The sequence below is a fragment of the Amblyomma americanum genome, chromosome 4 (genome assembly GCF_052857255.1).
Source record: "Amblyomma americanum isolate KBUSLIRL-KWMA chromosome 4, ASM5285725v1, whole genome shotgun sequence".
Classification (NCBI taxonomy): Eukaryota; Metazoa; Arthropoda; class Arachnida; order Ixodida; family Ixodidae; genus Amblyomma; species Amblyomma americanum.
Window position 1 is genome coordinate 48951376 of NC_135500.1, and position 72089 is coordinate 49023464.

Consider the following 72089-nt stretch of genomic DNA (forward strand, 5'->3'; position numbering starts at 1 on the left):
TCGCTTCTAGTCCTAAGTTCGCCTGCTACCTCAAGGCCAACCACAGTGAGCCCAACTGTCCTTCCTGTCGCGAGGCACGCATGCAAGCCACACCAGAGCGTTGTCGCGCAAAACGCGCCACCCGAACCGCCTGTCACAGCTCCTTGCCCACCTGGCGCCTTCCCACGTGACTGTGCCTCTGCGACAGACGAGACGGCCACCGAAAGTGGTGGAATGCTTACGACGCATTACGGCGGGCTCCATCCACCACCTCCTATGGGCTCGGCACTACCGCATCCTTCCAATTCCGACAACTAGGCCCCGGGCTTGCGTCCTAGCTGTGCCCCAAACCACCTGTCCCAATGCCACAGTGAGTTCGTGTTTGCAGACAGCCGGTGCACCCCGTCGACCATTTCGACCACTTCCCTTCACGGCAGCCCAGGCCCCACGAAGCAGATCTCCAGCCCAGTGTCGTGCGCCGTCGTTTTACCGTCGCCAGCGTGCGAGACACCCCCTTCTCTTCTATGGCGGCGGTTTCCGCACGCCATACGTTCGTCTGCACTCACGGAGCGAGCGCACATCACATACCGCCCGTAAATCCCGACGCGGGTGCATCCTCGGCACTGGCATTTCCTGGCCAGCTTCAACTCCACTGCCGGCACCACAGTTCACCTTACGACTGCAGCACGCCCAGCTCGCAGCCAATTCGCGGATGACTATTCTCGCCAGTTCATTTTGTCATCATTGTCATCATTTGGCTCCCGTCGTCCTTTACGAAGCAGCCATGCTCGACTGCCTGAGTTTGCTTCACCCGCCCGGTGGCCTTCACGAACCTAGCTGTGTCCTGAACTTGACCGACCTGCAGAAACTTGAACATACCGTTTTTTTATCGCGCATCGCGCTAGAGGGGGAGCATCTGTAGTGGCGCTGATGGAGATGAAGCTGGGAACGCGACCTCCATGGCACGCGCAACACAGAACGCTTTCGGCAGCCGGTCTGGCCAGCAACTTCAACAGCCCGCTCCGCCGGCTCACCAGCCGCGGCTACCGGGACTCCAATAAATGTGGATCATCTTCCACAACTGCGAGCTATCTCACTGGTCCCAGCACTCATGAGATTCTTGGCAGGAATCTGGAGAGGTAGTTAATCATTCCGCAAAATTACTGCACGCCTTGCACATGAGTAGGTTGAGTAGTTTCTTGAACTGCCTTTGTCTTATCAGGATCCACTTTCAGTCCCTCTTTGGTCAGTACATGTCCCAGGAAAACGGTTGTGGTTGTGCGTAGTCGTGTATTCTCCCTGTTGAGACGTATTCCTGTCTGTCGGCATCGCTGAACAATGTTTTCGAGCGTTCGGTCGTGATTTTCACGCGCATCCTTTTCAATTTCACCTACTCCGTAAACAAGGATGTCGTCTGCTATGCATAGAATTCTATTGAGACCTTCAAGTGCCATTTGCAGTCTGGAGAATTTCGCTTCTTCCCGCTGGTCCAAACGGTAGACGGAACCATTTGTATCGACCATTGGCCGTTTAAAACGTGGTCTTGAGGCTGAATTCTTCTTCAAGGCAGCAATGCCAGTATCCCTCTCGAAGGTCTAATTTTGAAAAAATCTTTGCTTTTCAAGGCTCTGGTAGGACATCGTCGAGAGTGGGCAGCGTGTGGCGCTCTCGTTCCAGTGCTTCGTTTAGCGCTTGTGGGTCGATGCAGACTCTCATGTCGCCATTTTTCTCTTTTGCCACGACCATTCGGTTTACCCATTGCGTTGGCTCGGTGACGTTTTTTACGATACTTCTTTCCATCCTCGCCAGAGTTTTTTCAAATTGTGTTTCTATGCTGACAGGCACTCAGCAGCTTGTTATGGCTTTCGGCATTGCTTCTTGTTTAGTTACAAGGTGTACCTGTCCCGGTAACGTCCCTAATGCTTCTCTAAAGATGTCTGGGTATTTTTCCACTAAGCGCCTTCTGAGGCCTTCTGGGGCGTCAACTGTAGGTACTTTAAGTTGTAGTCAATTGTTATGAGACCCATTTTTTCTGCTGTCCTTCTGATTAGAGGTGCGAGCTCATCTCCAACAATTACGAATTCCAGGGCATGCTTCTTTCCATTTGCGGCTTTTACTTCAAGTGGGACATGGAATGGAAGAAACTTTGCTTGCATTCCATGACCGCAGTGTCGTTGAGCTCGCTCTCAGCTGCTGTGGACGGACGTGTTTGGCTGTTATCACATGAACTGCCGCTCCATTGTGCACTTGAAATTTCACTTCGTGTAGACTGAGCTGGGCTTTTCATTGTGGAGTGCCAATATGTCCTCTTCGTCACTATCAACCTCTAGACGAGCCACTACCCGGCTGCTTTGGCATACTGATGCGAAGTGGTCCTTTTTGCACTTCATGCACACTTGCTTCTAACCTGGGCAGTGTTACGTTTCGAAATATCCCGAGCCTCGGGACAGTGGGTTTCGGACGGACATCCGCTGGTCTGGCCAAACTGCTCCAAGCTGCTTCCTCGGGTTCCCGGCGCGCGTATGTTTTCGATTGTGTGCATCGGGAGAGCGGCGCCGAGAGGGTCGTGCGCTAAGTGGCAAAGCCCATTACAACCAGTTGCCGGAGGCGGCGAGAGTGTGTCTGGGTGTCCTGTTGGGTGGCCCGTGCCCGGCGGCGGACGCGGCTGCTGTTGTCTACAGCGAGCCCCACCACCTGTGTACCAGCCGTTCTGAAGACGCCTCCTCTTCCATAGTGCGGAACTCTGTTCGCAAGTGCTGCTTCGACTTGTGCCTTGTTTTCGCTCCTTCCACCTGGGTCGCCTTTCGTGTTTGTCATCGCTGCTGCAGGAACGGCCAGGCGCCGGAAGTGGCGAGGGTGTGTCGGGGACGTCTCGGTGGGTGGTTCCCGAGGAAAGTGCACGTGACCCAAAAGGGTAGTGATTGGACGCTTTTCATTAAACAAAGTTCCCCAACTAGGGGCCTGGGGACACGGGACCCCTTAAAACGAGCCGCAGTGCCCATTGTGGGACCGAAAATCGCTTCGATCACCATGTAAATAAATCTCTGTTAGTTTTCTCTATTGCTCGACTCGTCTCTGCATCGTCGTCAAACGCGATGCCCGAGTGCCTGCTGCCCGACTTCTGACGATCGGCTCTTCGCTACCCGTTGGGTCCGCTAACGGAGCAGACACAACGCAACAACTGGTTGGCAGCGTCGGGATCGACTCCGCTGGGATCATGGTTGCACAGTTCGGTGAGTGCTGGGATTTTCTTCACTGAGGTTTCACCAGGCTTTGTACTTAGTTAGCTTACAAAGGGTTTGTATATTGTGGCTATCTTTGACATGTTGTTTCAAAGTAAGTTGAAATATTTCCTGGTAAAGTGAAAATCTTGCAGCTCTAGAGGCAGCCATGGATCTGAAAGCATTAAAAAAGCCGCTTTTGCTGGAGTTGGCCAAAAATTTGGGTTTGGATGTCCTGGACCAAACAAGAAAGCCAGCCATCATCGCGGCTATCGAGGCACTTCAGGCAGACGACGATGAGCTCTCAGAATGTCTGGAGCTAATTGCGGAAAGAGAGAAATCAGAGCGGGAAGCAGAACAGAGAAATGATAAACGCTTAGAGAAAACGCTTGAGCTTAAGCGTCTTGAACTGGAGATGCTAAAGGCTCGAAACGAAAGCGGTGAGAGCATAGCACCTAGCGTAGGAGAGCCCAAGTCGGTCAGAATGAAAGACCTTATGCAACCTTATAGGAAAGGAGAGGACATAGGTCTGTTTTTTGTAAACTTCGAGCGCACGCGCGAGAAGGCAGGGTTTATCAGGGCAACGTGGCCACAGTGCTTGCTGACTCTATTGTCAGGTGAGGCTGCCAATGTGATTGCCCGCTTGTGTAAGGAAGATTCAGACAACTACGACAAAGTGAAGTCTAGTCTGCTGAAAAAGTACAGAATGTCAGCTGAGGCATTCCGTCAAAAATTTCGCAACGCCGAGAAGCAGAGGGATGAGTCATACCCAGACTTCGCGTACAAGCTGATGGCTAACCTGGGAGAATGGCTAAAAGAAGCTAAGGCGTATGACGGAAGCGAGAAAATGATGCAATGCTTCGGCCTCGAGCAGTTCTACCGTCGGTTGCCTGAAGACATAAGGCACTGGGTGCAAGACAGGCAAGACGTTACGACTGTCTCGAAGGCAGCTGACCTGGCAGAAGAGTTCGTCTCACGCCGTGCACTCGACAGAAAGGAAAGCCCCAAGAAAGAATACCAGAACAGGAAAGCATCTGGAGAGAGGGGGCAACTTTTCAAAGTGAAGGAGCAGGCACGGAGTGTAGAATCTTCAGAAAGGGGCGCGGGGATAAAAGAGAAAGCACCTGAAGCAGAAGAGCGCCAAAAGAAAGCATTTGAAAAGAGACGGGCGCCGGTGTGCTATAACTGCCAAAAGCCGGGACATATAGCGGCGGTGTGCAAAAACCCAAAAGTTGTTTGCTTGTCAGTGGACAGCAACGAGGAAAATTTGAAGCTTCTAGAGCCCTACATCCGAGATCTTGTAGTGAATGGAAAGCCGTGTCGCGTGCTGCGAGATTCGGCAGCTACAATGGACGTAGTCCACCCATCGTATGTAGAGCCAGGGCAATTCACCGGGGAGTGTGCCTGGATTAAACAGGCGGTGGAAGCCAATAGCGTGTGCCTTCCTATTGCTAACATAAGCATTGAAGGCCCCTTTGGAGTACTTCACACGGAGGCTGCCGTGTCAGCCAGCCTGCCGATGCAGTACCCCTATCTGTTTTCAAACAGATCAGATCAACTGCTGCGGCAGAAGGACCTCGTGTTCGGGGAGGGGACTGTCTACGCGCTAACTCGCTCGAAAGCACGAAAAATTGCCGCTAAGGCCATGCCGCTGGAAGCGTCAAGTAGCATTGGTACGGTGGAAATTGAGCCTCCTGACGCGTCAGGAGAGGTCCTCGCAACGGCGACTGAAGAAGTAAACATTCTGGGCAGGCCTGAAAGTAGCAAAAATTGTATGGAGCTTAAAGAGGCCTATGGTGAGCTTCTGATAACACCGGCATCTGATAGCCTGCAAAGATTGCTAGGGGTTGACCGATCGTCCTTGATAGCTGAACAAAGGGCAGACTCCACACTGCAGAATCTTAGGTGCCGGGAGGAAGAAGGTGTTGCAAAGAAAAATGTGCTATTTCAAGAAAGGTCCGGGGTACTCTATCGTAGGTATCATGATCGCAGAGGGGTACAGTTCGACCAGTTAGTCGTGCCTAAACGCTACCGTCGTGATCTTTTGCACTTGGTTCATGGTAGTTCGTGGTCGGGTCATTTAGGGCTCAGGAAAACGAAGGACCGCTTGCTGCAGGAGTTCTACTGGCCGGGATGCTTTCGGGAGGTAGAGAATTTTGTAAAGACCTGCGACACATGTCAACGGGTGGGCAAGCCAGGGGATAAGGTGAAAGCCCCAATGAAGCTCGTTCCGGTGATCACAGAGCCATTTCGACGGCTCGTGATTGACACGGTCGGCCCCCTTCCCAAACAGGGTCTGGTTACTGTCACATATTGACTGTAGTCTGTCCCGCTACTAAGTTTCCTGAGGCAGTGCCGCTGAAAGAATTAAGCTTAATAGAGATCGTAAACGCACTCCTGTCCATTTTCGCGCGGGTCGGGTTTCCCGCGGAAATACAGTCGGATCAGGGGACCGTTTTTACCAGCGCGCTAACTACAACCTTCCTGGAGAGATGCGGGATTAAACTAATAAATAGTTCAGTGTACCACCACCCGCAGTCCAATCCAGTGGAAAAGATGCATTCGGTTATGAAACGCGTGCTGAGGGCACTGTGCTTCGAACGCAAAGTCGACTGGGATGCCTGCTCACCGGCCACAATGTTTGCCCTCAGAACCGCTTCTCATGAGGCCACTGGATTTACACCAGCGGAACTGGTCTACGGCCGTTCCCTGCGATCTCCACTCCGCATCCTTCGGGAATCGTGGGAATGCCGAGGAGATGACCCCACGGTGGTTGAATATGTGCTCGCGCTGCTTGAAAGACTGCACAAAGCGCAGGAGCAGGTGGGACGCGAGATGAGTAAAGCGCAAGTAAAGGCGAAGCACTATTATGACCGGACGGCCAGATCACGCTGTTTTGAAGCCGGAGACGAGGTAATGCTACTGAGGCCTTCGAAGAAAAACAAACTAGAAGTTCAATGGGAAGGCCCAGCGAAAGTCATTCAGAGACTGTCGGACACGAACTATATAATAAACATGCCTGGAAAGCGAAAGGTACAGCAGATATACCACACCAACCTGCTCAAACCGTACCGAGAAAGAGAAAATATAGTAAACATGTCGCTGAATGTTCCTGAAGAAACGCCGTTAGATTTCCCGGAACTAGGCGCACCGAAAAACGAAGGCAGCACTGACCTAGCGATCAAGGCCATGGTAGAGGCTACTGAGCTCAGTGTTGATCAAAATAGAGATTTAACAGAACTCGTGCGCGAATTCAAAGACATGTTCTCGGACAAGCCAGGCAGAACTACGATGATAGTTCACGACATCGAGCTTACTTCCTCTCAGCCCGTACGTTCGAAAGCTTACCAGGTATCGCCGCGGCAAAGGGAGATTATGGAGGCTGAAATTAAAAGGATGCTTGACCTCGACATCATTGAGGCTTGCGAGAGTGACTACACCTCGCCGCTCATTTTGGTGGAAGTCCCTGGCAAGGAACCACGTCCTTGTATTGATTATAGGAGGCTAAACCTCATAACCAAGGATCAGACCTACCCCATACCCAATATCGAGGAGAGAATTGAGAAAGTTAGCAGCGCTCAGTATATCTCTACGTTCGATCTCGTTCGGGGCTATTGGCAGGTGCCACTTACCGAACAGGCGAGCAGATATGCGGCATTTATCTCGCCCGTAGGGACATTCCGTCCTAAAGTATTAAGCTTCGGCTTAAAGAACGCTCCCTACTGCTTCTCGTCCCTGATGGATAAGGTTTTGAGGGGATTGCACGATTTTGCCCTGCCCTATTTAGATGACGTGGCGGTGTTTTCGGGATCGTGGTCCGAGCATATCACGCACCTGCGAACGGTTCTTGAACGTTTTCGCGACGCGGGTCTGACAGTGAAAGCTCAGAAATGCCAGCTTGGACGTGCAGAGGTGACCTACTTGAGTCACATAGTGGGGCGAGGCCACTGCCGACCATCTGAGGTGAAGGTGACAGCTATCAGTAATTTCCCGCAGCCGCGTACTAAAACGGATGTGCGGTCATTTTTGGGAGTAGCCGGATACTACCAGCGCTATATCCCACGTTATTCAGAGCTTGCCAGTCCTTTCACTGATGCTCTCAGGAAAACCGAGCCGAAGATCCTCCGCTGGGACGAAAAAAAGGAAAAGGCTTTCTTAGCCTTGAAAAGGGCGCTAATGGGCCAACCTGTGCTGCAGGCACCCGACTATTCAAGGCCATTTGTGGTACAGTGCGATGCCAGTGACCGCGGCATGGGCGTGGTATTGTGCAAAAGAGCCGAGGAGGAGGAAGAGCATCCGGTGCTCTACGCTAGCCGTAAGCTTACGTTACGAGAAGAAGCGTATAGCGCCTCGGAGAAGGAATGCGCCTGTCTTGTGTGGGCTGTGCAGAAACTTGCATGCTACCTCGCCGGTTCCAGGTTCATCATTGAAACGGATCATTGTCCTCTCACGTGGTTGCAAAGTATGTCCCCTAAAAACGGCCGACTGCTCCGCTGGAGCCTCGCACTGCAGCAATACTCTTTTGACGTTCGGTACAAAAGAGGTAAATTGAACGGCAATGCCGATGGCTTAAGTCGCTGCTTTTAGTGTAACTGATAGCCTCGGAGATTCTGGCTTGTGTGCATTTTTTTTCCTGACTTATGCGTACTATCACTTTTTTATCGGCCATCTTGAACTCTTGTTTGTATGTTTGAAGAATGCTCGGGTTGCTTCAATTGCTGCCGTAATTGTGGAAGGATTAAAGCCGTTTTGGTTGAAAAGAAGCCTGGTAAATTTTAGGGAGAGAGTCATGGCACTTGCTTGCTTTGCAGTTGTGGTTTCTGTGTTGTTCAACTGATGCTGCCTTCCTAGGAAGTAAACTGGCCTGCAGAGAACAAGAAGCCGTCATTTTGAGAGAAAAAAAAGGGGGAGCTGCAGAGACTTCCTGAAGAAACAGAGTACCAGCATCAGTGAAGCACATGGTGAACACCATCCGCCCCAGTTATCCCTCTGAACAATGATTGTTGACCTTTGTCCATCGGGATCTCGGACGCCGCCGGAGAAGCTGTTGCGTTTCAAAATATCCCGAGCCTCGGGACAGTGGGTTTCGGACGGACATCCGCTGGTCTGGCCAAACTGCTCCAAGCTGCTTCCTCGGGTTCTCGGCGCGCGTATGTTTTCAATTGTGTGCATCAGGAGAGCGGCGCCGAGAGGGTCGTGCGCTAAGTGGCAAAGCCCATTACAACCAGTTGCCGGAGGCGGCGAGAGTGTGTCTGGGTGTTCTGTTGGGTGGCCCGTGCCCGGCGGCGGACGCGGCTGTTGTTTACAGCGAGCCCCACCACCTGTGCACCAGCCGTTCTGAAGACGCCTCCTCTTCCATTGTGCGGAACTCTGTTCGCAAGTGCTGCTTCGACTTGTGCCTTGTTTTCGCTCCTTCCGCCTGGTTCGCCTTTCGTGTTTGTCATCGCTGCTGCAGGAACGGCCAGGCGTCGGAAGTGGCGAGGGTGTGTCGGGGACGTCTCGGTGGGTGGTTCCCGAAGAAAGTGCACGTGACCCAAAAGGGTAGTGATTGGACGCTTTTCATTAAACCAAGTTCCCCAACTAGGTACCTGGGGACACGGGACCTTTTAAAACGAGCCGCAGTGCTCATTGTGGGACAGAAAATCGCTTCGATCACCATGTAAATAAATCTCTGTTAGTTTTCTCTATTGCTCGACTCGTCTCTGCATCGTCGTCAAACGCGATGCCCGAGTGCCTGCTGCCCGACTTCTGACGATCGGCTCTTCGCTACCCGTTGGGCCCAATAACGGAGCAGACGCAACGCAACAGCAGGCTGTCCTTTTGCGTTCGTGGGTTCCTCAGCAGTACTTGCATTTTTTCTGCAATTGCCATTGAAGGAAGTTTTCCCTTTTCTTTCGGGCTTTTATTGTTGAAGGTGCGACGATTATGCTTCCTTACAGCGTCGACTTCGCTTTCGCTTGCAGCTAATCACTCTTTAAACACTTTCATCTGACTTTTGCAGCCTTATGAGCAAGACACACTTTGACGGCTGTCTCTAGGGTTGGATCATCGAGCTTTAGGATGTCCGCTCGCGCTCTCTCGTCCTGAATTCCACAGACGTTCTCGTCGCGGACCACTTTATCTCGTTCGTTTCCGAACCCGCAGTCGCGCGCTTTCAATTTCAAGTCCGTGAGAAATTTATCGAACTGCTCTTCCAGATGGTGCATTCTCGATCAGAAGACATCGCGAGTACAGTTCGTTGTGCTTCGGTAGGAAGAGCGCGTCGAGAAGGCTGATTACATGAGTGTAGTACTCAAATTCTGGGTGTGGTCTTGCTTCGGTCGTCTCCCCGAAGCCCAAAGTGTTGTAAATGTCGAGAAGTGTGGAGCTTCCGACGGTCAAAAGAAGTTCTACTTGCCGATCGGGAGCTGCTCTCGTTGTGTTAGTTTCTTTGTGGTACAGCGTGAAGCTCTGCTTAAAGGCCAGTGGAGTCTAATTTCGCAGGCGGTGGCATGTTCTCCGTGGTTGATGCGCTGACGGTACTGTTACACTTCTGACACCATGTTTCATTCTGTTTACTGCAGGATGGCCTAATAAACTGATGACTTCTCTGTGCTGGGGGATGACAGATTTTATTTCTGCCTCTGCTACATAGGTGTGGTTACAATGAATACAGATATGGGTCTGCTGCGTAGCAGCACGAGAGGCGACGCTTGTAACGTGAGCCGTCCTCTGCTCGGTGTTTACATGAGGGTGAGGAGAAAGGCGACGGCCGAAGGCCCATGCGTCTGACATGCTTCTGGCGCATTGCTCGCGGCTCCTTTGATCGCCGAAGACCCGACTCGGCGCTGGCGTGGCTGGCGCCATCTATGGGAGCCTCTTGTTACAGCACCTGTTTCCACGCTGACCCGCAATGCGGTCCTTAAGGGTAACAGAGTGGATTTCAAGAGAAGGCAAGGGTAGCAGGGGGCGGCAGAAAGTTAGGTGGGCGGATGAGATTAAGAAGTTTGCGGGGACAGGGTGGCCGCAGCTGGCATAGGACAGGGTTAAGCCTTTGGCTTGCAGTGGGTGTAGTCAGGCTGATGATTACATTTGCATCCGTCTCCGGTACTACTGGCGCGGCATGCACAACTTCATCCTCAAGTATGTCCGCTCGATCCTGGCCTGCCAACGCCGTAAGCAGCATCCTCATCGCGCCGCTGACGAATTGCAGGCACTACCATATCTGCCTCGCCCCTTCGACCGCATTGGAATCGATTTCTACTGCCCTCTGCCGTACACCGCTTTGCTGGAAACCGCTGGGCCATTGTTGACATTGATCACTTTACCAGGTACGTTGAGACCGCGGCGCTCCTGGCTGCTAGCGCTCGTGATGTGGCATCGTTCATTCTGCAGCGTCCTCAGTGATAGAGGACGCGTCTTTTTGTCTGACGTCGCTGAAGCTTTGCTCGCCGCCATTCATCCACCATCCAGCCACAAGCAAATGGCCTAACCGTGATATAATGACCACATATATCGCTGTAATCCACAAGAACTGGGACCTCCTCCTTCCCTGTATAATGTGCGCCTACAACACTGCTACAGAATCCACCACAGGCTTCTCTCCACGCTCCCACCGAGGCAACGCAAAGACGTCCTGAGTATGACCTCAGGATGTCCGCATCGGGATATTCAGATGTCCTCATGTTATCTCTAACTAGTCTTCAAGCAGTCCAACGGGGATCCATTTGTCCATCCGTTGCGCGTTCTCTAGATGTCTTCTGGACCATATTTGGGGATATTTTCAATATTGCGTGAGGATTTGTTTCAAAAGCTTTTTCCATTTTTTTAAGCCAGTGCTGTATTCAAAGCTAATGTAAGCGAAGGTAACCAGAATAACTAAAAAGAGGCACAGCACGGGATTACCATAGACCGCAGAGAGCTCTGTGCGGCCCATGGTAAAACTCTGGCGTTGAATTGTGTTTACTGAACGGAAAAGATGAGTGGCCCAAAAATCTAAATAGACCAACCCCATAAGAAGGATGCGATACATAAGAGCAGGTGTAAAAGCAACGATATCTTAAGATATCCCCTCAGGGCATATAATTTTTGGAGTCACGAGGGTTTACTTTATTAGATCACTATTGAGAACACATATCGTTTAATAAACCTGCAGTTTTACTGAGAGCCGAGTGCGAGAGATAAACAGCTTTGATCTCAGTGTAATTCCAGGATATTACCCTACGATAGGACGATCGTAGGAGAATTGAGAAATTCTCATCCTCGAGCCGTCCAGCATAGTACAAGCTCGGGAAGTCCTCATAAGGACATTTAGCCATCGATGCACTGAAAAGGTACTCAGAATTTCTTGTTCGGGATAACGACGCTCTGATCACTTGAGGACGTCCACTCTACGTTTGGTGTTGCCTGGGCATTGACGCAGTTCTTCCCTACCGCCCTGCCGCGTCTGATTGTGCAACTGTCTCTGAAGCTGCCCAGCACGCCGAAGATTGCCGCAGATCGCAAGGTCACCCATGACAGACACTCAAGGGGCGCCACAAACACCACCATGACGAAGATCAGCTTGCACCGGCCTTCCCACCCGGCTCACTCGCGTGGCTGTGGGTACCCTCCAGTACTCCCGGCCTCTCTAATCAAGATGAACCGATACCAACATGCCCAACTTCTCGCTCTGCCTATCCAGGAAACTTATTCCGAAATATCATGGTCCCTGCGTGTCCTGGAGCGCACATCCCCACATCATTGAGCCACTCACGCCGTCTGCCGATCGCCGCCGCCGTGGCCGCGAGACTGTACATGTTCAACGCCTCAAGCCGTGCTGCGACCCGGTTGTATTGTAGGCACCATGAGTCGCCAGGATGGCTCCTTTTCTCCCCGGGGCCATTGTGAAGCCACAATGCGGTCGCTCCGAGCGAGACCGGGCTAAGCCTGACCGACGGCGGTCCACCACTGCTTCACCGCTGCTCCTGTCGTCCTCGGTGTCACAAATGGCGAATTCCACTGGTGGATCCGAAGCGAGCCGCTAGAACCGCAAAAGAGCGCCCCAAATCGCCTCGGAGCACAGCGACCGTTGTCGACCAGCGCAGCGGAAGTCATGGTTCCGGAAGTGAACGTCTGGCGATTCTGGCGCGAAAATACGCGTAAGCACACGACGAGATTTGGCGAGTATAGCGGTGAGCAGCCACTTCTTTCGCGGTGGAACCTACCAGTCGCTTTGTTCATGTTACGCCTGAGGTGCACCGCATTTTGGTGAACCTCGTAGGCACGAGGAGCACAGTTATGCTCTAGGGAAGTTCATAAAAGAATATATACCGCATGTCTGTAGAGTGCTTACGGTACGGTATTGTTTACGGTGCGACGGTTTAGCAACTCGCCCAGCTAGATTTTTTACTCAGTCATATGTTGTCAGCCGTCATGAAGTGTGCACCGACTGCTATCCTCGCGCAACGATTGCAAACAGACCCTGCATGTCAGCTTCTTTTTGGGGCAACGGTCGGAGCAGGGTAGCTGCTGCGGCTCTATCCTTTGGTTTGCTTACGTCTTTGTGGTACTGACAGATGCAGCCCCTTATCTGCGGCGCTGCTTATGCCGTGTGCGACGCTAAAGTTATCAGCGGTCACAATCGAAATACTTTCCGTAAAGCATCTTCATATTATTACAGACACCCCTTCATATTGCATCGTAGAGTTATATATTTGGAGCATCCAGAATACCCTCTCAACCTTTTTGTGTGAATACTGTTGCAGAAGCAGGAGCAGAGCGTGTGTAATGCGTAGGTCTCACCAGAAGTTAGTAAGTGTGCTCTAACCTGCTTTGTTTGAAAGGTGCGAACTGATTCTCTCACTGCTTAACGTGATAGGTTTTATGGGCTAGTGCTTTGTACCAGATTCCACTCTTTATTAGTTTACAGTTGGTGAGATAATTGATGTAACTTTAAATACAAACATAGAACTGTTTTTTTTCACACTGTTTGTGTCCTTCAATCTTCTAGCAATCTACTATGTTTGGCCGTCATAGACTGGCTCAGATATCTTGAAGCATCCAACCTCTTGCTAGTTCATTTAAGATTTGCACTGTAATCAACAGCGAAGAAAACTTTTTGCACCACTGCAGTTTCTGGTGTGGAAGGACGGCCTGCCCCCTCGCATGGCCACACTCAGTGGGCACAACCAAGTGGCATTCAAGGGACACGTGGTATGTGGACAATGTATTTCCTTCCATTAATAATAATAAAAATACTAGTTTATTTCCAGGCAATTGTACATGAAAGTAACCAGCCTGCTTAAGCATTGATGCTTGTGAGCGTGGCTGGGCATTAATTAGTGCCTCATTTTCCAGCTCATACCTGCTAATGGACAGGAGGAGGAACTAAATTATTTCTTGATTTATATGCCACATACATAGGACAAGTTGGGCCTCTGAAGAAATTCTGGAACAAAAAAATCAGTGTCCGAAAAAATTGCTATGGAGCTGAAAAAAACTCTAAGAGTAGTAAGAACAGGAGAGCAGTGCTGCACCAGGTACAAGACCGTCTGTAAAAGAAAAAGAACTGCCGTAGCCAGCAACAGCAAGTCGGGCAATTCACCGCAAGGTGCCCTTTGACGATGAACTAGAAAAAATTAAGTACCTTGACGACAGCCTTGAGCCCGAAATTGTCAGAGATGCCCAAGGCATTGTTTCACAGAAATTGCCCCCTGAGCCCTCAAAACCGACCTATGTGGACACTAATCAACAAGAAGCCACACAAGAAGATGAGGTTTCTGAGAAAAGACGACACAGACCGAGCACACCTGGAATGAGGGAAACGGAATTATTTTTTCAAAAAATTCAAGAACTAGAGGAGCAGAAGGCCAAAAAAAGAGCAGAGAGGGAAGCAACAAGAGAAACAGAGAAAAAAAAAAGAAAAGTAAGGAAGAAAAAGGGAAGAAATGCACAGAGAAAAAATGCAATTACTCCGCAAAGCGTTCGGTCTAGATTGAGAGTGTATTTGCAAAAGCTTTGTCAGAAAATATGGGAAAAGGGTTGTTTTTTTCTTGTTCACAGGTTCATGGCTCGCATTACTTCCTCTTGCTTCAATTGTCCTTGACGGCGGAGCGCAGCTTCTGTGGCTGTAAATGGACTGCAGCTTTCACTTTCATCAGGAGGCATACTCTTACACTCTGCATTCGATGACCCATCATCCGTAATCGGTGGCACAGTATTGTCTCCTGAGTCGATGCAGAAATTGTGCAAAACACAGCATGCCAGTATGAACTTGTTCCTTTTGTCTACAACAAAAAAGTCAACATGCAGCTACTGGCGGAACCCACCCTTCAAATCAGCAAAAGCATTCTCTATACGAATCCGCGTACCAGACAACTTCATGTTAAATGTGTTTTCTCTCAGTCAGAATTCCATAATTTTTTAAAGGAGTCAATAGAAACTCTGAGCGGGTAGGCATCATCACCGAGAACATGAAATCATCCATGCGCACAGACCTGTGCAAGCTTTTTTGAGAATCTTGATTTCTCAAATATTCGGGCATCATGGATCTTGCTGGGGTTTCCTACGGTAACCTCCACAAATTTCTTGTGCTTGTCACCGCATGCCTATTCCCTCAGTGAGATGCTCGTGCGTCTGTTGATATATGTTGACCGAATCTTGTTCGCCGGGCAGCGAATGCTAATATAGGAGCCGTCGACGCAGCCAATGGTACAAGGCACGCCAGACACCTGCATTAAAAAACAAAAATTTCAGGTCAAGCTTAGTTTACCTCTTTAACCATCCATAGGCGTATTTCTCGTGTAAGGCTCTCCTTACGAAAAATGTAATAACAAGGAGACGCAACTCTGAAAGGTTCATATGTTACACTACTTAGTGAATTGTTCGATATGAGGCCATATTCTAAGCCTGGATTGCACAACCAACTGGCTGAAAATATGTTTTGACAATGATATAAATTCAATATACATGCCCTAACAGATTTTCTTCCCCCGGGCTTTCCACATTAAATTGTTATTACAATGTGGCCACCAACCTGGCACTCCGAAAGCTAGTCTCCATTTTCATCAACTTTCCGAAGTGCTAATTTGTGATTTATTATGTTTTTGCACTCAGTGGTATTTTGTTTACCTTTGCAATATTTTTTTTATTTTCTCACTAGTGGCATGTATATTTAATGTTCTTTTAACAAATAATACGCAAGCTGCGTATTATTCACAGCATTTTCAAGCTAGGTGAACAACTGCAGATCAGGGTACGTTACCTGCCTGCTAATTTCATCTGCTTGATCATGTTTCTGCTCAAGTACAACTTCATAGTGCTATTGAGTGCTTATATATCTCGCATTCTTTTTTTGTTTTATGCTCAGTCATTGTTTACATACTTCTTTCTTGTCGCTTCATTTTGATACTCGTATCTGAATAGTCAAGAGAATCTCAGATGCATTTGTTATTGAGCAATGCATTTACCTGACTGCTAACTGCACTGTGATAGCTGCAAATGAGCAGTAGGTGGTGATCAGTATTTTAAGCATATGCCATTCTGTTGTACATGCATTAACCTATAGAATTCTGTCTGCAGTTGATTACAGTTAGCAGAGGTGGAACTTGTTTTGGTGCTACTGTTGAGTATTTTTATTTTCTTGGTGTGGAGTTACTGGGGCGGTTGTGCAAAGAAGCTGTACTGTACACGTTGTACTTGCAATAAAACATTCTAAAAGACGTTCTGAGTAGTAGTCTTACTTGCTCGAAGTTTTTCACCAGCTGTTCCAAGTCGGCTGGAAATGAATTAACTGCTTTGGCCACTTCCAGCAGGTACTCCATCATGCGCTCAATAATCTGGAACGCGGTCGTCTCGCCAAGCCCAAAACGCCCAGCAACGTCCCTTAAGCAGGTCTTATTTTCCGCATAGCTGAAAACCAGGGAAAAAAAATTGAGTTGATATGAATGCTAAATGTCCAAATTTGAGTCAATTGCCGGAACTTCAAAAATCGGCTTTATATCTGTGAAGTTGACGATCTTTATTATGCATGCATGTGCAGTTAATTTCAGATATAACTATGGTTGAGAACACAAACGCATGGGTGAATGAAATAGTCACTGGTGCAATATCGTACTTAAAACACTGCCGCGCTTTGTTCACTTCGGACACTGAGGCTGCGGGCACAGAAGCTTTCTGTACTGTTATTTGACACATAGTTTATATTGCGAATGAACATGGTCCACACTGCATTTGCTAAAGCTGGGTACAGTTAACTGAACTGAAGGGCGCGCTGGTTCACGACCAGTGCATCTGAATTATCAAGTTCGTCGCGCACTTACCAAAGGAAAGTCAGGACGTGTTCCTCGGCTGTTTTGTCCGGCAAAGCACCGTTGTTGGAAGGAGGGTTCACGGGGGACGCCTCAAAACCTTCGGTGATTAACATCGCCACTGTCCTGGACACACGAAAGTTCCTGCGGAACTGTACAAAAACATATATATGAACTGCTGTACAAAGCCTGAATTCATATTCGCCGCATATTTTTAATTTCATGCAGGGAATAGCGTACGTACTTACCTCTTCGTCAGAGTACAGGTGCACCACATTGGTGATGTATAGTCCATCAATTTAGGGCGCTTCGCTGGGACTTCTGCGAAATGTTTCTCGAAAAATGTTTCAAAGAGGTACTTTTCGTTGTCGCTGCTGCTGGCTGAGTGCGCGGACTCAGATTCCGACGAGCTCTGATCAGACAACTCGAGGACTATTGCCATTCCATACGATGTCATAATTTAGAGTTGTAACCTCTATGATGCAGATGACGCAGACGACATACGGGCGCGAAACAGCGCTCAGTGTTTCCCGCCGACATTCCTGCACGCGCTAAAAATAACCACAAATCACGTGTGTTTCGGAATTGACGACATTGCAGACTACAAATTCCGGTGAGATCCGCCACTGGTCGGCGAATCAACCTAGTGCGCTCCGAATGGAACGGAATTGCTCCAAACGACCAGCGGAATTAGCGCGGTCGGTCTAGGTCGACCAGTGGAACTCGAATTCGTTGTCGCGGAGCAAGAAAAGCTGCTCCAGCACGACCAGTGGAAATCGCCATAAATAAACCACTGTTACAATATATTGTCGCGGAGCCAAGGACTGAGACACCACTCGCCAGCAACGTTCCTCAGGGCGCGCGTGCAAACCTTCTTGTCTTTTTTGTGCTACCTGGGGTCACCTGGTGGCATTATTCCCCCCTCTAGAAAACAAACTGAAAACCATTAGAGCACTACGAGAAAACTGGAGGGGCTAACGAGGAAACCACAAACGAAGGGGCAAAATCGCAGGAAGCAAACAGGCTTCGTGCGACAAAAAACGACAAACTGCGGAAGTGCTGTCAGTTAGTGCGTGAAACACGGCTTCATACGGAGTATGTACGTGTACTGCTTCAGGCTGGGGTCGACGGCGCGTGCTCTACACAGAACCGTCGAGCAGAACTTCATAAGTCACATCCGTGATGCGACACAAAACTCTGTAGGAGCCAAAGTAGCGGCATAGGAGTTTCTCCGACAAGGCTGGGCATCCGACTGGGGTCCACACCCACACTTGGTCGTCGGGTTGGTACTCGACGTGTCGGTGTCGCTGGTTATAGCAGCGTGTATCTGTCCCCTTTTGCAGCCTGATGTGCATGCGGGCGAGTTGGCGGGCTTCCTACGCGTGTAGGACAAATTTTTCGGCGTGTGACGTGAGCGCTCGTTCGTCGGTAGTACACGGAAGCATGGCATCCAGCATTGTGTACACATCACGCTCATAAATGAAGCGAAATTGTGTAAATTACGTTTTCTTCTACAGCCGTTTTGTACGTTGATGTCACGTACGGCAGGATCTCGCATATAGTCTTATGCTGGACGTCTACGTCCCCCACGAGCATATCCCCTATGGTTTTGTTGCGTCGCTCGGTGAGCCCATTTGACTGCGGATGGTAGGCAGTAGTCTTGCGATGGCTCGTGTGACTCAACTTGAATACCTCGTGCATAGCTGCGCTGTGACAGCCGTTCCTCGATCGGTGATTACATAGGACGATGCGCCGTGCCGTAAAACAATGCGGCCGGTGCATGAAGAACTGCGTGGTTTCAGACGATGTGCCACGCGGCACCGCCTTGGTTTCCGCATAGCGTGTCAGGTAGTCTGTCGCGGCAAATAACCACTTATTGCCGGCCGATGATACCAGGAATGGGCCCAGAAGTTCTGTGCCGACTTGGTGAAAGGGTGTGCATGGCGGTGGGACTGGTTAGAGCAAACCCGCGGGCTTGAGTGGAGGTGACTTGCGGCGCTGGCATTCACGGCAACCACACACGTAGCGGCGGACGGTGGCAGCAAGTTTTGGCCAATAATAGACATGGCGCACTCGAGTGAGGGTGCGTGTAAATACAATGACCAGAGGTGGGCTCGTCGTGACAGGCAAAAAGGATGTCGGCACGGGGGTCTGACGGTACGACGAGGAGGTAGACGGGGCCACTGTGGCTCGAGTTTTTCTTGAACAGGATGCCATTGCAGAAGGAGGAAATGTTCTGGGAAAACTCTCGTGGTACGGTAGCAGTGCGGCCCTCCAAATGGTCGATGACAGATCGTAAGTTCATGTCAGCTCGCTGCCGCGCCATTACGTCGGAATCGCTAACCACTCCAAGGAAACAACTGTCGTCCTCCGTGACATCAACAGTTAGCTCGACCGGTGCGCGAGAGAGCGTGTCGGCATCTTCGTGCTTGCGTCCAGATTTACACACAAGTGTGCAATCAAATTTCTGGACGCGGAGGCTCCACCTTGCTAGGCGGCCTGATGGGTCCCGTAGCACAAAGAACGGTGGTATGTGTCACTTATATTAAGGAGCCTAAATTAAATTTTAAAGGAAAGAGGTGTGAAGAAGACGACGTAGATTAACCGAAGAATAAAGGAGAGGAAGAAGAAGCATTCGGTGAGGTGGAGAGAGATGATTGGTGGAGAAGAGAAGAAGGCGACGACAAGGCTTACGTGGACTAACACCGAGGCTATAAAAGGGCGAGTGAGAGCGAGGCACGGGAGAAACAGCAGAGAAGCGGAGGCTCCGGCGGGTCTGGGACGCATCGGCTGGAAGAGAGCGACGCCGGCAACTGCTCCGGTGAGATCGCGTTCTACGACTTCGCATCGTTGACTTCCTTCCATGCCTGAGCTCGTTCCGGGGAGTCAACGGAGGACGCTACCACCTGCTACGGCCAGGGGTGTCTCCAGCGCTGTTGCCACTCATTCAGGTGGTGCCCCCAATGCCAACAACACCGGCATCACCTCCACGGGAGCTTGGACGAGAAGCTTGTACTACGCAGCCAGCGAGGCCGCCAGCGACGTCAGCCCAAGCACGTCGAACGCCGCCTCCATGCTGGCTACTGGATCCATACAACGCCGCAGCCGCACCGAACCAACAGTGAGCACGAACGCCGACCACGAATAGTAGAACGCTAGTAGTAGACGCTGGTAGCAGTGTTCCCGGATCGTATGTATTTATAGTATTTGTGTTTTGTGTTTTGTGTTCTAGTGTGTGTGGCACGTAGGGTGTAATAAATGTGCGTCAGTGTTGGTACACCTGTCGCCTAGTGCATTATTTCGGTCCGAGTGTTCTCCGGGGAGATCCGTGACAAAGATAAGTGGCGAGCCTGTGCCAGGATACATTTCCTTTTTTTCTTTGTCTCAGATATTTCCGATCTCTCGACGGCAGAAAGTCTGGATTTGGCAAAAACGTTAGAATTGGCGCTCAAGCTAGGGTTAAGCAAACAAGAGGCTATGCGTATCTATGACGATGAGGGAAAGATGCAGAAAAAGGAGGCAGATAGGCAGAGAAAGGAAAGGGCGCAAGCACGCGCAGACGCTCGCGAATCAGATGAGAGAGCTCGCGAAGCAGATAGAAGAGCTCGCGAGGCAGAAGAGCGGGAAGCTAGAAGAGCTCGCGAGGCAGAAGAACAGGAGAAAAGAAGGATAGAACGGGAGAAGGAGTTTCTTTTGTGGAAACAGGCGCATGTCGCGGGAGGATATGAGGAGATCCCGGACAGTGATCAGCGTGCTTTAGCGGGTAGAGAATCTCATAGACCGGCCAGAGTTTGTCCAAGGAAGCTGATGGCTGCCTTCGATGACAAAAGAGATGATCTGGACGCATATCTGCAACGATTCGAGCGGATAGCTTTGGGGCAAGGCTGGGAGCGCAGTGAATGGGCCACGGCATTGAGCATGTGTTTAGTCGGAGAGGCGCTGAATGTGTTTGGAAGGATGCATGCCTGCTGCTGATTCCATGGACTACGAGAAAGTCAAAAAGGCACTCCTCCAAAGATTAAGGCTTACGGCAGAGCGTTTTCGTGAGAGATTTCGCACCACGAAACCGGAGGATTCGAAAACCGCAAAGCAGTTTTCCTGCAGGCTGTCCAACTATTTTGACAGGTGGCTTGATATGTCAAACACAGAAAGGAGTTTTGAGGGGGTACGTGACAAGCTGGTCACAGAGCAATTTTTAGCATGCTGCAGCTCGAAGCTAGCGCTATTCCTGAAAGAAAGTTGTGTTCATTGGAAGAGTTCGCCGACACTGCAGACCAATTCCTCTAGGCTCAAGGGCTAAGAAATTTGAGCAAGACAAAGGAGGAAACCAAAAAAGTCCTAGAGAATGATGCGGCAGAACCAAGAGCATATGGCGGTGCATCTAAGGCGCCAGTAAGGTATTTCTTCTGCATCAAGGTAGGACACCGTGCAGCTGACTGTCGGACTATAGTAGCGCTGCCCAGAAAACACAGGTTGTGTGTCAAGGTTGTAAGAAGAGGGGTCATACTCTCTATGAGTGCCGATACAGAACGCAGGACCGAGCTGCTTTCGTTGTCGACTCTAGGGTAGAACTTGTCACGCCACCCGAAGTTCCACAACTGAAAGGAGAGCAAACGCCGCTGGAAAATGAGGCAATGAGCGGAACACCCAAATCGAAAGCAGCAATGTTAGTGGTGGTTGGGCAAATAAAGGACCGTCCTATATTGGTGCTGAGAGACAGCGGAGCCAACACAGTCTTGGTTCGGAGAAGCCTGGTGAAGGACGAGGATCTTACAGGGGAAGCATCGGTCGTCAATCTGGTAGACAGCACAGTAAGGTACCTTCCTGAAGCCAGGGTTCTAGTGTCCACGCCATATTATACTGGACAGGTAGTGGCAAAATGCGTAGACCAACCCATCTACGATCTTATCTTGGGAAACATTACGGGTGAAAGATGCGTCGAAGACTCCGATCCCGAGTGGCGGATGCTCGACGTTGAAGAATATCCAAAGGAGGAAAGGCCCGCGACAGTTCAGACGGGTGCAGCAGTCAGTTTCTCGTCGGAAGAGCTCAAGCGACAGGCCGAGCAACGCAGCGTCCGCTCTCTACTCCTGTTACTATGTGCCTGAGCGAAATTGCAATTAGGCAAAAAGAAGACCCGAGCCTGAAGACCTGCTTCGAAGGAGTCGGGGAAAACGTGAAAAGAAAGAAGAGTCGCACGTCTTTCGAATATCAGTTGGTAAATGGTCTTCTGCACAGGGAATGCATATTTAGTTCAGGAAAGCGGGTCCAACAGTTGGTGCTACCGAGAGATATGCGAGAGACCGCGCTGTGCTTAGGACATGACGCCATTATGGCTGGACACCAGTGTGTTCAAAAAACGGTGCCTAGAATCACCGAGGAGTTCTTTTGGCCGGGTGTTCAGAGTGACGTTAAGCGCTTTGTTCGCTCATGTGACGTGTGCCAGTGCACAGTTCTTAAGGGAAGAGTTGGTCCTGTACCTCTGGGCAAGATGCCAGCCATCGCCTACCGTTTCAGCGAGTGGCAATTGACATTGTGGGGCCAATCTCTCAAGTATGCTCCAAAGGCAATAGATATGTGCTTACTCTGGTTGACGTGGCCACTCGTTATCCTGACGCTATTCCACTGAGAACAATTGGCCACCATTCGTTATCCTGACACTATTCCACTGAGAACAATTGACAGTATCCAAGTGGCGGAGTTTCTTGTGGAAATGTTTTCGCGTTATGGGTTCCCGAGGGAAGCTTTGAGTGACCGGGGCTCAAACTTCACATCTGAACTAATGAAGGAGGTTAACTGCCTTTTGTCAGTAAGGCAGTTACTGACAACGCCTCCTTGCCATCCCATGTGTAATGGGCTTGTAGAGCGGTTCAACGGCACCCTCAAAAATATGATCAAGAAAATGTGCCAGGAGAGACCGACTGATTGGGATAGATATCTCCCAGCTCTTTTGTTCGCTTACCGCGGAGTACCACAAACGACTCTTGGTTTCTCGCCCTTTGAGATGTTATATGGGAGAACTGTTAGAAGTCCACTCGCAATACTCAAGGAGCTGTGGGCTAATAAAGAGATTGAATCAGACCTCAAGACAACATACACGTGCGTTATTGGCTTACAGGACAGGTTGAAGGAAACATGCAGGCTTGCGCATCAAGGCCTGGAAAAGGCGCGTGAACGCCATAAGGGATATTATGAAAAAAAGCCATCAACAGGAGTCTGAATCCGGGCGACAGGGTTCTCGTCTTGCTGCCCACGGATCATGATAAGTTAATGATGCAATGGAAGGGCCCGTACCTTGTGACGCGGAAGAAAAAGGACATGGATTATGAGGTGTTGATAGATGACACTAAGAGGGTTTTCCATGTAAATATGTTGAAGAAATAAGAAGAAAGAGGTCCCGTACGGCGGTACGCCCCCAGGGCAGCTTGTTCGGTAGTGGCCGAGGAGACAGGCGATGTTGCCGAGGCGCCCACGCGCAGTAGGAAGAAAAATGCAGGAGGGGGTGAATTACTAATGAAGCCCAAAGTGAATGAAGACATACGATCACAGCTCTACTCCAAATCAAGAGGGAGGCGTTTTCGGATGGGCCATGCAAGACGGAGATCATATGTTACAAATCTGACTTGTATACAGGTAGAGCTAACTGGACAGCTGTAGGTATCTCTGGGATGTATCCTGTTGTTGTTGTGTTAATGTATCTCCGGGATTTATCTTGTTGCAGTTGTGGGTATTATGTGATTATACAAGGGAGTTTGTTGTGGACATCAACATGGTTATTAAGGACTCTGTACGGACAATTGCAGTGGTGTGTTCGTGTTCCGAGAATGCAGTTTGGTGCGCGGTGTTAGTGGTGTGCTTTTGGTGGGTGATGGACATCTGCGGTGTGGCGTGTGCTGGGTCCAGAATCGCCACAGAAGTTAGTCGGTTGGCTGGATGGCTTGAAGATGAGGATGACGTGAGCAGATTTTCATGGGAAAGCTCTTGAGAGGGGGCCCTTGTCATATATAATAAGGAGCCTAAATTAAATTTTAAAGGAAAGAGGTGCGAAGAAGACGACGTGCATTAATCGAAGAATAAAGAAGAGGAAGAAGAAGCATTCGGTGAGGCGGAGAGAGATGATTGGTGGAGAAGAGAATAAGACGACGACAAGGCTTACGTGGACTAACACCGAGGCTATAAAAGGGCGAGTGAGAGCGAGGCACGGGGGGAAACAGCAGAGAAGCGGAGGCTCCGGCGAGTCAGGGACGCATCGCCTGGAAAAGAATGACGCCGGCTACTGCTCCGGTGAGCTTGCGTTCTACGACTTCGCATCGTGGACTTCCTTCCGTGCCTGAGCTCGTCCCGGGGAGTCGATGGAGGACGCTACCACCTGCTACGGCCAGGGGTGTCTCCAGCGCTGTTGCCACCCATTCGGGTGGTGCCCCTAACGCCAACAACACCGGCATCACCTCCACGGGAGCTTGGACGGGAAGCTTGTACTACGCAGCCAGCGAGGCCGCCAGCGACACCAGCCCAAGAACTTCGAAAGCCGCCTCCATGCCGGCTACTGGATCCATACAACGCCGCAGCCGCACCGAACCAACCGTGAGCACGAACGCCGACCACGAATAATAGAACGCTAGTAGTAGACGCTGGTAGCAGTGTTCCCGGGTCGTGTGCATTTATAGTCGTTGTGTTTCCTGTTAGTTTTGTTAGTTTTGTGTTGTAATGTGTGTGTCACGTAGGGTGTATTAAATGTGCGTCTGTGTTGGTACACCTGTCGCCTAGTCCATTATTTCGGTCCGAGTGTTCTCCGGGGAGATCCGTGAGAGTCTGTCACGACTTCGAACTGGCGGGTGTAGAGGTAATGTCGAAACTTCAACGTGGCCCACACAACCGCGAGGCACTCCTTTTCCGAGGTAGAGTAGTTGATTTCGGTGCGAGACACAACGCGACTGTCATAAGCAATCACTCGTTCCGTGCCATCTTGGTGTTGCACTAGAACAGCACCCAAGGCGATGTTGCTAGCGTTGGTGTGGATCTCGGTGGCAGTGTCCTCATCAAGATGAGCAAGGACAGGGACTGTGTGCAGGCGTCGGCACAGCTCGGTGAAAGCCTCCTGTTGCTCGGTAGTCCAGACGAACGGGGCATCGTCACGCGTTAAACGGGCCAGCGGTTGGGCCCGATCTAATACAGTTCGCAGGCGTTCAGGATGCTAGTCAAAGGTTTTGAGAGTACGACTACGTCATCCAGGTAAACTAAACAGGTTTTTCTCTTGAGGCCAGCAAGGACATTATCCATCGCCGGCGCTGAACAGTGTTGTGACCCTTGGGCTGGGACGACCTAATCAACGGCAGATGTGGCCGTGACGGACCCACCGGCGAAGACTGGGAGGCGCCGTCGTTCGCGGAAGCCAATATGCCGGACCCTCCCTTTGTTGTCCTGATTTACTCGTTCGGCCGTCCTGCGGGCCTGTGGTGCGGGAACACTTTGGGGACGCTTCCGGGCCAAACCCGCATTCCCAGAATTGCTGCGGGGCGCTTTGGCACAGGCCGCTATCGAGCAGCGGACTGGGAGAGGAGGACTTGGGTCTCCTGGCTGCGAGGAGGATACCCGGCTCGTCGACAAAGACTCCGATAAGAGGGTTGTCCAGTGTGTGTGTGTTCTGACTCTCGAGTAGAGTGGCCGCTCCACCGGTCGGTCTCCGACCAAGTTTTTACGCTACCATGACAATGTAAATAGTGTACATAAAGTTCTCCCTTTTGGTCACCTTAAATCCGTCTCCGGACCGCTTCGTTCCTGTTCTGCCCGACAGTACCTGCTGAGCGACGGCATGCTACCCGATCCACGACAACAGAGACCGAAGGGCAATACCTTAAATTCATATAGGCCATCGGGAGTAATGAAGGCAATTTGTTCCCGATCCTGTTCGTCAACCTCAATCTGGCAGTACTGCTCTTTAAATCAATCGAGGAAAATTATTTGGCACGGCGAACTCTGTCTAGCGAGTCGTCTATGCAGGGCATTGGGTACACGTACTTTTTCGTTATGGTGTGAACATTCGGTAATCTACGCAAAAGCGCAGTGTTCCATCCTTCTTGTTAACCAGAACGACATGCGACTACCACGGACTCTGAGATGGCTGAATAACGCTGTCATTAAGAATCTCGTTCACTTGTGTTTGGATGACCTCGCGTTCTTTAGGTGAAATACGGCACGGTTTTCGGCGTATGGGGCGGGCATCGTCGCATGTGTTGGTGTGTTGTTTCGTAATGGCCGTCTATTGAACTTTCGAAGAACTGTGTATTTACGCATTAAGGCACGCAGAGCGCGTTGTTGGACCTGTGATAGTCCTAAGCTGACGCCAATGCGATCGAGAGACATGTTCTGAGGTTCCACAGCTTCGCACGTAAAGCACTCAGAAACATCGGCTAATTGGTCGGCGAACGCGATCGCTGTGGCGCGCAAGAAGTGCCGAGGTTCGTTTGTTAATTTTGTAACAGTTGTGGTCTGCCAGCATGTAGGTGGAAGAGGCTTCGGGCCGAACAAATGCCATGCGTCCGCAACAGTGAAAGCCTTGGGCGACTGCTGTCCCGTCACGGAGCCCATCGCAGTCGACACTGACGAAAACACTTGCGCGTGGCGGGATCAAAGCAACGTCGAGGAAACTCGGGGCGAAGTTTGGTGGGCGAGTGTCAGGAGTGTCATTGGCGTAGTCTGTAGAAAAGTTACTGTGCGCTGCCGGAGATCGATAATCGCCCCATTCACACGGAGGGCGTCAACATCGAGAATCAGGTCACGAGAACAATCACAGAGAACCAGGCAGCTGACAACGAACGTACAGTTGCGGATCTCGATCCGAGTTGTACAGTACTGGCCAAGTGGAGTGATGATGTGGCCTCCAGCCGTGCGGATCTGCGTGCCAGGCCATGGTGTCGTAACTTTTTTAGAAGAGCTGCCAATTTGCCGCTTAAAATTGAAAAATCATTTCCGGTCTCCACCAACGCACTAATGCTGTGACCGTCGATCAGCGCAGGTATGCGGAGTGAAAACCGATCCTCATGTTCAGAAGCTGTGGTGGTCGATGTCAAATTCCTTTCAGCCGACGTTCGCGTCGTGGGTGGAACTTTAGCGCATCGAGTTCCAGCGACCCTGCCTCCGGAGGTCGCTGTCTTTAGCCAGGAAATTACTCAGCGCACTCTGCCAAAAAATGTCATGGAACCAAGGACTGAGACAGCTCACCAGCAACGTTCCCAGAAGAGCCCTCAGAGCGCGCGTGCAAACCTTCACCTTTTTTGTATTTTTGTATACCGGGGGCCACGTGGGGGCGATATATATATATATATATATATATATATATATATATATATATATATATATATATATATATATATATATATATATATTGTGAGGTGGGGTTTATTCGGAGGAGCTTCTTAACGGGAGCAGTAGAGCCAACCGCAGCCTGAGGTCAGCTAGTCCAGCCAGGAGCGTGCACCAGGCGATGGCCTTGCGGCTCGCGCGTATACCCGCCGTCTTCCTTACAATGTCCCCCGGACAGAAGAGGAGCCATCCTGGCAACTTAAGGGGCGTACAAGACAGCTGGGTCGTAGTATGTCTTGAGGTGCTGGATATGGAGTCTCACGACCGCGGTGTCTGAGATCGGGTGACGGAGTGAGGGGCTCAACAATATAGTTGACTGGAGATGTTTGTTCCATGATGCGCTAGGGCCCTTGATATTTAGCAAGCAGTTTCTGGGAGAGGCCCGGTGTACGGGGAGGTGTCCACATCCATACAAGAGTACCGGGTGAGAAATGCCGGGGAAATTGATCATCATCGCGGCGAATTTTCAAAGAGAAAGCTTTACTGGCCGCGAACTTGCGATTTTGCCTGGGCGGTGCTCCGAGGAGACACATGACGTCACAACTCGCGCCTCGCCGCGGAGCGGAACCGGTCTGGCCGGGCCGGCGGCGGCTGGCACACTCGGTGCGAAATAGACACTGTTACGTTTCGCCTACGACGCGCGGTATAGCCGGCGCGGATGCAACGGACGCCGGGGCTTCGTTCAAAGTGGCGGTAATTTTGGGCCCGTTCAGTGCTGCCGTAACGCCTCCCGCCAAGCGCGTCCAGGCAGGTTTCAATGCCACGTGTCGTCGTGTGTGCGTGTGTGTGTGTGCATGTTGGTGCCCACGCTTGTCAAAGCGCGGCAGCCGGGGAGAGGAGCTCCCCAACTGGGAGGCGAGGAGGTCTGACCGGCGCCGGCCCGGCGGACGCGCACGTCACGTCTGAACATGTCCGAGCGTCGCCGTATCGGGCGCCTCATCCAGAGCCGTTCCTTTTTGCCCTCGACTCCGAGGGTATAAAAGCCGCTGCCCCGGACGCCAAAGAGAGACTTCGATTTCTTCCTTCGAGTAACGTGGTCGCCCTGACCGGCTGCTCTTTTGCGATGCCAAAATAAACAAGTTGTTCTGTTGCCAGTCGACTCATCCTTTGCCGGGACCTTCGGATGTTTCCAGCTGTGCCCCAGGCCGCCAGGCCAACGCTACCCTTGGGGCTTGCAACCCATTTGCAACAACTGGTTGCCAGCGGTGAGATCGCGACAACGGAGGCCAGCAGCGAAGATATGCGGTCAACTGTATGATGAGCAGCACAACGACCATCCGGGAGCAGTGCAACGAGCCCTATGTGATGACTGGTTGCCTGCAGCGGAACGACTGCGCTGAATTCTTGGCTGCGAGGTTTGGTGAGTGCGGGACTTTCTTCTTCTGAGTTTTGCCAGGCTTTTGTTAGTGTCAGAAACAGAGCTGGTAATTGTGTTGTCGTTGCTGCCGGGTTAGTTTGCGGTAAGGCAATAGTAGGCAGTAGAGAAAGCAGCATTCGGAGCAGCCATAGATTTGAAGTCGTTGCGCAAACCGAAATTGCTGGAGCTTGCAAGAGAGTTGGGTCTGGATGTCTCAGACAAACTCAGAAAACCAGAACTGCTAAGGGCTATTCTTGAGTTGGAGTCTGAGGATGACGAGCTGTCGGAATGCCTTGAGACCATTGAGGAGAGGGAGCAAAAAGAGAAAGACGAGCGCGAACGTAAAGAGCAAAAAGAGGAGCGCGAACGTAAAGAGCAAAAAGAGAAAGACGAGTGCGAACGTAAAGAACAAAAAGATAAAGACAAAGAAGAGCGCGCTTTGGAAATGAAGCGTCTCGAGGTAGAGATGGAACGGGCTCGTAATGGAAGTCAGGCACACGGTGCAGGAGAACGAGTATCGTTCAAAATGACTGACCTGATGCGGCCGTTTAAGCTTGGAGAGGACATTGGTTTGTTCCTGGTTAACTTTGAGCGAACGTGCGAGAAGCAGGGGTTCTCTCGGGAAACGTGGCCACAGCGCTTGCTCACTTTGTTACCCGGCGAGGCGGTCGACGTAGTCGCTCGCTTGAAGAGAGAGGAGGCAGAGGATTTCGACCAAGTGAAATCGAGTCTGCTAAAAAAGTACAGGCTGTCAGCGGAGGCGTTCCGTCGGAAGTTTCGGGAAAATGAAAAAGGCAGAAGTGAGTCATATACAGAGTTTGCCTACAGGCTTATGTCAAACATGCAGGAGTGGCTCAAAGAAGAGAAAGCGTTTGGTGACCACGAGAAAATTCTGCAGTGTTTCGGGCTAGAACAGTTTTATAGTCGGTTACCTGAGAACGTGCGGTACTGGGTCTTGGATAGGCCAGACGTTAGTACAGTGGCTAAAGCCGCCGAGCTAGCCGAGGAGTTTGTGACGCGTTGGGCTCGCGGAGCTAAGGACGGTCAAAAGGGTGAATTTGGCTCCAAGTCTGAGAGGCCGAAGTTCACACCCATGAGAGCAAGGGGGGACACACGTAGTGCGGATTCGAGTGAAAGCAGTCCGACCGAACGTAAGGAGACGGCGGCAGCCGAAGCCGAACGCAGAAAGCGGTTCGAGACGAGGCAAGCGCGCGTGTGTTATACGTGCCAGAAGCCGGGCGACTTTTCGGCGCAGTGTCCAGAAACAAAAACAAAAGTTGTGTTTTTGTCATTATGCAGCACTGACGAGAACATGAAGCTTCTCGAGCCTTACATGCGAGACTTCCTCGTGAACGGGAAAGAGTGCCGAGTGCTTCGTGATTCCGCAGCTACAATGGATGTAGTTCACCCCTCTTACGTAGAACCCGATATGTTCACGGGCGAGTGCGCATGGATCAAGCAAGCCGTGGAAGCTCACAGCGTGTGTCTGCCCGTAGCAAAAGTGGTTATTGAAGGACCTTTCGGAGCAATTGAGACGGAGGCCGCAGTGTCATCTATGCTGCCCCCCCCCCCCCAGTACCCGTACCTATTTTCGAACAGGTCCGATCACCTCCTGCGCGAGAAGGGGCTTTTGTTTGGTGAGGCTAGCGTTCAGGCCTTAACCAGATCGAGAGTTCGGGAGCTCGCTGCAAAGGCGGTAGTTGCGGGGCCGACGTTGTCGAACAATGAGAAAGGGTCGGAGGCGCAGCAAGCTGATACTCAGAGCACGTCCGAACTGAATAAAATTGAGCCTGTAGCGTTGAAGGCACCAGGTACAGGAGAGGAAATGCCCGACACGGGAAAGTTAGAAGAGCTTCCGGTCGAGCTTCCGGGACTAGGCTCAGTGACGAACAGGGAAGACACTGATCAGGTCATTAGTGACTTAATCATTAAAGCACCGCTGTCGGCTGAGCAGAAAAGCGAACTACACCAACTCTTACAAGAGTTTCAAGGTCAGTTCTTTGAGAGGCCTGGTAGGACTTCTGTCCTTACTCATGATATCGAACTTACCTCCCCAGAGCCAGTACGATCCAAGGCGTACCGGGTGTCACCCCGCCAGCGCGATATTATGGAGGCTGAGGTATAGAAAATGCTACAGCTCGGTGTTATTGAGGCGGGTGAGAGTGATTATACCTCCCCTTTGATTTTAGTTGAGGTACCGGGCAAGGAACCTCGTCCTTGCGTCGACTACCGCAGGCTTAATTCCATCACTAAGGATCAAATTTATCCGATCCCTAACATCGAGGAGCGCCTTGAGAAAGTTAGTAGCGCTCAGTTTATTTCCACCCTAGATCTTGTCACGGGTTATTGGCAGGTTCCACTTACAGAAGAGGCTAGTAGGTATGCGGCGTTCATTTCACCAATGGGAACATTCCGTCCTAAAGTTTTGAGTTTTGGTTTGAAGAACGCGCCATACTGCTTTTCAAGCCACATGGACAAAGTGTTGCGGGGACAGGAAGAATTCGCTTTACCGTATTTAGACGACGTAGCGATATTCTCCGCATCCTGGTCTGAGCATATGGCACACTTGCGGGCAGTGCTAACCCGCCTGCGCGAAGCGGGCTTGACAGTCAAGGCTCCCAAGTGCCAATTAGCACAGGCCGAGGTTGTCTACCTCGGTCATGTGATTGGACAGGGTCGTCGCCGCTCCTCTGAAATAAAGGTGGCCGCTGTGCGAGACTTCCCGCAACCGCGCACGAAGACCGATATTCGGTCGTTCTTAGGTGTCGCCGGCTACTATCAGAGGTACATCCCCAGGTACTCCGATATCGCGGCTCCCCTGACGGATGCTCTAAGAAAAACAGAGCCCCAAACAGTCGTCTGGAGCGAGACAAAGGAAAGTGCTTTTAGCGCCTTAAAGAGCGCCCTAACAAGCCAGCCTGTGCTACGATCGCCAGACTACACAAAAGGGTTCGTTGTTCAGTGCGATGCTAGTGAGCGAGGCATGGGCGTTGTACTGTGCCAACGGGAAAATGGAGAAGTGGAACACCCCGTCCTTTATGCTAGTCGTAAGCTGACCTGTCGTGAGCAGGCGTACAGCGCCACCGAGAAAGAGTGTGCGTGTCTCGTGTGGGCCGTTCAGAAATTGTCATGCTACCTAGCCGGCTCGAGGTTTATCATTGAGACGGATCACTGCCCTCTCCAATGGCTGCAGACCATCTCTCCCAAAAATGGCCCCCTCCTGCGCTGGAGCCTCGCTTTGCAACAATATTCCTTTGAGGTGCGTTACAAAAAGGGGAGTCTCAACGGTAACGCCGATGGCTTAAGTCGAAGCCCCTAACGTAGGAATCCGCCTCAAAGTTGTTTGTTACTGATGTTTTCTTTCTGAGGCAGGATTTTTAACATATTGCTTTTGTTTAGTGTTTCAAAGGGATTATGTGCTTTCTATTGCAATTTTCCAATTTGTCGACGCGTTCTGAGTGCTGCTTGACTACTGTAAGGAACTAGGCAGTAGTATAAAAGTGGGAAAGAGCCTGGCAGAGCTTAGTGAGGGTTGTCTCGTACTTGCTAACTGAGCGGTTGCGTTTCGGCGTAGTTCTAACGCTTGCTGGGAACGAGCACAAAAATGGCAACTCTCCCGAAGTGACTTTGCAGTGTCCTGTGTGATCCTGAACCTGAGAACGAGGCCTTCTCTGTGCGCTGCGCTCAAGCAACGTCGAGGGACGACCGGTTTCGATTACGAGCATCATCGAGCGACATCCCTCCGGACAGCGGATGCAGTCCCCTGACCATCGGGATCTCCTTCTCCCGGCGGGGCGGTCTGTTACGTTTCGCCTACGACGCGCGGTATAGCCGGCGCGGATGCAACGGACGCCGGGGCTTCGTTCAAAGTGGCGGTCATTTTGGGCCCGTTCAGTGCTGCCGTGACGCCTCCCGCCAAGCGCGTCCAGGCAGGTTTCAATGCCACGTGTCGTCGTGTGTGCGTGTGTGTATGTTGGTGCCCACGCTTGTCAAAGCGCGGCAGCCGGGGAGAGGAGCTCCCCAACTGGGAGGCGAGGAGGTCTGACCGGCGCCGGCCCGGCGGACGCGCCCGTCACGTCTGAACATGTCCGAGCGTCGCCGTATCGGGCGCCTCATCCAGAGCCGTTCCTTCTTGCCCTCGACTCCGAGGGTATAAAAGCCGCTGCCCCGGACGCCAAAGAGACTTCGATTTCTTCCTTCGAGTAACGTGGTCGCCCTGACCGGCTGCTCTTTTGCGATGCCAGAATAAACAAGTTGTTCTGTTGCCAGTCGACTCATCCTTTGCCGGGACCTTCGGATGTTTCCAGCTGTGCCCCAGGCCGCTATCCTTGAGGCCTGCAACGCTACCCTTGAGGCTTGCAACCCATTTGCAACAACACGTGCTCCAACACTCCGCCAGTGCGGTCAGAGCGCAGTTAGAGAATAGAGGGTCTCGCTTTGGGCGACGTGACGTCGCCGTGCACCGCGCGCGCGTGCTTCGCCGGAGTATAAACGCGCCTTAAGAGAGCCTGCGCTTAACCGCTAACCAACGTATTTGGTGTGGCATCTATGGGAGCCACTGGAACCCCCTGCACACTCACTGAATAAAAAAAGACGCACTTCGATTTTACAAGTCGTCGAAGACTAGACGAGAGAAAGCTGTAAACGTTTTCTCTCAGAACTGCGCGAAAACTCTAATTCCGGCTCAAAGCAACGGGATACATCGTTTTAGATTGAAACTAGCGAGATTCACGAACATCTATTTTACAAGTCGTCGAAGAGTAGACGAGAGAGAGCTGTAAACGTTTTCTCTCAGAACTGCGCGAAAACTTGTATTCCGCCTCAAAATAACAGGATACATCGTTTTAGATCGAAACTAGCGAGATTCACGAACATCGATTTTACAAGTCGTCGAAGAGTAGACGAGAAAAAGGTTTAAACGTTTTCTCTCAGAACTGCGCGAAAACTTGTATTTCGGCTCAAAACAAAGGGATACATCGTTTTAGATATAAACTAGCGAGATTTACGCGATTCGATTTTACAAGTCGTCGAAAAGTAGACGAGAGAAGGCTGTAAACGTTTTCTCTGTGAACTGCGCGAAAACTTGAATTCCGGCTCAAAACAACGGGATGCATCGATTTAGATCGAAACTAGCGAGATTTACGCACATCGATATTACAAGTCGTCGAAGAGTAGACGAGAGAGAGGTGTAAATGTTTTCTCTCAGAACTGCGCGAAAACTTGTATTCCGGCACAAAACAACGGGATACATCGTTTTAGATCGAAACTAGCGAGATTTACGCACTTCGATTTTACAAGTCGTCGAAGAGTAGACGAGGGAAAGCTATAAGCTTTTTCTCTCAGAACTGCGCGAAAACTTGTATTCCGGCTCAAAATAACGGGATACATCCTTTTAGATCGAAACTAGCGAGATTTACGCACTTCGATTTTACAAGTCGTCGAAGAGTAGACGAGAGAAAGCTGTAAGCTTTTTCTCTCAAAACTGCGCGAAAACTTGTATTCAGGCTCAAAACAACGGGATACATCGTTTTAGATTGAAACTAGCGAGATTCACGAACGTCGTTTTTACATGTCGTCGAAGAGTAGACGAGAGAAACTTGTAAACTTTTTCTCTCATAACGGCGCGAAAACTTGTATTCCGGCTCAAAACAACAGGGTACAACGTTTTAGATCGAAACTAGCGAGATTTAAGCACTTTGATTTTACAAGTCGTCGAAGAGTAGACGCGAGAAAGCTGAAAGCTTTTCCTCTCAGAACTGAGCGAAAACTTGAATTCCGGCTCAAAACAACGGGATACATCGTTTTAGATCGAAACTAGCGCGATTTACGCACTTAGATTTTACAAGTCGTCGAAGAGTAGACGAGAGAAAGCTGTAAGCTTTCTCTCTCAGAACTGCGCGAAAACTTGTATTCCGGCTCAAAACAACGGGATACATCGTTTTAGATCGAAATTAGAGAGATTCACGAACATAGATTTTACAAGTCGACAAAGGGTAGACGAGAGAAAGCTGTAAACTTGCAGAACTGCGCGAAAACTTAAATTCCGGCTCAAAACAACGGGATACATCGTTTTAGACCGAAACTAGCGAGATTCACGAACATCGATTTTACAAGTCGTCGAAGAGTAGAAGAGAGAGAGCTGTAACCTTTTGCTCTCAGAACGGCGCGAAAAGTTGTATTCCGGCTCAAAACAACGGGATACATCGTTTTAGAACGAAACTAGCGAGATTTACGCACTTCGATTTTACAAGTCGTCGAAGAGTAGACGAGAGAAAGCTGTAAACGTTTTCTCTCAGAACTGCGCGAAAACTTGAATTCCGGCTCAAAACAACGGGATACATCGTTTTAGATCGAAACTAGCGAGATTCACGAACATCGATTTTACAAGTCGTCGAAGAGTAGACGAGAGAGAGCTGTAAACGTTTTCTCTCAGAACTGCGCGAAAACTTGTATTCCGGCTCAAAACAACGGGATACATCGTTTTAGATCAAAACTAGCGAGATTTACGCACTTCGATTTTACAAGTCGTCGAAGAGTAGACAAGAGAAAGCTGAAAGCTTTTTCTCTCAGAACTGCGCGAAAACTTGTATTCCGGCTCAAAACAACGGGATACATCGTTTCAGATCGAAACTAGCGAGATTCACGAACATCGATTTTACATGTCGTCGAAGAGTAGACGAGAGAAAGTTGTAAACTTTTTCGCTCATAACTGCGCGAAAACTTGTATTCCGGCTCAAAACAACAGGGTACATCGTTTTAGATCGAAACTAGCGAGATTTACGCACTTCGATTCTACAAGTCGTCGAAGAGTCGACGAGAGAAAGCTGTTAGCTTTTTCTCTCAGAACTGAGCAAAAACTTGAATTCCGGCTGAAAACAACGGGATACATCGTTTTAGGTCGAAACTAGCGCGATTTACGCACTTCGATTATACAAGTCGTCGAAGAGTAGACGATAGAGAGCTGTAAGCTTTCTCTCTCAGAACAGCGCGAAAAGTTGTATTCCGGCTCAAAGCAACGGGATACATCGTTTTAGAACGAAACTAGCGAGATTCACGAACATCGATTTTACAAGTCGTCGAAGAGTAGACGAGAGAGAGCTGTAAACGTTTTCTCTCAGAACTGCGCGAAAACTTGTATTCCGGCTCAAAACAACGGGATACATCGTTTTAGATCAAAACTAGCGAGATTTACGCACTTCGATTTTACAAGTCGTCGAAGAGTAGACAAGAGAAAGCTGAAAGCTTTTTCTCTCAGAACTGCGCGAAAACTTGTATTCCGGCTCAAAACAACGGGATACATCGTTTCAGATCGAAACTAGCGAGATTCACGAACATCGATTTTACATGTCGTCGAAGAGTAGACGAGAGAAAGTTGTAAACTTTTTCGCTCATAACTGCGCGAAAACTTGTATTCCGGCTCAAAACAACAGGGTACATCGTTTTAGATCGAAACTAGCGAGATTTACGCACTTCGATTCTACAAGTCGTCGAAGAGTCGACGAGAGAAAGCTGTTAGCTTTTTCTCTCAGAACTGAGCAAAAACTTGAATTCCGGCTGAAAACAACGGGATACATCGTTTTAGGTCGAAACTAGCGCGATTTACGCACTTCGATTATACAAGTCGTCGAAGAGTAGACGATAGAGAGCTGTAAGCTTTCTCTCTCAGAACAGCGCGAAAAGTTGTATTCCGGCTCAAAGCAACGGGATACATCGTTTTAGAACGAAACTAGCGAGATTCACGAACATCGATTTTACAAGTCGTCGAAGAGTTGACGAGACAGAGGTGTAAACGTTTTTTCTCAGAACTGCGCGAAAACTTGTATTCCGGCTCAAATCAACGTGATACATCGTTTTAGATCGAAACTAGCGAGATTTACGCACTTCGATTTTACAAGTCGTCGAAGAGTAGACGAGAGAAAGCTGTAAACTTTTTCTCTCAAAACTGGGCGAAAACTTCTATTCCGGCTCAAACAACGGGATACATTGTTTTAGATCGAAACTAGCAAAATTCACGAACATTGATTTTACAAGTCGTCGAAGAGTAGACAAGAGAAAGTTGTAAACATTTTCTCTCAGAACTGCGCAAAACTTGTATTCCGACTAAAAGCAACGAGATACATCGTTTTAGATCAAAACTAGCGAGATTTATGTACTTCGATTTTACAAGTCGTCGAAGAGTAGACGAGAGAAAGCTATAAGCTTTTTCTCTCAGAACTGCGCGAAAACCTAAATTCCGGCTCAAAACAACGGGATACATCGTTTTAGATCGAAACTAGAGAGATTCAGGATCATAGATTTTACAAGTCGACAAAGGGTAGACGAGAGAAAGCTGTAAACTTTCTCTCAGAACTGCGCGAAAACTTGTATTCCGGCTCAAAACCACGGGATACATCGTTTTAGGTCAAAACGAGCGAGATTTACGCACTTCGATTTTACAAGTCGTCAAAGAGTAGACGAGAGAAAGCTGTTAACTTTTTCTCTCAGAACTGAGCGAAAACTTGTATTGTGGCTGAAAACAACGAGATACATCGTTTTAGATCAAAACTAGCGAGATTTACGTACTGCGATTTTACAAGTCGTCGAAGAGTAGACGAGAAAGAGCTTTAACCTTTTTCTCTCAGAACTGTGCCAAAACTTGTATTCCGGCTCAAAATAACGGGATACATCGTTTTAGATCGAAACTAGCGAGATTCACGAACATCGATTTTAGAAGTCGCCGAAGAGTAGACGAGAGAAAGGTTTAAACTTTTTCTTTCAGAACTGCGCGAAAACTTGTATTCCGGCTCAAAACAACGGGATACATCGTTTTAGATAGAAACTAGCGAGATTTACGCAATTCGATATTACATGTCGTCGAAAAGTAGACGAGAGAAGGCTGTAAGCTTTTTCTCTCAGAACTGCGCGAAAACTTGAATTCCGGCTCAAAACAACGGGATGCATCGATTTAGATCGAAACTAGCGAGATTTACGCACTTCGATTTTACAAGTCGTGGAAGAGTAGACGAGAGAAAGCTGTAAACGTTTCTCTCAGAACTGCGCGAAAACTTGAATTCCGGCTCAAAACAACAGGATACATCGTTTTAGATCAAAACTAGCGAGATTCACGAACATCGATTTTACAAGTCGTCGAAGAGTAGACGAGAGAGAGCTGTAAACGTTTTCTCTCAGAACTGCGCGAAAACTTGTATTCCGGCTAAAAACAACGGGATACATCGTTTTAGATCGAAACTAGCTAGATTTACGCACTTCGATTTTACAAGTCGTCGAAGAGTAGACGAGAGAAAGCTATAAGCTTTTTCTCTCAGAACTGCGCGAAAACTTGAATTCCGGCTCAAAGCAACGGGATACATCGTTTTAGATCGAAACTAGAGAGATTCAGGATCATAGATTTTACAAGTCGACAAAGGGTAGACGAGAGAAAGCTGTAAACTTTCTCTCAGAACTGCGCGAAAACTTGCATTCCGGCTTAAAACCACGGGATACATCGTTTTAGATCAAAACGAGCGAGATTTACGCACTTCGATTTTACAAGTGGTCAAAGAGTAGACGAGAGAAAGCTGTTAACTTTTTCTCTCAGAACTGCGCGAAAACTTCTATTCCGGCTCAAAACAACGGGATACATTGTTGTAGATCGAAACTAGCAAAATTCACGAACATCGATTTTACAAGTCGTCGAAGAGTAGACAAGAGAAAGGTGTAAACATTTTCTCTCAGAACTGCGCAAAACTTGTATTCCGACTAAAAGCAACGAGATAGATCGTTTTAGATCAAAACTAGCGAGATTTACGTACTTTAATTTTACAAGTCGTCGAAGAGTAGACGAGAGAGAGCTGTAAACTTTTTCTCTGAGAACTGCGCCAAAACTTGTATTCCGGATCAAAATAACGGGATACATCGTTTTAGATCGAAACTAGCGAGATTCACGAACATCGATTTTAGAAGTCGCCGAAGAGTAGAGAGAAAGGTTTAAACTTTTTCTTTCAGAACTGCGCGAAAACTTGTACTCCGGCTCAAAACAACGGGATACATCGTTTTAGATAGAAACTAGCGAGATTTACGCAATTCGATATTACATGTCATCGAAAAGTAGACGAGAGAAGGCTGTAAGCTTTTTCTCTCAGAACTGCGCGAAAACTTGATTTCCGGCTCAAAACAACGGGATGCATCGATTTAGATTGAAACTAGCGAGATTTACGCACTTCGATTTTACAAGTCGTGGAAGAGTAGACGAGAGAAAGCTGTAAACGTTTCTCTCAGAACTGCGCGAAAACTTGAATTCCGGCTCAAAACAACAGGATACATCGTTTTAGATCAAAACTAGCGAGATTCACGAACATCGATTTTACAAGTCTTCGAAGAGTAGACGAGAGAGAGCTGTAAACGTTTTCTCTGAGAACTGCGCGAAAACTTGTATTCCGGCTAAAAACAACGGGATACATCGTTTTAGATCGAAACTAGCTAGATTTACGCACTTCGATTTTACAAGTCGTCGAAGAGTAGACGAGAGAAAGCTATAAGCTTTTTCTCTCAGAACTGCGCGAAAACTTGAATTCCGGCTCAAAACAACGGGATTCATCGTTTTAGATCGAAACTAGAGAGATTCAGGATCATAGATTTTACAAGTCGACAAAGGGTAGACGAGAGAAAGCTGTAAACGTTTCTCTCAGAACTGCGGGAAAACTTGAATTCCCGCTCAAAACAACGGGATACATAGTTTTAGATCGAAAGTAGCGAGATTCGCGAACATCGATTTTACAAGTCGTCGAAGAGTAGACGAGAGAAAGCTGTAAACTTTTTCTCTCAGAACGGCGCGAAAACTTCTATTCCGGCTCAAAACAACGGGATACATTGTTGTAGATCGAAACTAGCAAAATTCACGAACATCGATTTTACAAGTCGTCGAAGAGTAGACAAGAGAAAGGTGTAAACATTTTCTCTCAGAACTGCGCAAAACTTGTATTCCGACTAAAAGCAACGAGATAGATCGTTTTAGATCAAAACTAGCGAGATTTACGTACTTTGATTTTACAAGTCGTCGAAGAGTAGACGAGAGAGAGCTGTAAACTTTTTCTCTGAGAACTGCGCCAAAACTTGTATTCCGGCTCAAAATAACGGGATACATCGTTTTAGATCGAAACTAGCGAGATTCACGAACATCGATTTTAGAAGTCGCCGAAGAGTAGAGAGAAAGGTTTAAACTTTTTCTTTCAGAACTGCGCGAAAACTTGTACTCCGGCTCAAAACAACGGGATACATCGTTTTAGATAGAAACTAGCGAGATTTACGCAATTCGATATTACATGTCGTCGAAAAGTAGACGAGAGAAGGCTGTAAGCTTTTTCTCTCAGAACTGCGCGAAAACTTGAATTCCGGCTCAAAACAACGGGATGCATCGATTTAGATTGAAACTAGCGAGATTTACGCACTTCGATTTTACAAGTCGTGGAAGAGTAGACGAGAGAAAGCTGTAAACGTTTCTCTCAGAACTGCGCGAAAACTTGAATTCCGGCTCAAAACAACAGGATACATCGTATTAGATCAAAACTAGCGAGATTCACGAACATCGATTTTACAAGTCTTCGAAGAGTAGACGAGAGAGAGCTGTAAACGTTTTCTCTGAGAACTGTGCGAAAACTTGTATTCCGGCTAAAAACAACGGGATACATCGTTTTAGATCGAAACTAGCTAGATTTACGCACTTCGATTTTACAAGTCGTCGAAGAGTAGACGAGAGAAAGCTATAAGCTTTTTCTCTCAGAACTGCGCGAAAACTTGAATTCCGGCTCAAAACAACGGGATTCATCGTTTTAGATCGAAACTAGAGAGATTCAGGATCATAGATTTTACAAGTCGACAAAGGGTAGACGAGAGAAAGCTGTAAACTTTCTCTCAGAACTGCGCGAAAACTTGTATTCCGGCTCAAAACCACGGGATACATTGTTTTAGATCAAAACGAGCGAGATTTACGCACTTCGATTTTACAAGTGGTCAAAGAGTAGACGAGAGAAAGCTATTAACTTTTTCTCTCAGAACTGAGCGAAAACTTGTATTCCGGCTAAAAACAACGAGATACATCGTTTTAGATCAAAACTAGCGAGATTTACGTACTTCGATTTTACAAGTCGTCGAAGAGTAGACGAGAGAAAGCTGTAAACGTTTTCTCTCTGAACTGCGCGAAAACTTCTATTCCGGCTCAAAACAACGGGATACATTGTTTTAGATCGAAACTAGCAAAATTCAAGAACATCGATTTTACAAGTCTTCGAAGAGTAGACAAGAGAAAGGTGTAAACATTTTCTTTCAGAACTGCGCGAAAACTTGTATTCCGGCTAAAAACAACGAGATACATCGTTTTAGATCAAAACTAGCGAGATTTACGTACTTGCATTTTACAAGTCGTCGAAGAGTAGACGAGAGAAAGCTGTAAACTTTTTCTCTCAGAACTGCGCGAAAATTTCTATTCCGGCTCAAACAACGGGATACATTGTTTTAGATCGAAACTAGCAAAATTCACGAACATCGATTTTACAAGTCGTCGAAGAGTAGACGAGAAAAAGGTTTAAACGTTTTCTCTCAGAACTGCGCGAAAACTTGTATTTCGGCTCAAAACAAAGGTATACATCGTTTTAGATATAAACTAGCGAGATTTACGCAATTCGATTTTACAAGTCGTCGAAAAGTAGACGAGAGAAGGCTGTAAACGTTTTCTCTGAGAACTGCGCGAAAACTTGAATTCCGGCTCAAAACAACGGGATGCATCGATTTAGATCGAAACTAGCGAGATTTACGCACATCGATTTTACAAGTCGTCGAAGAGTAGACGATAGAGAGCTGTAAATGTTTTCTCTCAGAACTGCGCGAAAACTTGTATTCCGGCACAAAACAACGGGATACATCGTTTTAGATCGAAACTAGCGAGATTTACGCACTTCGATTTTACAAGTCGTCGAAGAGTAGACGAGGGAAAGCTATAAGCTTTTTCTCTCAGAACTGCGCGAAAACTTGTATTCCGGCTCAAAACAACGGGATACATCCTTTTAGATCGAAACTAGCGAGGTTCACGAACATAGATTTTATAAGTCGTCGCAGGGTAGACGAGAGAAAGCTGTAAACTTTTTCTCTCAGAACAGCGCGAAAACTTCTATTCCGGCTCAAAACAACGGGATACATTGTTTTAGATCGAAACTAGCAAAATTCACGAACATCGATTTTACAAGTCGTCGAAGAGTAGACAAGAGAAAGGTGTAAACGTTTTCTCTCTGAACTGCGCGAAAAATTGTATTTCGGCTCAAAACAAAGGGATACATCGTTTTAGATAGAAACTAGCGAGATTTACGCAATTCGATTTTACAAGTCGTCGAAAAGTAGACGAGAGAAGGCTGTAAACGTTTTCTCTGAGAACTGCGCGAAAACTTGAATTCAGGCTCAAAACAACGGGATGCATCGATATAGATCGAAACTAGTGAGATTTATGCACTTCGATTTTACAAGTCGTCGAAGAGTAGACGAGAGAAAGCTGTAAACTTTTTCTCTCAGAACTGCGCGAAAACTTGAATTCCGGCTCAAAACAACGGGATACATCGTTTTAGAATGAAACTAGCGAGATTCACGAACATCGATTTTACAAGTCGTCGAAGTGTAGACGAGAGAGAGCTGTAATTGTTTTCTCTTAGAACTGCGCGAAAACTTGTATTCCGGCTCAAAACAACGAGATACATTGTTTTAGATCGAAACTAGCGAGATTTACGCACTTCGATTTTACAAGTCGTCGAAGAGTAGACGAGAGAGAGCTGTAAACGTTTTCTCTCAGAACTGCGCGAAAACTTGTATTCCGGCTCAAAACAACGGGATACATCGTTTTAAATTGCAACTAGCGAGATTTACGCACTTCGATTTTACAAGTCGTCGAAGAGTAGACGAGAGAAAGCTGTAAGCTTTTTCTCTCAGAACTGCGCGAAAACTTGTATTCCGGCTCAAAACAACGGGATACATCGTTTTAGATTGAAACTAGCGAGATTCACGAACATCGTTTTTACATGTCGTCGAAGAGTAGACGAGAGAAAGTTGTAAACTTTTTCTCTCATAACGGCACGAAAACTTGTATTCCGGCTCAAAACAACAGGGTACATCGTTTTAGATCGAAACTAGCGAGATTTAAGCACTTTGATTTTACAAGTCGTCGAAGAGTAGACGCGAGAAAGCTGAAAGCTTTTCCTCTCAGAACTGAGCGAAAACTTGAATTCCGGCTCAAAACAACGGGATACATCGTTTTAGATCGAAACTAGCGCGATTTACGCACTTAGACTTTACAAGTCGTCGAAGAGTAGACGAGAGAAAGCTGTATGCTTTCTCTCTCAGAACTGCGCGAAAACTTGAATTCCGGCTCAAAACAACGGGATACATCGTTTTAGATCGAAACTAGCGCGATTTACGCACTTAGATTTTACAAGTCGTCGAAGAGTAGACGAGAGAAAGCTGTAAGCTTTCTCTCTCAGAACTGCGCGAAAACTTGTATTCCGGCTCAAAACAACGGGATACATCGTTTTAGATCGAAATTAGAGAGATTCACGAACATAGATTTTACAAGTCGACAAAGGGTAGACGAGAGAAAGCCGTAAACTTGCAGAACTGCGCGAAAACTTAAATTCCGGCTCAAAACAACGGGATACATCGTTTTAGGTCAAAACGAGCGAGATTTACGCACTTCGATTTTACAAGTCGTCAAAGAGTAGACGAGAGAAAGCTGTTAACTTTTTCTCTCAGAACTGAGCGAAAACTTGTATTGTGGCTGAAAACAACGAGATACATCGTTTTAGATCAAAACTAGCGAGATTTACGTACTGCGATTTTACAAGTCGTCGAAGAGTAGACGAGAAAGAGCTTTAACCTTTTTCTCTCAGGACTGCGCCAAAACTTGTATTCCGGCTCAAAATAACGGGATACATCGTTTTAGATCGAAACTAGCGAGATTCACGAACATCGATTTTAGAAGTCGCCGAAGAGTAGACGAGAGAAAGGTTTAAACTTTTTCTTTCAGAACTGCGCGAAAACTTGTATTCCGGCTCAAAACAACGGGATACATCGTTTTAGATAGAAACTAGCGAGATTTACGCAATTCGATATTACATGTCGTCGAAAAGTAGACGAGAGAAGGCTGTAAGCTTTTTCTCTCAGAACTGCGCGAAAACTTGAATTCCGGCTCAAAACAACGGGATGCATCGATTTAGATCGAAACTAGCGAGATTTACGCACTTCGATTTTACAAGTCGTGGAAGAGTAGACGAGAGAAAGCTGTAAACGTTTCTCTCAGAACTGCGCGAAAACTTGAATTCCGGCTCAAAACAACAGGATACATCGTTTTAGATCAAAACTAGCGAGATTCACGAACATCGATTTTACAAGTCGTCGAAGAGTAGACGAGAGAGAGCTGTAAACGTTTTCTCTCAGAACTGCGCGAAAACTTGTATTCCGGCTAAAAACAACGGGATACATCGTTTTAGATCGAAACTAGCTAGATTTACGCACTTCGATTTTACAAGTCGTCGAAGAGTAGACGAGAGAAAGCTATAAGCTTTTTCTCTCAGAACTGCGCGAAAACTTGAATTCCGGCTCAAAGCAACGGGATACATCGTTTTAGATCGAAACTAGAGAGATTCAGGATCATAGATTTTACAAGTCGACAAAGGGTAGACGAGAGAAAGCTGTAAACTTTCTCTCAGAACTGCGCGAAAACTTGCATTCCGGCTCAAAACCACGGGATACATCGTTTTAGATCAAAACGAGCGAGATTTACGCACTTCGATTTTACAAGTGGTCAAAGAGTAGACGAGAGAAAGCTGTTAACTTTTTCTCTCAGAACTGCGCGAAAACTTCTATTCCGGCTCAAAACAACGGGATACATTGTTGTAGATCGAAACTAGCAAAATTCACGAACATCGATTTTACAAGTCGTCGAAGAGTAGACAAGAGAAAGGTGTAAACATTTTCTCTCAGAACTGCGCAAAACTTGTATTCCGACTAAAAGCAACGAGATAGATCGTTTTAGATCAAAACTAGCGAGATTTACGTACTTTGATTTTACAAGTCGTCGAAGAGTAGACGAGAGAGAGCTGTAAACTTTTTCTCTGAGAACTGCGCCAAAACTTGTATTCCGGATCAAAATAACGGGATACATCGTTTTAGATCGAAACTAGCGAGATTCACGAACATCGATTTTAGAAGTCGCCGAAGAGTAGAGAGAAAGGTTTAAACTTTTTCTTTCAGAACTGCGCGAAAACTTGTACTCCGGCTCAAAACAACGGGATACATCGTTTTAGATAGAAACTAGCGAGATTTACGCAATTCGATATTACATGTCATCGAAAAGTAGACGAGAGAAGGCTGTAAGCTTTTTCTCTCAGAACTGCGCGAAAACTTGATTTCCGGCTCAAAACAACGGGATGCATCGATTTAGATTGAAACTAGCGAGATTTACGCACTTCGATTTTACAAGTCGTGGAAGAGTAGACGAGAGAAAGCTGTAAACGTTTCTCTCAGAACTGCGCGAAAACTTGAATTCCGGCTCAAAACAACAGGATACATCGTTTTAGATCAAAACTAGCGAGATTCACGAACATCGATTTTACAAGTCTTCGAAGAGTAGACGAGAGAGAGCTGTAAACGTTTTCTCTGAGAACTGCGCGAAAACTTGAATTCCGGCTCAAAACAACGGGATACATCGTTTTAGAATGAAACTAGCGAGATTCACGAACATCGATTTTACAAGTCGTCGAAGTGTAGACGAGAGAGAGCTGTAATTGTTTTCTCTTAGAACTGCGCGAAAACTTGTATTCCGGCTCAAAACAACGAGATACATTGTTTTAGATCGAAACTAGCGAGATTTACGCACTTCGATTTTACAAGTCGTCGAAGAGTAGACGAGAGAGAGCTGTAAACGTTTTCTCTCAGAACTGCGCGAAAACTTGTATTCCGGCTCAAAACAACGGGATACATCGTTTTAAATTGCAACTAGCGAGATTTACGCACTTCGATTTTACAAGTCGTCGAAGAGTAGACGAGAGAAAGCTGTAAGCTTTTTCTCTCAGAACTGCGCGAAAACTTGTATTCCGGCTCAAAACAACGGGATACATCGTTTTAGATTGAAACTAGCGAGATTCACGAACATCGTTTTTACATGTCGTCGAAGAGTAGACGAGAGAAAGTTGTAAACTTTTTCTCTCATAACGGCACGAAAACTTGTATTCCGGCTCAAAACAACAGGGTACATCGTTTTAGATCGAAACTAGCGAGATTTAAGCACTTTGATTTTACAAGTCGTCGAAGAGTAGACGCGAGAAAGCTGAAAGCTTTTCCTCTCAGAACTGAGCGAAAACTTGAATTCCGGCTCAAAACAACGGGATACATCGTTTTAGATCGAAACTAGCGCGATTTACGCACTTAGACTTTACAAGTCGTCGAAGAGTAGACGAGAGAAAGCTGTATGCTTTCTCTCTCAGAACTGCGCGAAAACTTGAATTCCGGCTCAAAACAACGGGATACATCGTTTTAGATCGAAACTAGCGCGATTTACGCACTTAGATTTTACAAGTCGTCGAAGAGTAGACGAGAGAAAGCTGTAAGCTTTCTCTCTCAGAACTGCGCGAAAACTTGTATTCCGGCTCAAAACAACGGGATACATCGTTTTAGATCGAAATTAGAGAGATTCACGAACATAGATTTTACAAGTCGACAAAGGGTAGACGAGAGAAAGCCGTAAACTTGCAGAACTGCGCGAAAACTTAAATTCCGGCTCAAAACAACGGGATACATCGTTTTAGGTCAAAACGAGCGAGATTTACGCACTTCGATTTTACAAGTCGTCAAAGAGTAGACGAGAGAAAGCTGTTAACTTTTTCTCTCAGAACTGAGCGAAAACTTGTATTGTGGCTGAAAACAACGAGATACATCGTTTTAGATCAAAACTAGCGAGATTTACGTACTGCGATTTTACAAGTCGTCGAAGAGTAGACGAGAAAGAGCTTTAACCTTTTTCTCTCAGGACTGCGCCAAAACTTGTATTCCGGCTCAAAATAACGGGATACATCGTTTTAGATCGAAACTAGCGAGATTCACGAACATCGATTTTAGAAGTCGCCGAAGAGTAGACGAGAGAAAGGTTTAAACTTTTTCTTTCAGAACTGCGCGAAAACTTGTATTCCGGCTCAAAACAACGGGATACATCGTTTTAGATAGAAACTAGCGAGATTTACGCAATTCGATATTACATGTCGTCGAAAAGTAGACGAGAGAAGGCTGTAAGCTTTTTCTCTCAGAACTGCGCGAAAACTTGAATTCCGGCTCAAAACAACGGGATGCATCGATTTAGATCGAAACTAGCGAGATTTACGCACTTCGATTTTACAAGTCGTGGAAGAGTAGACGAGAGAAAGCTGTAAACGTTTCTCTCAGAACTGCGCGAAAACTTGAATTCCGGCTCAAAACAACAGGATACATCGTTTTAGATCAAAACTAGCGAGATTCACGAACATCGATTTTACAAGTCGTCGAAGAGTAGACGAGAGAGAGCTGTAAACGTTTTCTCTCAGAACTGCGCGAAAACTTGTATTCCGGCTAAAAACAACGGGATACATCGTTTTAGATCGAAACTAGCTAGATTTACGCACTTCGATTTTACAAGTCGTCGAAGAGTAGACGAGAGAAAGCTATAAGCTTTTTCTCTCAGAACTGCGCGAAAACTTGAATTCCGGCTCAAAGCAACGGGATACATCGTTTTAGATCGAAACTAGAGAGATTCAGGATCATAGATTTTACAAGTCGACAAAGGGTAGACGAGAGAAAGCTGTAAACTTTCTCTCAGAACTGCGCGAAAACTTGCATTCCGGCTCAAAACCACGGGATACATCGTTTTAGATCAAAACGAGCGAGATTTACGCACTTCGATTTTACAAGTGGTCAAAGAGTAGACGAGAGAAAGCTGTTAACTTTTTCTCTCAGAACTGCGCGAAAACTTCTATTCCGGCTCAAAACAACGGGATACATTGTTGTAGATCGAAACTAGCAAAATTCACGAACATCGATTTTACAAGTCGTCGAAGAGTAGACAAGAGAAAGGTGTAAACATTTTCTCTCAGAACTGCGCAAAACTTGTATTCCGACTAAAAGCAACGAGATAGATCGTTTTAGATCAAAACTAGCGAGATTTACGTACTTTGATTTTACAAGTCGTCGAAGAGTAGACGAGAGAGAGCTGTAAACTTTTTCTCTGAGAACTGCGCCAAAACTTGTATTCCGGATCAAAATAACGGGATACATCGTTTTAGATCGAAACTAGCGAGATTCACGAACATCGATTTTAGAAGTCGCCGAAGAGTAGAGAGAAAGGTTTAAACTTTTTCTTTCAGAACTGCGCGAAAACTTGTACTCCGGCTCAAAACAACGGGATACATCGTTTTAGATAGAAACTAGCGAGATTTACGCAATTCGATATTACATGTCATCGAAAAGTAGACGAGAGAAGGCTGTAAGCTTTTTCTCTCAGAACTGCGCGAAAACTTGATTTCCGGCTCAAAACAACGGGATGCATCGATTTAGATTGAAACTAGCGAGATTTACGCACTTCGATTTTACAAGTCGTGGAAGAGTAGACGAGAGAAAGCTGTAAACGTTTCTCTCAGAACTGCGCGAAAACTTGAATTCCGGCTCAAAACAACAGGATACATCGTTTTAGATCAAAACTAGCGAGATTCACGAACATCGATTTTACAAGTCTTCGAAGAGTAGACGAGAGAGAGCTGTAAACGTTTTCTCTGAGAACTGCGCGAAAACTTGTATTCCGGCTAAAAACAACGGGATACATCGTTTTAGATCGAAACTAGCTAGATTTACGCACTTCGATTTTACAAGTCGTCGAAGAGTAGACGAGAGAAAGCTATAAGCTTTTTCTCTCAGAACTGCGCGAAAACTTGAATTCCGGCTCAAAACAACGGGATTCATCGTTTTAGATCGAAACTAGAGAGATTCAGGATCATAGATTTTACAAGTCGACAAAGGGTAGACGAGAGAAAGCTGTAAACGTTTCTCTCAGAACTGCGGGAAAACTTGAATTCCCGCTCAAAACAACGGGATACATAGTTTTAGATCGAAAGTAGCGAGATTCGCGAACATCGATTTTACAAGTCGTCGAAGAGTAGACGAGAGAAAGCTGTAAACTTTTTCTCTCAGAACGGCGCGAAAACTTCTATTCCGGCTCAAAACAACGGGATACATTGTTGTAGATCGAAACTAGCAAAATTCACGAACATCGATTTTACAAGTCGTCGAAGAGTAGACAAGAGAAAGGTGTAAACATTTTCTCTCAGAACTGCGCAAAACTTGTATTCCGACTAAAAGCAACGAGATAGATCGTTTTAGATCAAAACTAGCGAGATTTACGTACTTTGATTTTACAAGTCGTCGAAGAGTAGACGAGAGAGAGCTGTAAACTTTTTCTCTGAGAACTGCGCCAAAACTTGTATTCCGGCTCAAAATAACGGGATACATCGTTTTAGATCGAAACTAGCGAGATTCACGAACATCGATTTTAGAAGTCGCCGAAGAGTAGAGAGAAAGGTTTAAACTTTTTCTTTCAGAACTGCGCGAAAACTTGTACTCCGGCTCAAAACAACGGGATACATCGTTTTAGATAGAAACTAGCGAGATTTACGCAATTCGATATTACATGTCGTCGAAAAGTAGACGAGAGAAGGCTGTAAGCTTTTTCTCTCAGAACTGCGCGAAAACTTGAATTCCGGCTCAAAACAACGGGATGCATCGATTTAGATTGAAACTAGCGAGATTTACGCACTTCGATTTTACAAGTCGTGGAAGAGTAGACGAGAGAAAGCTGTAAACGTTTCTCTCAGAACTGCGCGAAAACTTGAATTCCGGCTCAAAACAACAGGATACATCGTATTAGATCAAAACTAGCGAGATTCACGAACATCGATTTTACAAGTCTTCGAAGAGTAGACGAGAGAGAGCTGTAAACGTTTTCTCTGAGAACTGTGCGAAAACTTGTATTCCGGCTAAAAACAACGGGATACATCGTTTTAGATCGAAACTAGCTAGATTTACGCACTTCGATTTTACAAGTCGTCGAAGAGTAGACGAGAGAAAGCTATAAGCTTTTTCTCTCAGAACTGCGCGAAAACTTGAATTCCGGCTCAAAACAACGGGGTTCATCGTTTTAGATCGAAACTAGAGAGATTCAGGATCATAGATTTTACAAGTCGACAAAGGGTAGACGAGAGAAAGCTGTAAACTTTCTCTCAGAACTGCGCGAAAACTTGTATTCCGGCTCAAAACCACGGGATACATTGTTTTAGATCAAAACGAGCGAGATTTACGCACTTCGATTTTACAAGTGGTCAAAGAGTAGACGAGAGAAAGCTATTAACTTTTTCTCTCAGAACTGAGCGAAAACTTGTATTCCGGCTAAAAACAACGAGATACATCGTTTTAGATCAAAACTAGCGAGATTTACGTACTTCGATTTTACAAGTCGTCGAAGAGTAGACGAGAGAAAGCTGTAAACGTTTTCTCTCTGAACTGCGCGAAAACTTCTATTCCGGCTCAAAACAACGGGATACATTGTTTTAGATCGAAACTAGCAAAATTCAAGAACATCGATTTTACAAGTCTTCGAAGAGTAGACAAGAGAAAGGTGTAAACATTTTCTTTCAGAACTGCGCGAAAACTTGTATTCCGGCTAAAAACAACGAGATACATCGTTTTAGATCAAAACTAGCGAGATTTACGTACTTGCATTTTACAAGTCGTCGAAGAGTAGACGAGAGAAAGCTGTAAACTTTTTCTCTCAGAACTGCGCGAAAATTTCTATTCCGGCTCAAACAACGGGATACATTGTTTTAGATCGAAACTAGCAAAATTCACGAACATCGATTTTACAAGTCGTCGAAGAGTAGACGAGAAAAAGGTTTAAACGTTTTCTCTCAGAACTGCGCGAAAACTTGTATTTCGGCTCAAAACAAAGGTATACATCGTTTTAGATATAAACTAGCGAGATTTACGCAATTCGATTTTACAAGTCGTCGAAAAGTAGACGAGAGAAGGCTGTAAACGTTTTCTCTGAGAACTGCGCGAAAACTTGAATTCCGGCTCAAAACAACGGGATGCATCGATTTAGATCGAAACTAGCGAGATTTACGCACATCGATTTTACAAGTCGTCGAAGAGTAGACGATAGAGAGCTGTAAATGTTTTCTCTCAGAACTGCGCGAAAACTTGTATTCCGGCACAAAACAACGGGATACATCGTTTTAGATCGAAACTAGCGAGATTTACGCACTTCGATTTTACAAGTCGTCGAAGAGTAGACGAGGGAAAGCTATAAGCTTTTTCTCTCAGAACTGCGCGAAAACTTGTATTCCGGCTCAAAACAACGGGATACATCCTTTTAGATCGAAACTAGCGAGGTTCACGAACATAGATTTTATAAGTCGTCGCAGGGTAGACGAGAGAAAGCTGTAAACTTTTTCTCTCAGAACAGCGCGAAAACTTCTATTCCGGCTCAAAACAACGGGATACATTGTTTTAGATCGAAACTAGCAAAATTCACGAACATCGATTTTACAAGTCGTCGAAGAGTAGACAAGAGAAAGGTGTAAACGTTTTCTCTCTGAACTGCGCGAAAAATTGTATTTCGGCTCAAAACAAAGGGATACATCGTTTTAGATAGAAACTAGCGAGATTTACGCAATTCGATTTTACAAGTCGTCGAAAAGTAGACGAGAGAAGGCTGTAAACGTTTTCTCTGAGAACTGCGCGAAAACTTGAATTCAGGCTCAAAACAACGGGATGCATCGATATAGATCGAAACTAGTGAGATTTATGCACTTCGATTTTACAAGTCGTCGAAGAGTAGACGAGAGAAAGCTGTAAACTTTTTCTCTCAGAACTGCGCGAAAACTTGAATTCCGGCTCAAAACAACGGGATACATCGTTTTAGAATGAAACTAGCGAGATTCACGAACATCGATTTTACAAGTCGTCGAAGTGTAGACGAGAGAGAGCTGTAATTGTTTTCTCTTAGAACTGCGCGAAAACTTGTATTCCGGCTCAAAACAACGAGATACATTGTTTTAGATCGAAACTAGCGAGATTTACGCACTTCGATTTTACAAGTCGTCGAAGAGTAGACGAGAGAGAGCTGTAAACGTTTTCTCTCAGAACTGCGCGAAAACTTGTATTCCGGCTCAAAACAACGGGATACATCGTTTTAAATTGCAACTAGCGAGATTTACGCACTTCGATTTTACAAGTCGTCGAAGAGTAGACGAGAGAAAGCTGTAAGCTTTTTCTCTCAGAACTGCGCGAAAACTTGTATTCCGGCTCAAAACAACGGGATACATCGTTTTAGATTGAAACTAGCGAGATTCACGAACATCGTTTTTACATGTCGTCGAAGAGTAGACGAGAGAAAGTTGTAAACTTTTTCTCTCATAACGGCACGAAAACTTGTATTCCGGCTCAAAACAACAGGGTACATCGTTTTAGATCGAAACTAGCGAGATTTAAGCACTTTGATTTTACAAGTCGTCGAAGAGTAGACGCGAGAAAGCTGAAAGCTTTTCCTCTCAGAACTGAGCGAAAACTTGAATTCCGGCTCAAAACAACGGGATACATCGTTTTAGATCGAAACTAGCGCGATTTACGCACTTAGACTTTACAAGTCGTCGAAGAGTAGACGAGAGAAAGCTGTATGCTTTCTCTCTCAGAACTGCGCGAAAACTTGAATTCCGGCTCAAAACAACGGGATACATCGTTTTAGATCGAAACTAGCGCGATTTACGCACTTAGATTTTACAAGTCGTCGAAGAGTAGACGAGAGAAAGCTGTAAGCTTTCTCTCTCAGAACTGCGCGAAAACTTGTATTCCGGCTCAAAACAACGGGATACATCGTTTTAGATCGAAATTAGAGAGATTCACGAACATAGATTTTACAAGTCGACAAAGGGTAGACGAGAGAAAGCCGTAAACTTGCAGAACTGCGCGAAAACTTAAATTCCGGCTCAAAACAACGGGATACATCGTTTTAGGTCAAAACGAGCGAGATTTACGCACTTCGATTTTACAAGTCGTCAAAGAGTAGACGAGAGAAAGCTGTTAACTTTTTCTCTCAGAACTGAGCGAAAACTTGTATTGTGGCTGAAAACAACGAGATACATCGTTTTAGATCAAAACTAGCGAGATTTACGTACTGCGATTTTACAAGTCGTCGAAGAGTAGACGAGAAAGAGCTTTAACCTTTTTCTCTCAGGACTGCGCCAAAACTTGTATTCCGGCTCAAAATAACGGGATACATCGTTTTAGATCGAAACTAGCGAGATTCACGAACATCGATTTTAGAAGTCGCCGAAGAGTAGACGAGAGAAAGGTTTAAACTTTTTCTTTCAGAACTGCGCGAAAACTTGTATTCCGGCTCAAAACAACGGGATACATCGTTTTAGATAGAAACTAGCGAGATTTACGCAATTCGATATTACATGTCGTCGAAAAGTAGACGAGAGAAGGCTGTAAGCTTTTTCTCTCAGAACTGCGCGAAAACTTGAATTCCGGCTCAAAACAACGGGATGCATCGATTTAGATCGAAACTAGCGAGATTTACGCACTTCGATTTTACAAGTCGTGGAAGAGTAGACGAGAGAAAGCTGTAAACGTTTCTCTCAGAACTGCGCGAAAACTTGAATTCCGGCTCAAAACAACAGGATACATCGTTTTAGATCAAAACTAGCGAGATTCACGAACATCGATTTTACAAGTCGTCGAAGAGTAGACGAGAGAGAGCTGTAAACGTTTTCTCTCAGAACTGCGCGAAAACTTGTATTCCGGCTAAAAACAACGGGATACATCGTTTTAGATCGAAACTAGCTAGATTTACGCACTTCGATTTTACAAGTCGTCGAAGAGTAGACGAGAGAAAGCTATAAGCTTTTTCTCTCAGAACTGCGCGAAAACTTGAATTCCGGCTCAAAGCAACGGGATACATCGTTTTAGATCGAAACTAGAGAGATTCAGGATCATAGATTTTACAAGTCGACAAAGGGTAGACGAGAGAAAGCTGTAAACTTTCTCTCAGAACTGCGCGAAAACTTGCATTCCGGCTCAAAACCACGGGATACATCGTTTTAGATCAAAACGAGCGAGATTTACGCACTTCGATTTTACAAGTGGTCAAAGAGTAGACGAGAGAAAGCTGTTAACTTTTTCTCTCAGAACTGCGCGAAAACTTCTATTCCGGCTCAAAACAACGGGATACATTGTTGTAGATCGAAACTAGCAAAATTCACGAACATCGATTTTACAAGTCGTCGAAGAGTAGACAAGAGAAAGGTGTAAACATTTTCTCTCAGAACTGCGCAAAACTTGTATTCCGACTAAAAGCAACGAGATAGATCGTTTTAGATCAAAACTAGCGAGATTTACGTACTTTGATTTTACAAGTCGTCGAAGAGTAGACGAGAGAGAGCTGTAAACTTTTTCTCTGAGAACTGCGCCAAAACTTGTATTCCGGATCAAAATAACGGGATACATCGTTTTAGATCGAAACTAGCGAGATTCACGAACATCGATTTTAGAAGTCGCCGAAGAGTAGAGAGAAAGGTTTAAACTTTTTCTTTCAGAACTGCGCGAAAACTTGTACTCCGGCTCAAAACAACGGGATACATCGTTTTAGATAGAAACTAGCGAGATTTACGCAATTCGATATTACATGTCATCGAAAAGTAGACGAGAGAAGGCTGTAAGCTTTTTCTCTCAGAACTGCGCGAAAACTTGATTTCCGGCTCAAAACAACGGGATGCATCGATTTAGATTGAAACTAGCGAGATTTACGCACTTCGATTTTACAAGTCGTGGAAGAGTAGACGAGAGAAAGCTGTAAACGTTTCTCTCAGAACTGCGCGAAAACTTGAATTCCGGCTCAAAACAACAGGATACATCGTTTTAGATCAAAACTAGCGAGATTCACGAACATCGATTTTACAAGTCTTCGAAGAGTAGACGAGAGAGAGCTGTAAACGTTTTCTCTGAGAACTGCGCGAAAACTTGTATTCCGGCTAAAAACAACGGGATACATCGTTTTAGATCGAAACTAGCTAGATTTACGCACTTCGATTTTACAAGTCGTCGAAGAGTAGACGAGAGAAAGCTATAAGCTTTTTCTCTCAGAACTGCGCGAAAACTTGAATTCCGGCTCAAAACAACGGGATTCATCGTTTTAGATCGAAACTAGAGAGATTCAGGATCATAGATTTTACAAGTCGACAAAGGGTAGACGAGAGAAAGCTGTAAACGTTTCTCTCAGAACTGCGGGAAAACTTGAATTCCCGCTCAAAACAACGGGATACATAGTTTTAGATCGAAAGTAGCGAGATTCGCGAACATCGATTTTACAAGTCGTCGAAGAGTAGACGAGAGAAAGCTGTAAACTTTTTCTCTCAGAACGGCGCGAAAACTTCTATTCCGGCTCAAAACAACGGGATACATTGTTGTAGATCGAAACTAGCAAAATTCACGAACATCGATTTTACAAGTCGTCGAAGAGTAGACAAGAGAAAGGTGTAAACATTTTCTCTCAGAACTGCGCAAAACTTGTATTCCGACTAAAAGCAACGAGATAGATCGTTTTAGATCAAAACTAGCGAGATTTACGTACTTTGATTTTACAAGTCGTCGAAGAGTAGACGAGAGAGAGCTGTAAACTTTTTCTCTGAGAACTGCGCCAAAACTTGTATTCCGGCTCAAAATAACGGGATACATCGTTTTAGATCGAAACTAGCGAGATTCACGAACATCGATTTTAGAAGTCGCCGAAGAGTAGAGAGAAAGGTTTAAACTTTTTCTTTCAGAACTGCGCGAAAACTTGTACTCCGGCTCAAAACAACGGGATACATCGTTTTAGATAGAAACTAGCGAGATTTACGCAATTCGATATTACATGTCGTCGAAAAGTAGACGAGAGAAGGCTGTAAGCTTTTTCTCTCAGAACTGCGCGAAAACTTGAATTCCGGCTCAAAACAACGGGATGCATCGATTTAGATTGAAACTAGCGAGATTTACGCACTTCGATTTTACAAGTCGTGGAAGAGTAGACGAGAGAAAGCTGTAAACGTTTCTCTCAGAACTGCGCGAAAACTTGAATTCCGGCTCAAAACAACAGGATACATCGTTTTAGATCAAAACTAGCGAGATTCACGAACATCGATTTTACAAGTCTTCGAAGAGTAGACGAGAGAGAGCTGTAAACGTTTTCTCTGAGAACTGTGCGAAAACTTGTATTCCGGCTAAAAACAACGGGATACATCGTTTTAGATCGAAACTAGCTAGATTTACGCACTTCGATTTTACAAGTCGTCGAAGAGTAGACGAGAGAAAGCTATAAGCTTTTTCTCTCAGAACTGCGCGAAAACTTGAATTCCGGCTCAAAACAACGGGATTCATCGTTTTAGATCGAAACTAGAGAGATTCAGGATCATAGATTTTACAAGTCGACAAAGGGTAGACGAGAGAAAGCTGTAAACTTTCTCTCAGAACTGCGCGAAAACTTGTATTCCGGCTCAAAACCACGGGATACATTGTTTTAGATCAAAACGAGCGAGATTTACGCACTTCGATTTTACAAGTGGTCAAAGAGTAGACGAGAGAAAGCTATTAACTTTTTCTCTCAGAACTGAGCGAAAACTTGTATTCCGGCTAAAAACAACGAGATACATCGTTTTAGATCAAAACTAGCGAGATTTACGTACTTCGATTTTACAAGTCGTCGAAGAGTAGACGAGAGAAAGCTGTAAACTTTTTCTCTCTGAACTGCGCGAAAACTTCTATTCCGGCTCAAAACAACGGGATACATTGTTTTAGATCGAAACTAGCAAAATTCAAGAACATCGATTTTACAAGTCTTCGAAGAGTAGACAAGAGAAAGGTGTAAACATTTTCTTTCAGAACTGCGCGAAAACTTGTATTCCGGCTAAAAACAACGAGATAAATCGTTTTAGATCAAAACTAGCGAGATTTACGTACTTGCATTTTACAAGTCGTCGAAGAGTAGACGAGAGAAAGCTGTAAACTTTTTCTCTCAGAACTGCGCGAAAATTTCTATTCCGGCTCAAACAACGGGATACATTGTTTTAGATCGAAACTAGCAAAATTCACGAACATCGATTTTACAAGTCGTCGAAGAGTAGACGAGAAAAAGGTTTAAACGTTTTCTCTCAGAACTGCGCGAAAACTTGTATTTCGGCTCAAAACAAAGGTATACATCGTTTTAGATATAAACTAGCGAGATTTACGCAATTCGATTTTACAAGTCGTCGAAAAGTAGACGAGAGAAGGCTGTAAACGTTTTCTCTGAGAACTGCGCGAAAACTTGAATTCCGGCTCAAAACAACGGGATGCATCGATTTAGATCGAAACTAGCGAGATTTACGCACATCGATTTTACAAGTCGTCGAAGAGTAGACGATAGAGAGCTGTAAATGTTTTCTCTCAGAACTGCGCGAAAACTTGTATTCCGGCACAAAACAACGGGATACATCGTTTTAGATCGAAACTAGCGAGATTTACGCACTTCGATTTTACAAGTCGTCGAAGAGTAGACGAGGGAAAGCTATAAGCTTTTTCTCTCAGAACTGCGCGAAAACTTGTATTCCGGCTCAAAACAACGGTATACATCCTTTTAGATCGAAACTAGCGAGGTTCACGAACATAGATTTTATAAGTCGTCGCAGGGTAGACGAGAGAAAGCTGTAAACTTTTTCTCTCAGAACAGCGCGAAAACTTCTATTCCGGCTCAAAACAACGGGATACATTGTTTTAGATCGAAACTAGCAAAATTCACGAACATCGATTTTACAAGTCGTCGAAGAGTAGACAAGAGAAAGGTGTAAACGTTTTCTCTCTGAACTGCGCGAAAAATTGTATTTCGGCTCAAAACAAAGGGATACATCGTTTTAGATAGAAACTAGCGAGATTTACGCAATTCGATTTTACAAGTCGTCGAAAAGTAGACGAGAGAAGGCTGTAAACGTTTTCTCTGAGAACTGCGCGAAAACTTGAATTCAGGCTCAAAACAACGGGATGCATCGATATAGATCGAAACTAGTGAGATTTATGCACTTCGATTTTACAAGTCGTCGAAGAGTAGACGAGAGAAAGCTGTAAACTTTTTCTCTCAGAACTGCGCGAAAACTTGAATTCCGGCTCAAAACAACGGGATACATCGTTTTAGAATGAAACTAGCGAGATTTACGCACTTCGATTTTACAAGTGGTCAAAGAGTAGACGAGAGAAAGCTATTAACTTTTTCTCTCAGAACTGAGCGAAAACTTGTATTCCGGCTAAAAACAACGAGATACATCGTTTTAGATCAAAACTAGCGAGATTTACGTACTTCGATTTTACAAGTCGTCGAAAAGTAGACGAGAGAAGGCTGTAAACGTTTTCTCTGAGAACTGCGCGAAAACTTGAATTCAGGCTCAAAACAACGGGATGCATCGATATAGATCGAAACTAGTGAGATTTATGCACTTCGATTTTACAAGTCGTCGAAGAGTAGACGAGAGAAAGCTGTAAACTTTTTCTCTCAGAACTGCGCGAAAACTTGAATTCCGGCTCAAAACAACGGGATACATCGTTTTAGAATGAAACTAGCGAGATTCACGAACATCGATTTTACAAGTCGTCGAAGTGTAGACGAGAGAGAGCTGTAATTGTTTTCTCTTAGAACTGCGCGAAAACTTGTATTCCGGCTCAAAACAACGAGATACATTGTTTTAGATCGAAACTAGCGAGATTTACGCACTTCGATTTTACAAGTCGTCGAAGAGTAGACGAGAGAGAGCTGTAAACGTTTTCTCTCAGAAGTGCGCGAAAACTTGTATTCCGGCTCAAAACAACGGGATACATCGTTTTAAATTGAAACTAGCGAGATTTACGCACTTCGATTTTACAAGTCGTCGAAGAGTAGACGAGAGAAAGCTGTAAGCTTTTTCTCTCAGAACTGCGCGAAAACTTGTATTCCGGCTCAAAACAACGGGATACATCGTTTTAGATTGAAACTAGCGAGATTCACGAACATCGTTTTTACATGTCGTCGAAGAGTAGACGAGAGAAAGTTGTAAACTTTTTCTCTCATAACGGCACGAAAACTTGTATTCCGGCTCAAAACAACAGGGTACATCCTTTTAGATCGAAACTAGCGAGATTTAAGCACTTTGATTTTACAAGTCGTCGAAGAGTAGACGCGAGAAAGCTGAAAGCTTTTCCTCTCAGAACTGAGCGAAAACTTGAATTCCGGCTCAAAACAAAGGGATACATCGTTTTAGATCGAAACTAGCGCGATTTACGCACTTAGACTTTACAAGTCGTCGAAGAGTAGACGAGAGAAAGCTGTATGCTTTCTCTCTCAGAACTGCGCGAAAACTTGAATTCCGGCTCAAAACAACGGGATACATCGTTTTAGATCGAAACTAGCGCGATTTACGCACTTAGATTTTACAAGTCGTCGAAGAGTAGACGAGAGAAAGCTGTAAGCTTTCTCTCTCAGAACTGCGCGAAAACTTGTATTCCGGCTCAAAACAACGGGATACATCGTTTTAGATCGAAATTAGAGAGATTCACGAACATAGATTTTACAAGTCGACAAAGGGTAGACGAGAGAAAGCCGTAAACTTGCAGAACTGCGCGAAAACTTAAATTCCGGCTCAAAACAACGGGATACATCGTTTTAGACCGAAACTAGCGAGATTCACGAACATCGATTTTACAAGTCGTCGCAGAGTAGAAGAGAGAGAGCTGTAACCTTTTGCTCTCAGAACGGCGCGAAAACTTGTATTCCGACTCAAAACAACGGCATACATCGTTTTAGAACGAAACTAGCGAGATTCACGAACATCGATTTTACAAGTCGTCGAAGAGTAGACGAGAGAGAGCTGTAAACGTTTTCTCTCAGAACTGCGCGAAAACTTGTATTCCGGCTCAAAACAACGGGATACATCGTTTTAGATCAAAACTAGCGAGATTTACGCACTTCGATTTTACAAGTCGTCGAAGAGTAGACAAGAGAAAGCTGAAAGCTTTTTCTCTCAGAACTGCGCGAAAACTTGTATTCCGGCTCAAAACAACGGGATACATCGTTTCAGATCGAAACTAGCGAGATTCACGAACATCGATTTTACATGTCGTCGAAGAGTAGACGAGAGAAAGTTGTAAACTTTTTCGCTCATAACTGCGCGAAAACTTGTATTCCGGCTCAAAACAACAGGGTACATCGTTTTAGATCGAAACTAGCGAGATTTACGCACTTCGATTCTACAAGTCGTCGAAGAGTCGACGAGAGAAAGCTGTAAACTTTTTCTCTCAAAACTGGGCGAAAACTTCTATTCCGGCTCAAACAACGGGATACATTGTTTTAGATCGAAACTAGCAAAATTCACGAACATTGATTTTACAAGTCGTCGAAGAGTAGACAAGAGAAAGTGTTAAACATTTTCTCTCAGAACTGCGCAAAACTTGTATTGCGACTAAAAGCAACGAGATACATCGTTTTAGATCAAAACTAGCGAGATTTATGTACTTCGATTTTACAAGTCGTCGAAGAGTAGACGAGAGAAAGCTATAAGCTTTTTCTCTCAGAACTGCGCGAAAACTTAAATTCCGGCTCAAAACAACGGGATACATCGTTTTAGATCGAAACTAGAGAGATTCAGGATCATAGATTTTACAAGTCGACAAAGGGTTGACGAGAGAAAGCTGTAAACTTTCTCTCAGAACTGCGCGAAAACTTGTATTCCGGCTCAAAACCACGGGATACATCGTTTTAGGTCAAAACGAGCGAGATTTACGCACTTCGATTTTACAAGTCGTCGAAGAGTAGACGAGAAAGAGCTTTAACCTTTTTCTCTCAGAACTGCGCCAAAACTTGTATTCCGGCTCAAAATAACGGGATACATCGTTTTAGATCGAAACTAGCGAGATTCACGAACATCGATTTTAGAAGTCGCCGAAGAGTAGACGAGAGAAAGGTTTAAACTTTTTCTTTCAGAACTGCGCGAAAACTTGTATTCCGGCTCAAAACAACGGGATACATCGTTTTAGATAGAAACTAGCGAGATTTACGCAATTCGATATTACATGTCGTCGAAAAGTAGACGAGAGAAGGCTGTAAGCTTTTTCTCTCAGAACTGCGCGAAAACTTGAATTCCGGCTCAAAACAACGGGATGCATCGATTTAGATCGAAACTAGCGAGATTTACGCACTTCGATTTTACAAGTCGTGGAAGAGTAGACGAGAGAAAGCTGTAAACGTTTCTCTCAGAACTGCGCGAAAACTTGAATTCCGGCTCAAAACAACAGGATACATCGTTTTAGATCAAAACTAGCGAGATTCACGAACATCGATTTTACAAGTCGTCGAAGAGTAGACGAGAGAGAGCTGTAAACGTTTTCTCTCAGAACTGCGCGAAAACTTGTATTCCGGCTAAAAACAACGGGATACATCGTTTTAGATCGAAACTAGCTAGATTTACGCACTTCGATTTTACAAGTCGTCGAAGAGTAGACGAGAGAAAGCTATAAGCTTTTTCTCTCAGAACTGCGCGAAAACTTGAATTCCGGCTCAAAGCAACGGGATACATCGTTTTAGATCGAAACTAGAGAGATTCAGGATCATAGATTTTACAAGTCGACAAAGGGTAGACGAGAGAAAGCTGTAAACTTTCTCTCAGAACTGCGCGAAAACTTGTACTCCGGCTCAAAACCACGGGATACATCGTTTTAGATCAAAACGAGCGAGATTTACGCACTTCGATTTTACAAGTGGTCAAAGAGTAGACGAGAGAAAGCTGTTAACTTTTTCTCTCAGAACTGCGCGAAAACTTCTATTCCGGCTCAAAACAACGGGATACATTGTTGTAGATCGAAACTAGCAAAATTCACGAACATCGATTTTACAAGTCGTCGAAGAGTAGACAAGAGAAAGGTGTAAACATTTTCTCTCAGAACTGCGCAAAACTTGTATTCCGACTAAAAGCAACGAGATAGATCGTTTTAGATCAAAACTAGCGAGATTTACGCACTTCGATTTTACAAGTCGTCGAAGAGTAGACGAGGGAAAGCTATAAGCTTTTTCTCTCAGAACTGCGCGAAAACTTGTATTCCGGCTCAAAACAACGGTATACATCCTTTTAGATCGAAACTAGCGAGGTTCACGAACATAGATTTTATAAGTCGTCGCAGGGTAGACGAGAGAAAGCTGTAAACTTTTTCTCTCAGAACAGCGCGAAAACTTCTATTCCGGCTCAAAACAACGGGATACATTGTTTTAGATCGAAACTAGCAAAATTCACGAACATCGATTTTACAAGTCGTCGAAGAGTAGACAAGAGAAAGGTGTAAACGTTTTCTCTCTGAACTGCGCGAAAAATTGTATTTCGGCTCAAAACAAAGGGATACATCGTTTTAGATAGAAACTAGCGAGATTTACGCAATTCGATTTTACAAGTCGTCGAAAAGTAGACGAGAGAAGGCTGTAAACGTTTTCTCTGAGAACTGCGCGAAAACTTGAATTCAGGCTCAAAACAACGGGATGCATCGATATAGATCGAAACTAGTGAGATTTATGCACTTCGATTTTACAAGTCGTCGAAGAGTAGACGAGAGAAAGCTGTAAACTTTTTCTCTCAGAACTGCGCGAAAACTTGAATTCCGGCTCAAAACAACGGGATACATCGTTTTAGAATGAAACTAGCGAGATTTACGCACTTCGATTTTACAAGTGGTCAAAGAGTAGACGAGAGAAAGCTATTAACTTTTTCTCTCAGAACTGAGCGAAAACTTGTATTCCGGCTAAAAACAACGAGATACATCGTTTTAGATCAAAACTAGCGAGATTTACGTACTTCGATTTTACAAGTCGTCGAAAAGTAGACGAGAGAAGGCTGTAAACGTTTTCTCTGAGAACTGCGCGAAAACTTGAATTCAGGCTCAAAACAACGGGATGCATCGATATAGATCGAAACTAGTGAGATTTATGCACTTCGATTTTACAAGTCGTCGAAGAGTAGACGAGAGAAAGCTGTAAACTTTTTCTCTCAGAACTGCGCGAAAACTTGAATTCCGGCTCAAAACAACGGGATACATCGTTTTAGAATGAAACTAGCGAGATTCACGAACATCGATTTTACAAGTCGTCGAAGTGTAGACGAGAGAGAGCTGTAATTGTTTTCTCTTAGAACTGCGCGAAAACTTGTATTCCGGCTCAAAACAACGAGATACATTGTTTTAGATCGAAACTAGCGAGATTTACGCACTTCGATTTTACAAGTCGTCGAAGAGTAGACGAGAGAGAGCTGTAAACGTTTTCTCTCAGAAGTGCGCGAAAACTTGTATTCCGGCTCAAAACAACGGGATACATCGTTTTAAATTGAAACTAGCGAGATTTACGCACTTCGATTTTACAAGTCGTCGAAGAGTAGACGAGAGAAAGCTGTAAGCTTTTTCTCTCAGAACTGCGCGAAAACTTGTATTCCGGCTCAAAACAACGGGATACATCGTTTTAGATTGAAACTAGCGAGATTCACGAACATCGTTTTTACATGTCGTCGAAGAGTAGACGAGAGAAAGTTGTAAACTTTTTCTCTCATAACGGCACGAAAACTTGTATTCCGGCTCAAAACAACAGGGTACATCCTTTTAGATCGAAACTAGCGAGATTTAAGCACTTTGATTTTACAAGTCGTCGAAGAGTAGACGCGAGAAAGCTGAAAGCTTTTCCTCTCAGAACTGAGCGAAAACTTGAATTCCGGCTCAAAACAAAGGGATACATCGTTTTAGATCGAAACTAGCGCGATTTACGCACTTAGACTTTACAAGTCGTCGAAGAGTAGACGAGAGAAAGCTGTATGCTTTCTCTCTCAGAACTGCGCGAAAACTTGAATTCCGGCTCAAAACAACGGGATACATCGTTTTAGATCGAAACTAGCGCGATTTACGCACTTAGATTTTACAAGTCGTCGAAGAGTAGACGAGAGAAAGCTGTAAGCTTTCTCTCTCAGAACTGCGCGAAAACTTGTATTCCGGCTCAAAACAACGGGATACATCGTTTTAGATCGAAATTAGAGAGATTCACGAACATAGATTTTACAAGTCGACAAAGGGTAGACGAGAGAAAGCCGTAAACTTGCAGAACTGCGCGAAAACTTAAATTCCGGCTCAAAACAACGGGATACATCGTTTTAGACCGAAACTAGCGAGATTCACGAACATCGATTTTACAAGTCGTCGCAGAGTAGAAGAGAGAGAGCTGTAACCTTTTGCTCTCAGAACGGCGCGAAAACTTGTATTCCGACTCAAAACAACGGCATACATCGTTTTAGAACGAAACTAGCGAGATTCACGAACATCGATTTTACAAGTCGTCGAAGAGTAGACGAGAGAGAGCTGTAAACGTTTTCTCTCAGAACTGCGCGAAAACTTGTATTCCGGCTCAAAACAACGGGATACATCGTTTTAGATCAAAACTAGCGAGATTTACGCACTTCGATTTTACAAGTCGTCGAAGAGTAGACAAGAGAAAGCTGAAAGCTTTTTCTCTCAGAACTGCGCGAAAACTTGTATTCCGGCTCAAAACAACGGGATACATCGTTTCAGATCGAAACTAGCGAGATTCACGAACATCGATTTTACATGTCGTCGAAGAGTAGACGAGAGAAAGTTGTAAACTTTTTCGCTCATAACTGCGCGAAAACTTGTATTCCGGCTCAAAACAACAGGGTACATCGTTTTAGATCGAAACTAGCGAGATTTACGCACTTCGATTCTACAAGTCGTCGAAGAGTCGACGAGAGAAAGCTGTAAACTTTTTCTCTCAAAACTGGGCGAAAACTTCTATTCCGGCTCAAACAACGGGATACATTGTTTTAGATCGAAACTAGCAAAATTCACGAACATTGATTTTACAAGTCGTCGAAGAGTAGACAAGAGAAAGTGTTAAACATTTTCTCTCAGAACTGCGCAAAACTTGTATTGCGACTAAAAGCAACGAGATACATCGTTTTAGATCAAAACTAGCGAGATTTATGTACTTCGATTTTACAAGTCGTCGAAGAGTAGACGAGAGAAAGCTATAAGCTTTTTCTCTCAGAACTGCGCGAAAACTTAAATTCCGGCTCAAAACAACGGGATACATCGTTTTAGATCGAAACTAGAGAGATTCAGGATCATAGATTTTACAAGTCGACAAAGGGTTGACGAGAGAAAGCTGTAAACTTTCTCTCAGAACTGCGCGAAAACTTGTATTCCGGCTCAAAACCACGGGATACATCGTTTTAGGTCAAAACGAGCGAGATTTACGCACTTCGATTTTACAAGTCGTCGAAGAGTAGACGAGAAAGAGCTTTAACCTTTTTCTCTCAGAACTGCGCCAAAACTTGTATTCCGGCTCAAAATAACGGGATACATCGTTTTAGATCGAAACTAGCGAGATTCACGAACATCGATTTTAGAAGTCGCCGAAGAGTAGACGAGAGAAAGGTTTAAACTTTTTCTTTCAGAACTGCGCGAAAACTTGTATTCCGGCTCAAAACAACGGGATACATCGTTTTAGATAGAAACTAGCGAGATTTACGCAATTCGATATTACATGTCGTCGAAAAGTAGACGAGAGAAGGCTGTAAGCTTTTTCTCTCAGAACTGCGCGAAAACTTGAATTCCGGCTCAAAACAACGGGATGCATCGATTTAGATCGAAACTAGCGAGATTTACGCACTTCGATTTTACAAGTCGTGGAAGAGTAGACGAGAGAAAGCTGTAAACGTTTCTCTCAGAACTGCGCGAAAACTTGAATTCCGGCTCAAAACAACAGGATACATCGTTTTAGATCAAAACTAGCGAGATTCACGAACATCGATTTTACAAGTCGTCGAAGAGTAGACGAGAGAGAGCTGTAAACGTTTTCTCTCAGAACTGCGCGAAAACTTGTATTCCGGCTAAAAACAACGGGATACATCGTTTTAGATCGAAACTAGCTAGATTTACGCACTTCGATTTTACAAGTCGTCGAAGAGTAGACGAGAGAAAGCTATAAGCTTTTTCTCTCAGAACTGCGCGAAAACTTGAATTCCGGCTCAAAGCAACGGGATACATCGTTTTAGATCGAAACTAGAGAGATTCAGGATCATAGATTTTACAAGTCGACAAAGGGTAGACGAGAGAAAGCTGTAAACTTTCTCTCAGAACTGCGCGAAAACTTGTACTCCGGCTCAAAACCACGGGATACATCGTTTTAGATCAAAACGAGCGAGATTTACGCACTTCGATTTTACAAGTGGTCAAAGAGTAGACGAGAGAAAGCTGTTAACTTTTTCTCTCAGAACTGCGCGAAAACTTCTATTCCGGCTCAAAACAACGGGATACATTGTTGTAGATCGAAACTAGCAAAATTCACGAACATCGATTTTACAAGTCGTCGAAGAGTAGACAAGAGAAAGGTGTAAACATTTTCTCTCAGAACTGCGCAAAACTTGTATTCCGACTAAAAGCAACGAGATAGATCGTTTTAGATCAAAACTAGCGAGATTTACGTACTTTGATTTTACAAGTCGTCGAAGAGTAGACGAGAGAGAGCTGTAAACTTTTTCTCTGAGAACTGCGCCAAAACTTGTATTCCGGATCAAAATAACGGGATACATCGTTTTAGATCGAAACTAGCGAGATTCACGAACATCGATTTTAGAAGTCGCCGAAGAGTAGAGAGAAAGGTTTAAACTTTTTCTTTCAGAACTGCGCGAAAACTTGTACTCCGGCTCAAAACAACGGGATACATCGTTTTAGATAGAAACTAGCGAGATTTACGCAATTCGATATTACATGTCATCGAAAAGTAGACGAGAGAAGGCTGTAAGCTTTTTCTCTCAGAACTGCGCGAAAACTTGAATTCCGGCTCAAAACAACGGGATGCATCGATTTAGATTGAAACTAGCGAGATTTACGCACTTCGATTTTACAAGTCGTGGAAGAGTAGACGAGAGAAAGCTGTAAACGTTTCTCTCAGAACTGCGCGAAAACTTGAATTCCGGCTCAAAACAACAGGATACATCGTTTTAGATCAAAACTAGCGAGATTCACGAACATCGATTTTACAAGTCTTCGAAGAGTAGACGAGAGAGAGCTGTAAACGTTTTCTCTGAGAACTGCGCGAAAACTTGTATTCCGGCTAAAAACAACGGGATACATCGTTTTAGATCGAAACTAGCTAGATTTACGCACTTCGATTTTACAAGTCGTCGAAGAGTAGACGAGAGAAAGCTATAAGCTTTTTCTCTCAGAACTGCGCGAAAACTTGAATTCCGGCTCAAAACAACGGGATTCATCGTTTTAGATCGAAACTAGAGAGATTCAGGATCATAGATTTTACAAGTCGACAAAGGGTAGACGAGAGAAAGCTGTAAACGTTTCTCTCAGAACTGCGGGAAAACTTGAATTCCCGCTCAAAACAACGGGATACATAGTTTTAGATCGAAAGTAGCGAGATTCGCGAACATCGATTTTACAAGTCGTCGAAGAGTAGACGAGAGAAAGCTGTAAACTTTTTCTCTCAGAACGGCGCGAAAACTTCTATTCCGGCTCAAAACAACGGGATACATTGTTGTAGATCGAAACTAGCAAAATTCACGAACATCGATTTTACAAGTCGTCGAAGAGTAGACATGAGAAAGGTGTAAACATTTTCTCTCAGAACTGCGCAAAACTTGTATTCCGACTAAAAGCAACGAGATAGATCGTTTTAGATCAAAACTAGCGAGATTTACGTACTTTGATTTTACAAGTCGTCGAAGAGTAGACGAGAGAGAGCTGTAAACTTTTTCTCTGAGAACTGCGCCAAAACTTGTATTCCGGCTCAAAATAACGGGATACATCGTTTTAGATCGAAACTAGCGAGATTCACGAACATCGATTTTAGAAGTCGCCGAAGAGTAGAGAGAAAGGTTTAAACTTTTTCTTTCAGAACTGCGCGAAAACTTGTACTCCGGCTCAAAACAACGGGATACATCGTTTTAGATAGAAACTAGCGAGATTTACGCAATTCGATATTACATGTCGTCGAAAAGTAGACGAGAGAAGGCTGTAAGCTTTTTCTCTCAGAACTGCGCGAAAACTTGAATTCCGGCTCAAAACAACGGGATGCATCGATTTAGATTGAAACTAGCGAGATTTACGCACTTCGATTTTACAAGTCGTGGAAGAGTAGACGAGAGAAAGCTGTAAACGTTTCTCTCAGAACTGCGCGAAAACTTGAATTCCGGCTCAAAACAACAGGATACATCGTTTTAGATCAAAACTAGCGAGATTCACGAACATCGATTTTACAAGTCTTCGAAGAGTAGACGAGAGAGAGCTGTAAACGTTTTCTCTGAGAACTGTGCGAAAACTTGTATTCCGGCTAAAAACAACGGGATACATCGTTTTAGATCGAAACTAGCTAGATTTACGCACTTCGATTTTACAAGTCGTCGAAGAGTAGACGAGAGAAAGCTATAAGCTTTTTCTCTCAGAACTGCGCGAAAACTTGAATTCCGGCTCAAAACAACGGGATTCATCGTTTTAGATCGAAACTAGAGAGATTCAGGATCATAGATTTTACAAGTCGACAAAGGGTAGACGAGAGAAAGCTGTAAACTTTCTCTCAGAACTGCGCGAAAACTTGTATTCCGGCTCAAAACCACGGGATACATTGTTTTAGATCAAAACGAGCGAGATTTACGCACTTCGATTTTACAAGTGGTCAAAGAGTAGACGAGAGAAAGCTATTAACTTTTTCTCTCAGAACTGAGCGAAAACTTGTATTCCGGCTAAAAACAACGAGATACATCGTTTTAGATCAAAACTAGCGAGATTTACGTACTTCGATTTTACAAGTCGTCGAAAAGTAGACGAGAGAAGGCTGTAAACGTTTTCTCTGAGAACTGCGCGAAAACTTGAATTCAGGCTCAAAACAACGGGATGCATCGATATAGATCGAAACTAGTGAGATTTATGCACTTCGATTTTACAAGTCGTCGAAGAGTAGACGAGAGAAAGCTGTAAACTTTTTCTCTCAGAACTGCGCGAAAACTTGAATTCCGGCTCAAAACAACGGGATACATCGTTTTAGAATGAAACTAGCGAGATTCACGAACATCGATTTTACAAGTCGTCGAAGTGTAGACGAGAGAGAGCTGTAATTGTTTTCTCTTAGAACTGCGCGAAAACTTGTATTCCGGCTCAAAACAACGAGATACATTGTTTTAGATCGAAACTAGCGAGATTTACGCACTTCGATTTTACAAGTCGTCGAAGAGTAGACGAGAGAGAGCTGTAAACGTTTTCTCTCAGAAGTGCGCGAAAACTTGTATTCCGGCTCAAAACAACGGGATACATCGTTTTAAATTGAAACTAGCGAGATTTACGCACTTCGATTTTACAAGTCGTCGAAGAGTAGACGAGAGAAAGCTGTAAGCTTTTTCTCTCAGAACTGCGCGAAAACTTGTATTCCGGCTCAAAACAACGGGATACATCGTTTTAGATTGAAACTAGCGAGATTCACGAACATCGTTTTTACATGTCGTCGAAGAGTAGACGAGAGAAAGTTGTAAACTTTTTCTCTCATAACGGCACGAAAACTTGTATTCCGGCTCAAAACAACAGGGTACATCCTTTTAGATCGAAACTAGCGAGATTTAAGCACTTTGATTTTACAAGTCGTCGAAGAGTAGACGCGAGAAAGCTGAAAGCTTTTCCTCTCAGAACTGAGCGAAAACTTGAATTCCGGCTCAAAACAAAGGGATACATCGTTTTAGATCGAAACTAGCGCGATTTACGCACTTAGACTTTACAAGTCGTCGAAGAGTAGACGAGAGAAAGCTGTATGCTTTCTCTCTCAGAACTGCGCGAAAACTTGAATTCCGGCTCAAAACAACGGGATACATCGTTTTAGATCGAAACTAGCGCGATTTACGCACTTAGATTTTACAAGTCGTCGAAGAGTAGACGAGAGAAAGCTGTAAGCTTTCTCTCTCAGAACTGCGCGAAAACTTGTATTCCGGCTCAAAACAACTGGATACATCGTTTTAGATCGAAATTAGAGAGATTCACGAACATAGATTTTACAAGTCGACAAAGGGTAGACGAGAGAAAGCCGTAAACTTGCAGAACTGCGCGAAAACTTAAATTCCGGCTCAAAACAACGGGATACATCGTTTTAGACCGAAACTAGCGAGATTCACGAACATCGATTTTACAAGTCGTCGCAGAGTAGAAGAGAGAGAGCTGTAACCTTTTGCTCTCAGAACGGCGCGAAAACTTGTATTCCGACTCAAAACAACGGCATACATCGTTTTAGAACGAAACTAGCGAGATTTACGCACTTCGATTTTACAAGTCGTCGAAGAGTAGACCAGAGAAAGCTGTAAACGTTTTCTCTCAGAACTGCGCGAAAACTTGAATTCCGGCTCAAAACAACGGGATACATCGTTTTAGATCGAAACTAGCGAGATTCACGAACATCGATTTTACAAGTCGTCGAAGAGTAGACGAGAGAGAGCTGTAACCTTTTGCTCTCAGAACGGCGCGAAAAGTTGTATTCCGGCTCAAAACAACGGGATACATCGTTTTAGAACGAAACTAGCGAGATTTACGCACTTCGATTTTACAAGTCGTCGAAGAGTAGACGAGAGAAAGCTGTAAACGTTTTCTCTCAGAACTGCGCGAAAACTTGAATTCCGGCTCAAAACAACGGGATACATCGTTTTAGATCGAAACTAGCGAGATTCACGAACATCGATTTTACAAGTCGTCGAAGAGTAGACGAGAGAGAGCTGTAAACGTTTTCTCTCAGAACTGCGCGAAAACTTGTATTCCGGCTCAAAACAACGGGATACATCGTTTTAGATCAAAACTAGCGAGATTTACGCACTTCGATTTTACAAGTCGTCGAAGAGTAGACAAGAGAAAGCTGAAAGCTTTTTCTCTCAGAACTGCGCGAAAACTTGTATTCCGGCTCAAAACAACGGGATACATCGTTTCAGATCGAAACTAGCGAGATTCACGAACATCGATTTTACATGTCGTCGAAGAGTAGACGAGAGAAAGTTGTAAACTTTTTCGCTCATAACTGCGCGAAAACTTGTATTCCGGCTCAAAACAACAGGGTACATCGTTTTAGATCGAAACTAGCGAGATTTACGCACTTCGATTCTACAAGTCGTCGAAGAGTCGACGAGAGAAAGCTGTAAACTTTTTCTCTCAAAACTGGGCGAAAACTTCTATTCCGGCTCAAACAACGGGATACATTGTTTTAGATCGAAACTAGCAAAATTCACGAACATTGATTTTACAAGTCGTCGAAGAGTAGACAAGAGAAAGTGTTAAACATTTTCTCTCAGAACTGCGCAAAACTTGTATTCCGACTAAAAGCAACGAGATACATCGTTTTAGATCAAAACTAGCGAGATTTATGTACTTCGATTTTACAAGTCGTCGAAGAGTAGACGAGAGAAAGCTATAAGCTTTTTCTCTCAGAACTGCGCGAAAACTTAAATTCCGGCTCAAAACAACGGGATACATCGTTTTAGATCGAAACTAGAGAGATTCAGGATCATAGATTTTACAAGTCGACAAAGGGTTGACGAGAGAAAGCTGTAAACTTTCTCTCAGAACTGCGCGAAAACTTGTATTCCGGCTCAAAACCACGGGATACATCGTTTTAGGTCAAAACGAGCGAGATTTACGCACTTCGATTTTACAAGTCGTCGAAGAGTAGACGAGAAAGAGCTTTAACCTTTTTCTCTCAGAACTGCGCCAAAACTTGTATTCCGGCTCAAAATAACGGGATACATCGTTTTAGATCGAAACTAGCGAGATTCACGAACATCGATTTTAGAAGTCGCCGAAGAGTAGACGAGAGAAAGGTTTAAACTTTTTCTTTCAGAACTGCGCGAAAACTTGTATTCCGGCTCAAAACAACGGGATACATCGTTTTAGATAGAAACTAGCGAGATTTACGCAATTCGATATTACATGTCGTCGAAAAGTAGACGAGAGAAGGCTGTAAGCTTTTTCTCTCAGAACTGCGCGAAAACTTGAATTCCGGCTCAAAACAACGGGATGCATCGATTTAGATCGAAACTAGCGAGATTTACGCACTTCGATTTTACAAGTCGTGGAAGAGTAGACGAGAGAAAGCTGTAAACGTTTCTCTCAGAACTGCGCGAAAACTTGAATTCCGGCTCAAAACAACAGGATACATCGTTTTAGATCAAAACTAGCGAGATTCACGAACATCGATTTTACAAGTCGTCGAAGAGTAGACGAGAGAGAGCTGTAAACGTTTTCTCTCAGAACTGCGCGAAAACTTGTATTCCGGCTAAAAACAACGGGATACATCGTTTTAGATCGAAACTAGCTAGATTTACGCACTTCGATTTTACAAGTCGTCGAAGAGTAGACGAGAGAAAGCTATAAGCTTTTTCTCTCAGAACTGCGCGAAAACTTGAATTCCGGCTCAAAGCAACGGGATACATCGTTTTAGATCGAAACTAGAGAGATTCAGGATCATAGATTTTACAAGTCGACAAAGGGTAGACGAGAGAAAGCTGTAAACTTTCTCTCAGAACTGCGCGAAAACTTGTATTCCGGCTCAAAACCACGGGATACATCGTTTTAGATCAAAACGAGCGAGATTTACGCACTTCGATTTTACAAGTGGTCAAAGAGTAGACGAGAGAAAGCTGTTAACTTTTTCTCTCAGAACTGCGCGAAAACTTCTATTCCGGCTCAAAACAACGGGATACATTGTTGTAGATCGAAACTAGC

The 72089-nt window shown here is 45.5% G+C and overlaps 1 protein-coding gene across 1 annotated transcript; it reads left to right on the top strand.

The window, feature by feature from the left end:
• The first annotated feature begins 2411 nt into the window (after nucleotides 1-2411).
• On the top strand, nucleotides 2412-5517 carry LOC144129485 (uncharacterized). The gene has a single exon (XM_077663653.1). The coding sequence runs from the start codon at nucleotides 3370-3372 to the stop codon at nucleotides 5515-5517; it is 2148 nt and encodes a 715-aa protein (XP_077519779.1). The 5' UTR covers nucleotides 2412-3369.
• Nucleotides 5518-72089: the final 66572 nt, after the last annotated feature.

Excerpts from the sequence above, each read along its gene's own strand:
- LOC144129485 (XM_077663653.1), top strand. The coding sequence starts at position 3,370 with ATGGATCTGAAAGCATTAAAAAAGCCGCTTTTGCTGGAGTTGGCCAAA.